This window comes from Ambystoma mexicanum, chromosome 12, assembly GCF_040938575.1.
Source record: "Ambystoma mexicanum isolate Mex_15411 chromosome 12, UKY_AmexF1_1, whole genome shotgun sequence".
In the NCBI taxonomy this organism is placed as follows: domain Eukaryota; kingdom Metazoa; phylum Chordata; class Amphibia; order Caudata; family Ambystomatidae; genus Ambystoma; species Ambystoma mexicanum.
In genome coordinates, this window is record NC_090936.1 from 188,094,423 (window position 1) to 188,166,511 (window position 72,089).

Consider the following 72,089-nt stretch of genomic DNA (forward strand, 5'->3'; position numbering starts at 1 on the left):
CAACTAGCCAAGCACTGCCAACCCTTAACAAATCAGCGGTCTCCTGCGCGCTCCCACGCACGCACGCGCGCCCACACACGCACGCACACACACATATGTTGCAACATGTCCCCAAACCTGTCTAACCGCAGTGATCCCACTCAGGAATTGCCAACAGGCAGACCCATATCTGATAAGATTCAGATGTGAGTGAAGGTCTCAGAATCAATCACCCCCTAGGGACCAATCCACAGGGAAACGGGAAACAGTCAGTGAAGTTAGTACACATTATACCACATTCCAAATGAGCACAGGCACCTGCTTTTTCAACTTCTTTACTTTTTAGAGCAAAAAGTGTAGCACTGAAAACGGCTGCAAAAATAAATCAATGAGGGAAAGATGTCTTGTGAGGGGATAACTATGAGATGGACGACCTCCATCCAACCTCATCAATACAAATAAAGGGAATTATTTGGTGGATGCAGACCCTCGCAGAAGCTGCTCCCAATTTAGTGTATGTTCCAACATACTTATTGTAAAGTATAACATTTACAAAAAAGTGGAAATGGAGATTCGTACATGTGATCTGATCCTATGTAGACTATTTCCAGAAGCAGAGGTTTTTGCTTTTAAGAAGAGCAACTCTTAAAAGTATTTGCTAGCTAAGGCAGACCATGTTCAATGCACATATGACACAATTTCATTGAAAGGGTCCACATCCCTGCAATAACTGTTAGCGTTGGCAGAGTATAATTAGAGGTAACAGCAGTGACCATCCCTACCCAGGAAAACCAATGCAAATGCCATCACTCACTTGCACGTGATGCAGCAAATGTGGATTATGGTATTAGACGTCCATGTGGCATCCACTCTGTAGCCATGACAACCTGAAAAATAAAAAAAATAGGTAGATGTAACATACATCTAATGTACTTACACATAATGATGAATCTCTGATGCAATACATTTCTCCCAAAAAAAGCCCATTGTTCCAAGGTTGCAATTTAGGAAATTAGAAAAGTGACATTATTGGGAATATGTGGCAATTTAAATCAATTGTTGGCTAGGGGAGAGATATTCCGAAATAATAAATTTGATTTTTTGAAACAGAAGGGCATGAATATTTAATAGGAATTAACTTGTTATATATAGTAATTAATTAGCAAAAACTATAGTGCATTCTATGGGGTCTTTAAAAATGAGTATTGCAATGAGTATGGCAGAGGGTTCAATTTGCTCCTTAAACTAAATGACTTTGTGTTCCAAAGTATATTGGAACGAAAACTTACACTGTTAATTCATAGTTTATTTTCACATAAAAATCTTTAAACCGTAAACAACAACAACACACCAAGTTATATATTAAAAAAAGGACCTACCAACAGCACGTACATAACACTTTTAAAAGAAGGGGCACATTGCCTCCTTATTTGCGTGCCATGTATCAGATAGGTGCTCAAAGCCCCGCACACACCAAGATCATGCACTGGCATCAGATACAAATATGCCACGGCATTGTATAAAATTACAAGATTTTAACAAAGGAATTAAAAATCATGTGTGACGTTTAATACGCAGTGTGCAAAAAATAACATATGCATGTTGGATTCAGTAGACACATCAAATGGGTCCTATTACTAGCCCATATATTCACCCATAAACCCATAAAGCTGTAACATATGGGAAATAGGAGTCGTATTAGTGGTTTGGGTCTATTTGACCTAAAACATTTGACCTAATCACATTTGATCGAATTTATTTGACCTTTCTTTCAGTCTAAAATGCTAGGGGAGAACCCCCACTTTTCCCCAACTTCCCCTCAACCTAATCTATACCCTTACCCACCCCATATGTATATATTTAATTCAATTTGACCAAAAAAAGGTAATCAAATATTCGATCAAATGTTTTAGGTCAAATGTTTTTAGGTCAATTATGTTAATACCGTATTAGTTTCCCAATATGTCAACTCTTCCGCCGTGGACGGTGCAACTCCTAACATTCCTTTCACATATTGGAGGTCATTACAACCTTGGTGCTAAGTGCACCAACTTTACCACCATGGTGTAAACTACGTTTACACCATGGTGGATGGCGGATTTACCGCCCCATTCCAAGGTGAGTGGGGCGGAAAATCCCCATTTCCCATTTTCCCTTCCCCTTTCCCATTTTTGCCCCGTAGGGCATAATGGGAGTGGGGAAGGCGCTAATTAGCACCATGGCGGGTTAGCGCCATGGACTTTAGCGCCTGCCAAAAGCAGGCGTTAAAGTGGGAATCCGGCGTTAAGGGTTAACGCCGTCGTTAACCCTTAACGCCGGGGTTGTAATGACCTCCATTGTCTTTCTATTATTGAGAAAGGGCTAAGGAATATTAATACTCCAGACACCAGCCCCACTACAACCAATTCCCAGTGATTTGGCTTCATACCCTTTAATCACTGGAACGACCGGTTGACCACCAATGAAGAAGCGTAGGAATCCCATATTATTATATGAAGTTAACCTTACATTGTTAAGGAAAGTCTGGGGGTTCGTTAGAATGCAGTCCGTTAGTTGGTACCACAGGTTTTGGGTGATATTAGGGCCTGCTGAGTTGGCACCCTTCCACTGGTGCCCCCTAGTGAACACCAGGACAAGTAAATTGAAAGCTAGGCAATGAAGGTAAGCACAATGCGCAGATCCAAAGGTTTCTTATTAAAGTCCATAGGCAAAGTCGTATTCAATGGCTTCAGTGCACAGTTTATTGCTCGTAGAACAGCCGACACGTGTTTCGACCTATCCGGTCGTTATCAAGGCTGTACATTTATCCAAATGATAGAAAAAATGGTTTTAGAAATGTGGTCAAATATACAGGTGAAAAGACATAACCAGGTAGTATAACATCCAAAATATAATAAAGCCATACACATTGAAAAGCAAAGTAAAATGTCATACCAGTGTTCAGTGTAAGGTTGAAGCCAGTAAGAAAAAAACATAATGATCCAAGAACAAAAACAAAATAAAATTCCAGTTAATCAGAACTCATTGGACATCATTAACAAAGTAAAAGCATGATTCGTAAATGTGCATGTGGGAAGATGCAAAATACCGTGTATCCAGATTCAAGAGGAGCAAAATTGTGTGTGATGGTAAATGAGATTATTCTAACTGGAGAACTCACATTAGGGAAATTAAAGGAATTTCTCGCAGAGACAAAAAGAGAAATTCATGAGCTCAAAATTGAGAAAGACATTGGGCCTCACTACGAGGTTGCTGGTATCCTAGTAGTATTACAGTCAGGATACCGTCTACTGGCAACACTGTCACTGTCACTAGCATTCAGTCTGGCTAAATTACTGCTATGTGTGCCGGTGGGGAGGCGGAACTACCCGCTCTTGGCTGGAGTTAAAACTTTACTGGCGCGGCCCCCCCACCCAGAGCCCCCCCCATAGTGTGCTGCAGAGTGCAGACACTGAACAAGTTTCTTTTTGGGGATTTTTTTTGTTGCAGCGCTGCATCTCCGTGGCAGAAAAAAATACAAAAGCATAAATAATGTGACTGCTGAGAGGCCCAAAGCCCAATCATTAACATTACAGCGCACGGTCTGACTCAGAGCGCTCTGCAATGTTGATGACTGGGCTGGCCTACAACAGCACAAGGACGCGTCCACTTTTACGCATCTTCAGTTGTATTGTAGATGCATGGAGCTCGTGGCTCCACGCATTCTCCGTTACATCTCACAATGTAGGAGACTGGCGGGGCGCTAGAGGGGTGGCCTCAAATAGCGCACCACCAACAAGCCTCTGATTTGGGCATAGCAACAGGTATTTACTGAATGGTCATTGGCTGTTTGCCAGCCAATGACATTCATGTGTGGGTGGGGTTGGGGGTGATGGATGGGTGCCGGCGTCTGGGTGACGTCGGTGTTGCCTCGTTCCTTCTAGAACTTCTCTCAGGCTCGCACTTGACTTTGTGCTGACTGAGTAGTTGAGAAGAGGCTCAGCTGCTCAGCCAGGCCACAGAACAGGAGTCTGGACAGAGGGCTGTCAAACGACTTATGTGGTGCCGGTAACTGCAGTAAGTAAAAGGACGAACTTGGAAAAAGACTGTGTGCCCGGCCTGGGCTGGCCTTAAATCATTCCCCAGGCCAGGAGGACAGTGCTCTCCTGGAGCCCTGCCCTGGGGAATGCAACAGGGCCAGGGGGGCCTAGTGTCTGCCTGTGTCGATGGCAACGCCGTAATACACCCTGGCTGCATTATGTCCTCCTCCGCTTCCATTCTTAGAGGAGTGGTCGTGGACATAATGCAGCAAGGAATAGGCGACATTGACATGACTGAGAGGGGGACATGCAGTCAGGGTGGATAATTCCTTTAGGGTCGCGATATTGTGTCCAGTGGACAGCTGAATTTTAGTTTATTAATTGTGTTCTTGGAGGTGCCAATTAGTCCTGAAGTCTTGTGTTTTTATGCTTTAAATCGTTTAAGGGTTTGACAAGAATGAGATGTATGGGCTGAATGCCTGGATTGGATTACATACTGTATACACTTTTACTCCACATCACAGTAGTCACGCTAACCACACATACTTCCTGGTCAGCAGGGCTTTGGCTGCAGATGAAATTTTGGGAAAAGTGAAACGGGAGCAATGGTGGGTGGGAAGTTACTTTATCCAGTAAAAGGGCCGGGGCACGAGCCAGGTAAACAGTTCTATTGTGGGAGGTGGAATTTGCCTCATTATGAAAAGACTGGTGTTCAGTGGTAAATAATCTAGGCATTTCACGCAAGTCGCTCACGCTGAAAGGTTCAAACCTAAGCTGCTTAGCATTTTGCATTTTTTGTTAGATTCTCCAGAAAACCGACCTTACTGTGTCTCTGATGACAGTCACTACAACATAGGAGGAACTCTGCTAGTAACTGCTATCAGTTTCCAATGTGCATAGCGCCGGGCCTTCCATTAGCATGGATGATGGATGGCATTGGCGCTATAAGCGGCCATATGCATTCACCTCTTGCATTTTCGAAGAGTTGACAAATTAATCCCATTGTGGTTGCCCACGGTGGCATTAATTTGTCAACGCATGTAAATTCTGAGAAATATACCGATCACTTAGCACAGAACTGCATCTCCCGCGAAGTTTGGTTTTTGTTAAGCTCCCTCCCCTATAGCTGACGAACCACTGAGATCAGGTCACACGGATATTCTAATTTCTGGTCTTTCTGGTGTAATGGCCTAGTGCGTGACCCTGGGAGCAGGCTGCAGCACTATGCAGCACTAGTGTGCCATCTGCGAGCCCGCTCCGAACCAATGAGGCACTAAAAATCCACACTGTCGATAAACGAACAAAGCACGCTCCCATTTTGACTGCAATGTTTAAATTTCAGAGAGTGCAGCCCCGGCATGGCTCAAAGTACAAGCAATATCTCTCTTTCTGTCTTCATCTCCCCAGAAGGTGCCTCTTACAGCCTACAAACTCACTGCCCTGGCACAGGGCCGTTTTCTAGCAATTGCAAATGTTAAAGCCGAGCCCACACAAGCGTAATTCTCCAATTACACAGTCGCGGCACATGTATTTATCATGTGATTGGTGTGTCCTTCCAAAATACGTTTTTTGCTAGTGATCATATTAATGGCATAGCCCTGCATAATACAGCACGACATGAGCAATACATGTAGAGCAATGCCTTGTGTCGGACTCCAGTCGTGAGTATTAGAATCTTTGCCAGGCGGACACAGAAAACCAAGCAATGCTCTGGGTGGTGCCCTGGCATCCCCTGGTAGAGCACTGATCTTTAGGTTCACCTGCTTGAAATAAGGTTCGTGCCCCACAGTCAGTGACCCAGCACAGCCTGTGCTTGACAGGTCTGAGGTGTCTGGTCTCCAGAAAGAAGGAAGCCAGGCGCCAGATCACAGAGTAGAATTGCTGCAAGGCTGCAAATTACATGGGCATTGCCTGATTGAAGCAAGACAAATGGAAAAAGAACAATTTGAAGGGTTCTTCTTTATAAAATGGGAAATTACAGACACACACAAAAAAGTCTGTTTTGAAATCTGTTGCTACAGGCAAACAACTGCCTAAGGCCATATCCAGACAATGAAATAGTGTCCCTCTATTATACATTGGGACTTGAAGGGGAAATTGAACTGTTTCCTTCTTCTTGACTGATTAAAAATAATGCATGTTCGGTTAAACAAAGGTATTATGCAGACTCGACTTCTGGAGGCCCACACTGCTTGTCACTCTGAAGTACAGTACATTCAATATAGCAAACTATATTCCTTGGCTCTAGTGTGTAGTTAGCTTGCCATATCTGTCCCTATTCTGGAACGAGGTCCTAAAACATGCACTTGCCCTGCCTATGTAGCTTGCATGCATTTACATGCGACTGTTTCGCGTGCATCATGATGAAGCTACCAGTGTATCCCACAGAGCTCTAGGCGGCTATTACTAAGCTCCCGATTCCCCTATGTTCACCACTACTAATTACATATCACCAGACAATACACCCATATTAAATCATATTAATTTGCAGGAATGTATGGCATTAGCAGATCCTTTAAAGTCTGGAACAAGGAAAAAGAAAATAATTTCACAGGCTCCATTTCTCCTTTCCCTCGCTGCTCACATTTCACCCCATTTCCAGGGGATTCACACAAGACACGTCTCTTTACTTTGCATATAGGCATAAAGAAGTGTCTACAGACTTTAATGTTCATGTGCCAAATGGACATTTGCATTGGGCTAGCCTAGAACCGAAAAAGAGCCACAGCCCCTCCTTCAGTGAGAGCTGTACAATTGGATGACATCTGACAGCTGTGGCGGTGCTGAATGGACAGATGACTCTCTGCATCTCTACTATGATCCAAAAACAGTGCACATCTCTCTGACAGACCCAGCAGCTTGAGTCTAACTCCAGCATTTGGGGAAGGACAGTATTTATCTCTCAGGTTATAGTATTCAGGTACAAAGAAAGGTGCAAAGGGAAGCCTCTAAATGCTCTAAACTTGAAGAAATAATATCATAGCAATATGACACCCCAATCATGCTTACGGTCCAGACTGGAGGTAGACCTGGTTAAGACATTTTCATAACACCCGTAGCGGGTTTCCAACGCCAATTAAGTCATTAACTCTCAGAAGACTGCTTTGAAAAAGCACTGCTGGCAGGCACATTTTAGCGCAAAGTTTGATGGCAAGCTCAGAGTTCCAGCGAGGGGCTGTTTTGTGCGGGGAGGGGTAGGAACTGTGTCGGAATGGACCATTAGCAGGCAATGAGTGGTCAAATAACAAAACAACAACTACAGGCTTTGTGACTCTCCTTATATGCCATTTCCTCATATGCCATTACTATGTTGTACAAACAACACAGTACCATCTATTCTCAAATACAAGCTGCTGTAAAATACACCATCACACTTGCACACATAGGAATAATGTACCACCATTAGTATGTAAGACCTAATGCTTTTTATATCATATTTCTGCGGGTTTGGACAGTAATTTTGACATTTTGGAAGCCATTTTACAAAAGATTTCTTGTGGAGGGACAACACCCCCCCACCCTTGGTGTGGGTTGGCCTCGCTCACTGCGCTCGCTCACTACCAAATTCAGACCCACAAACATACGCCCCACAACCTTTCAAAGTCACCAGCCGCCACTGGTTTCTCCCTTAAAAATAATAAAAGACCAAATATTAATCATGGTGCCCCAGGAGAGCAAGAATCACCAAGAAGAGGATACAGAGAAGGACCCCGAACAAATGGCTCAGATGGAGGCAACTGGGGACGCTGCAGTATTGATGCCTTTGCAGAGTGGGCAAGGTGGGATAAGGATTTTCTCAAGAGGGTAAAGTCAGGTCATAAAACATCCCCCCCATGACATCACACAGGGTTCCATCCTCTCCGCAGTGATCTTCAATCTATACATGGAGCTGCTGGGAGTCCTCCGAGGCGCATACAACATCCACAAATTCGCCGATGACACACAGCTCAAGATCGACTCCATCAAGGACATCCATAGGCTCAAAACCTGCCTCTTGAGGACACAGTCTTGCATGTCCAGTGCATACTTGAAGCTCAACCCATCGAAGACCGAATTCCTATTCCTCACCAACAACACCGAACACCCAGACATAAAGACCTCGCTCTCAACCATGAACCCTGAGGGCTTCACACCCGAGCTCACTTCCTCCGCCAAGTCCCTCTGGTTCAACATCGACAAACACCTCACCTTCAAGACACACATAGCTAAGAAAAAAACTCAGCCAGCTTGGTATCATCTCTCCTTCCATTGGATAGTGAAGCTCTTTCTACCTCCAGACAGCTTTAGATCCACCGTTCAAGCACTGGTCCTATCCCACCTGTAGGAGGCAATACAATCCTCGAAGGCCTCCCGTCATCCTCACTTGTGATACTGAGACGTATCCTACATGCAGCTTCACGCCTCATCAAGGGTCTACAAAGATACGACCACATCACCCCGGCCCTCACCGACCTTCGCTGGCTGCCACTGCATGCACGAATCACCATCATGTCTTGCTGCATCATCTATAACGCAGTTGCCCTTTCAAGTCACTGATCTACCTTCCAGAGAAACTCTGCATCCCCAGCGGACAGCGCACCACCAGAAGGCAGGACACATGCAGACTTGGAATCCGCTGCTGCAAAAATGAAAGGACCAGAAAACAAGCCTTCTCTGCCTACGCCCCAATACTATGTAACCTACTCCCCATCGGCATCAGACTTACCCCCACACTCCTACAATTCAGAAAATAACTCAAGACCCACCTCTTCAAGGAGTCTCTTCTCCTCAACACCTAGGCCATCCCAATGCCCCTTGTGCCACATGATGCGCTAAGCACTAGTCTCACCTCTCCTCCCGCCACCCACTACAGTTGTACCCCTTCTCTGTGCCCCTCTGTATCCGACGTCAGCTGTATGTCTGTTCTGTTGTTACCACTGAAAAGTTTTCCGTTATGCCTCTGTAATGTTATACGCCTCTGTAAAGCGCTCTGTTATGTATCTGTATTGGAGTATACATCTGTAAAGTGCTCTGTTCCTTTGTGATGCTAGGTCCGTGTTCAATAAATACTGTAATATATTAATAATAACATCACCACCTTTCTAGTCATAGGACTACTTCAGTTCCAGTAGTGCATTATTCAACATCTGCCAGAAGAGAGTTCATTGGCGTAACCCAAGTAAGAGTGCATTGGGCACCTCTGTAATGGACAATCACTTTCGGCTCTGCCACAATGATGTGTTTAATGAGCGCACATCATGAGCTAAAGATGCAGCTACTGCAGCACCCGCCTGCTGGCACGCTGGTGGCTGCAAGAGAGTGCCATATGACACTCCAGCACGTCGTCAGTCATGCTCTTGCAAGTGCCCTTCAACCTCCCCTGACTCTGGGCCAGCTCCACAATCTGCCTGACACCCCATGTCTGACCCAGCACACCGTGACCAAGTGGCACCATCAACTAGAAGGGTCAATTTATCATCACTAACAGTGGAGCCACTTTTGTGGTGGTAGTAGAATTCAGACTATGACAATACTTGTACAGAAGAGTTAATGTGGAATGCAGGCACATTTTGTGCAAACACAATAACCTCTGTCAGTCGGTGTGAACTGGATGACGAGCTAGGGGTGCATGCGGTATTGTCCAATTTGACCTAATGCCAATTTGACCTACTCCCATTTGACCACATCTTTTTGACCTAATTCGTTGGGTCAAATGGTACACTTTAACAAATAGTTGTGGGGTGGGGTAAGGGAACAGGTTGAGGTGGGGAAAGCCGGGGGAGGTGTGAGGGGTCTGCCTTGCATTGTGGGAGTTGCGGGGGGTCTCCTTCTGCAGTAGATCGTATAGAATTAGGTCAAAGAAATTAGGTCAAACGGGCAGGAGGTCAAGTTCTTTAGGTCAAACAACCCATATCCGTGCATTCCATGAAGAAGCACATGCTCCTGTGCAATCCTATACTCTTCTAGATGAATGGACAAGGAGTTATAAAAAGGGGACATGGTGCACTCAGAGAGTGCAGGGAAAAGAGATTTGTGGCTCAGCTTGTTGGTAGAGCAACATACATTGAGACAGACCCCACAGTTTATGAGTACTATACTAGAACTGAAAGAGTGGCTCCACTGGTTGATAGAGCCAAATAAATTGAGGCAGAAACTCCAGTATGTGAGCACAGTATTAAGATTGCAACCCACTGTTTGGTAGAGCAACATAAATTGAGGCAGAGATTCCAGATTGGGAGCACAGTGCCAGGACTCAGAGAGTGGATCAGTTGGCTGGAAGTGTCAAATATGTTGGGGATGAAGGAAACACTAAATAAATTTTTTTGCAATTCAATCAACCACTACTGTCAGAGTCAATCTCCCCACCACCTTTTCTCATCCCACTCAATCTGTATAACTGCAGCTGGCTTCAATACAAATCTTCATAATCTGAGGAATGTGTTGTATAGCCTTCCAAGCGATGGGCCTAGTGTTTCCCGCTCTGTGGTGTTTCAGTAATAAGATGTGTGTTCATTGCTAAAAAAAAAAGTAAGCTCACTCCTTTATGTGTTATTGAGACATCTGTTGTGGTCTGAGAGAGTAATACCAGAAGTGCTGCAATACAGTTCACACTGCATCCTAGATGTGGGATTACTTAGACATGTTACAGCTAATTGAACAAGTACAGATCGCCACACTGACCGCTCCCCAAACCAGAATTGCAGCAGATGCTCATCACTACTGAGTAGGCATCGACCATCTAGTCTGCAACGAGCTCAATGAATGTGGGGAACGTGCTCGTCTTGGAAGCAAGACGACGCCGAGCAACACAGGTTCGATCCCTGGGTCCACGCTTAGAAACCTCTGGGTATTAAGCGCGGTATAAATAACCTATCATATCATATCATATCAAGAGTCTTGATTACACTTTCAGGAAAAATTTCTTAGCCTATAAAACGCCAATTGATTATAAAAGACTCCCCCTCTCACCTCAAATGAGTCTTTCTTTGTGCTTTGCACAGTGGTGGCCATCTTTGCAAGGGTTTATAAACTCAAGCGTCTTGATCACGCCTCCAGGAAAATTCTCGGACCCTATAAGAAACCAATTGATTAGAAAAAGACTCCTACTCTCACCTCAAATGACATTCTTTCCTTGAGATTTTCGACAGCTTCTATCATCTCTGCAGGGATATATATATATATATATATATATATATATATATATATATATATATATATATATATATATATATATATATATATATATATTTTTTTTTTTTTGAGCAACTGTGCAGCAGGCATGCCTGCATCTCACCAAATGCAAGCTAATCTGTGTCTGTACACAATCAAGATGGTGTGGGCATGACAACCACTGAGAAATATGTTCAAACTGTGGTGGACTCACTATAAAGCCCCAGGGCATATATCATAATATGTTAACTTAGCATTCACACAGGAATTTTACTTCCAGATTAATAATGCCATCAGCAATGGGTGTCAGGGATGGGGCTTAGCAATGATCACCTTGTCAAGTTATATTCATGCCCTCCAAATAAGTGTGAACATATCTGCACTTAAATTAAGTGTGAGCATATCCTGCTAACACGGACAATCTCTCCAACAGAATATGCCCTTCCTACGCATTTATCAGCTTCCTAACCAAGTATTTCCTTGTGGCTTATTGGCTAACTAGTTACAATGCACAGTTAGACTCCTTAGTGGACTTGGCAACAGAGATCCTTATGGGTGTTAAAAACCTCATGATTTTAGAAGATTTTAACTTGCATGCTGACAATGAGGAGATTCACTCATTCAATACACTCTTGAATGGGTTAGATTCTTCCAAATAAATGACCACCCCACATGCCAAGCCGGGAACATGTTAGACTTGGTTTCTGCCAAACTGAAGCCTTCCGATTTTGGTCTCATATCTATTATTTTGGACTGACCACCCATACATCTATTTTGAGCTTGCAAACATGGGATAACATTTAAAAAATGGTAACTCATAGGCAGCTGGGTCATGTGTGGGGGTGTTGATACTATGCCAATTTCAGCACCTCCTTTTGCTGATGGGAGAAAGGCCAACAACCTCTCATTCAATAATGTTCCGAGGTATGACTTATCCAGGGATCAACCAGGGACCAAGCGAGGACCCCAAATGTTATGATATGATATGTTATTTATAACGCGCTTAATACCGAGAGGTTTCTAACCACGGACACGGATATCGAGCCAGTGTTGCTCCATGTCTTTTTGCTTCCAAGGCAAGCAGGTTGTCCCTGAGCTATCCTCCCGAGACTAAAATGCCTTCAAAGCATCTCGGCTGAGTCAAGAAACACAAGAAATCCCCTTGGTTCATAAAAGACCTTTTACCAATGATGATGCCAATAAGAAAGCATGAGCATCTCTAGAGAGCTGACTCCATTTCTGCAAGAATGACCGAGATGCAGCTGTTGTATAAAAAAAAACAGAACTTGATTGCGTAGGCTAAGAATCAGTGCTATCCTGACTGTGTAGCCACAGGGGGAAAACCCCCAAATAGAACTGTATGCAATTGTTCATGATCTCCAGACCCCGAATGTTGCGGGAAATGCAGTCATATCTTCCCAACAACTCTATGATGTAATAACAAACATGTTATAAAAATAAAATAGAATGAGTACTTAAACATATAAATAAAAAAACATTGTGATATGCTCATATGCACATTACAACCTCCTTAAATATATAGAACGTGCAAGTCCTCAACGCATTGTTTTTTTACCCACTCAGTCAGGCGACATTTATACAATTATTCAAGAACAGTAAACTGCCAGGATCTAGTCTTGTCCATATCCTCCTTATATTGTTAAATAAAGTCAGTCTTAATGGACGGGCAGCCTGCTTAAACTTATCAAGAATATTATCAATGCCTCATTGATGCCTCATTGGAATTCGAGACAGTCCCTAATAAGTGGAACCTGACAGTGGTGACACCCCCTCTTGAAAACATTTTTGTCAAACTCTACTCTAGGAAATTTGAAAACCTATCTCAAACATCCCTTGCATAGCTAAACTGACTGAAAAAGTGATAGTTCATTAGGGACCATAATTTGTCAAAGCAAGTGAACTCCTATACCACATTGCGGCAGGATTGAGGGCACTGTACGGCACTGGGTCATTGGATGCAACCTTCTTGGGACATCAGTGTCTGCGGGCAGGTCCAGGGGGTACCTACGCACTGGTGATTCTAGACCTGTCTGTAGGGTTCGATACAGTTTCCCACGAGATCCTACAGAAATAGGATACAGAGGGAAAGTGCGTGAAAGGATACATCCATTTTTTGGTGAATTGCAAACAAATGATTCCATGTGTACCTTGCTAATCTAGCATTATTACACTGGTTAACGGGGATCGCCAATGTCAGCATTGCTTTTTAACATTCATGTCTGTGACTTTTTTATTTTATTAAACGATTCGGGGACTGGGATGTAACTATGCCGAAAAAACCCAATTGGTTTGTAATTTACAAATGGCAGACACTAGAGAAGATACTAAAGAAGGAGTCTTCTTTTCAAGATGTCTGATTGCTATTCATGACTGGATGTAGGCCATCCTCCTGACAATCAATCCTACAATGACTGAAATCATGTTGGTTGGCGACCCATCTGACGGTTGCACTTGTAATTTCTGCCCATACAACAGGGGCTGTTCCCGCAACATCTTCCATGGTGCACAACTTAAGAATGTTCCCGGATGATAAGTCAACCATAAAACCCTAAATAGAAGTAATATTGTAGAAAGGTTTCTTCATGTTAAATACCTCTTTCAGGATGTTCTCATGTCGGAACATTCTGGATGAAGTTCAAGCTACAATGTCCCTGATCCTCTCCCATCTAGATTGCAGCAATAATGTCCATCATAGCCATAGCCGTGGTGCTCCCCCACGATACAAATAGTCTGTTTGTTGCACTCCTGCTTTATTTGATACACAGGCTGCACAGTCCAAAATGATGAACCCTCATTAATGCAAAGACACTGGTACAAACATGTAGCACCAAACCTGCTAACCCTTCACTGGCTGCCAAGGCAAGCACAGGTCCAGTTTAACTGTGGGTGGCCCATTGAGCTTTCTATGCTCAAGGATCCCCTTTCACAAGGGATATTGTAGTCAGGGAGCTTGGTCCATAGACACCAGGAGCCTTCATGCATAAAAGGCAACTTTTTTATTCCACTTACAGGTAAGCAGGATCAAACAGTAGGAATAGGGCACAGATACCCTAGGAACAATACACCGGCCAAACTCTCTCTAGCCTGCCTCTCACCAACTGCCTCTCCACAGCAGAGAACACTCTAGAACACTCATACATCACGTCCATACAGAGTAGAGCAGACAGGTAAAGGCAAATGACCCCTTCCCCCTTTAGTGAAACAGAAAAATGAGCACATAGAAAGAGACATAGCATAGCCCCAAGAATCGTACATCCAAGCAAACTTCCCGTTCCATCATTTACAGACCTTGAGTAAAAACTCCACATTCCCCTCCCACTATAATCCCGCGTGACACTGTACACTCTCACATGACAGCTACGTCCTTCTAATGCATGGCGGTTTTCAGTAAACAAAAGGCATGAGCCCAAACCTTCTTGGTGGCGGCAGCTACGTTCTGGAAATGCCTTATCACTCAGGAAACGGAAAATCACTTATTATTCTGAAAACTCCTTAAGGCATACCTCTTCACTTAAAAGGAATGTCAGATCGTGGTTGTGTACTGTTTCCTAGTAACTGCTGAACCCATATGCATGCATTGGTATTGGCCGAACCCCAAACCCTCTCCCTTAATGATAGGCTCACAACATGTGTCAAGTGTTGGCAATAAAAGGCCGTAGGATTTTATTGTACAGATATGAGTTATGGCAAATACACAATATCACATATCATGATGGTATCATACTTTTGGGCACCGGGTCCTCAGGTTACCCCGTCTGACCCGTGCCACCTTATTGTGTCCCACGACTTGTTGTGGGCACCGTACAGTGCCTTGTACTTCTTTTTGTTCTTCTCCCCTTTTTGTAGGGTGGGCGGGTTCTGTGGTAAAGAAGCAAGAAGATTTGGAAGACACTGAGTAAACAGTGAACCTCCTGTTTGCTTGGGTCCCTGTTCAGGGTCCACAAACAGATTGTGTTTACTCTGAGCATGCTGCTCATCTTTATAGGACCCACGGAGGCCCTGGGTCTTTGTTGTGTATGTAGTGGGGGGCTGCTGTTGTCGCAACCCCCGGCCGGATAGCCTACTGTCTGGCCCTCTGGTGGGGGCAGATCCTTTGAACCTGGGCCCTGCCTGATGGTTGTTTTCCTTATGGTGCATAGCACCTTGCTGTTTGGAGGAAGGGTGAGATGACTGTTCGCACCTTACCCTTCTGTGGCTTTGTGCTGCCGAGACTGTGTGTCTCCGTAGCTGGCGGGAGGAGAGGAGCAGGCACAAAGAAAGTTGGCGCTGCCCCTCTCTCAGCTGCCGATGGTAACAGCAGTTACCCTGCCTCGCTTGTGGGATGCCCATGCAGCATTGCCCATAACTGCTGAACCCATATGCATGCATTGTTATTGGCCGAACCCCAAACCCTCTCCCTTAATGATAGGCTCACAACATGTGTCAAGAGTTGGCAATAAAAGCCTGTAGGATTTTATTGTACAGATATGAGTTATGGCAAATACACAATATCACATATCATGATGCTATCATACTTTTGGGCACCGGGTCCTGAGGTTACCCCCTCTGACCCGTGCCGCCACACAGGGGCAGGTTGACGGCTGACCGTGTTCCCCCAAGAGTATGCCCTAGAGACAGCCCCTGTGAGCAAGTGTTGCATTGATTTCCCGAAAGAAATGCTCCATGCCCTGGTTAGACAAATGGGTGCCGTCGTGGAGGAAGAGGTCTGGGTTGCCTAGTGTAATGGCTGGGTGTTTTATGAAACCCAGTCCTCTTGTCATACAGAATCTCTCTACCCCCCTGTTCAATTTTCTTCTGGATATGTCTATAGATTTGTAGCAGTTGGCCCCTAGCCATTTCTTTCTTGGTAAGATGGCTGAGAAGAATATTTCAGTACCCCTCCAGTTGTGCGAAATGCCTGCTAGGGAGAAGCAGATTTCCTCGCATAGGATGCACATAGCCGTGTTGACTAGGTCGTTGCCCCCCTATGATGATCAGGAATGATCAGGAATTCTGGGGGGTCCCTGTATGCCACCAATTCTGCTAGTGTTTTGTGGACGTCGACCCACCGTAGGCCTCTGTATCCCCACCATGAAGTAATGGTGTTTCTGAAGAGTGGCCCTTCTTTGGTCTCTTCTGCCCATCTGCCTGTCCTGAAAACGAATGAGTGGCCTACTATCCATGCTGATCGGAGTGTGGTCCTCGATACGTCTGTTGTTTCTGTGGTGGAGGGAAGGAGGGAAAAGAAAAGAAAATTTGGGGGAGGATGGCTATATCAGTTGTGGTCTGATATATCTTTTATAACAGTCTGACTTCCATCCCCCTATGTTTTTTAGTTGTTGCGGTGCTAAGCCTCCCTGCCATGCTGCAGTGGCGGCACCTATCCTGAAGGAATGAGTGCCAAGCTGATTGGGATCCCAAACCCGCTTTGCTGATTGCTTTTATCAGCACTAATTTAAATTGGTAGCGGCTTAGGGCCGATGCATCCTTGCGGATTAAAAAACTCCCCCCCACTTTGGGTCGTTGGGCGTAATAGAGGTTGGTGATGCAAACCGGACAGTTTGTTGCTTCATCAATGCAACAAATGTTGATGCTTCTTTTTGCACCCGTTTTCTACTGTTGCATTTCTATGTTAACACTCTCCTGGCCGTTTGTGGCCGTGGTGCTGGAAGCGATGAGTTCTCCTACCCGGAAAGCCCTAAAGTAGGCTAGGAAAAAGTCTGTTTTAAATAACATTACCTCGTATGGGTGCTAACATATGGCTTCCAACTGGCTTGCTATCTGCACCAGTTTGCTGAAATCAAGGGGTCAGCGGGTGTCCACTTGGGCACCCTCTATTCTGCCCCATCCCTTCATTGCATAAGAGATGAGGGCGTTCTGGGTGGGGTCTGAATCGCCCCGTATTTTTGTAAAATATGAAATTGCAACCTGGTGTCTTTTGGCCCAATCCCTTTTGAAACCTTGTTCCCGAGCCCATTTTAAAAATAGTTCTATATCTTTAATTGTAATTAATTCTACGTGGTTTACACCTGTGGCCTTAAATACTGTTTGCAAACACTTACTGTACTGTGTTGCCGTAGTGCTTGCCACTGCCCTCTCTGCCATCTCTGTTAGGAAACCTGTGAGGTTGTTGGCACCCGTTGGTGATGTGCCTGATTCTTGTTGGGCATCCCGGCCTGGGCTTTCTGGCGCTGACGTTGATGCCAATGTGTTGTTGGCACCCGTTTTAGGGGTGCCAGCTTTGTATTAGTCATCCCGGCCTGCACTCTCTGGTGCTGGCGTTGATGCCAATGTGTTGTTGGCACCCATTTCGGAGGTGCCTGGTTTTCGTTGGGCATCCCGGCCTATGCTCTCTGGCGTTGGCGTTGATGCCGTTATTCTTGTCTTCCCATTATTGCCCAGCATTTTGCTGGTATTGGCGTCATCTGTTCTTGGGCGTGCGGCGCTAGCTCTCGGAATCTTGTCCACTGGAAGCGAGATAAAGCATCAGCAATGTTATTATCTGCTCCTGAAATGTGCTTCGCTTTGATTACAACGTTTTCTTGTAGTGTGACTGTTGTAATGGCTCTTAATACTTTCAGTACTAAAGGGCATTTCGTAGACCTTCTGTTTATGGAGCCTACTACCGCCATGTTATCGCACCAGATCAAAAGTTCCGTATTCGCTAGTCGCCTGCCCCAGATGTGTAATGTTAGCCAGATGGGAAATATTTCTAGTAGGGTGATGTTTCTTGTTCACCGTGCTGCTTGCCATGAATTGGGCCAGTGTCCTGCCACCCATTCGGAGTCTAGTATGGCTCCAAACCCCTTGCTCCTGGCTGCGTCGGTGTATAGGTCCTGTTTGACCAGGTATTTAAAGGCGTTCGCCAAAGTAAAGACCCGTTGAAATCTCTGAGGGATTTTCCCCATGTTTCCAGGTCTTGTTTCACCTCTCTACCTAGCCGGATATGCAAGTGTGGTTTGGTGAATGATTTGATTTTGAACTCTAGGCTTCTGGAAAATATCCTCCATTGCGGTATTATTCTGGATGCGAAATTGAGGCTGCCTGCTAAGGATTGTATTTCCTTTACTGTCCCCTTTTCTTTCGTTATCGGGTATTGTATTTTAAACAGGAGTTTATTTTGGGGATTCTGCAGAGGCCCTTTGCTGTGTCTATTTCGATGCCCAGGAAAATTATGATTGTGTCTGGTTTGGTGGTTTTTTCCTTCGCTAGGGGAATTCCCCACTGTGCGGCCATGTGCTCAAGTTTTGCTAAAGCCCTGCCACATTCCCCGGAGTTTGGTGGCCCTATGACCATGAAGTCGTCTAGGTAATGCACTATTTTTGTCCCTGGTCTCTGCTTTATGAAAGCCCATTGGAAAAGGAACTGAATTGCTCAAATAGCGCACAGGATACTGCGCACCCCATGGGGAGGCATCTATCTACATAGAATGTGTTGTTGAAAGTGAAACCTAGCCACTGCTGTGAATCTGGGTGCACTGGCAAAAGTCTGAAAGCAGATTTGATGTCCAGCTTGGCCATCAAGGCGTTTCTGCCGCACTCTTGTATGAGCCTTAACGCCTCTTGGAAATGTGTGTACGATACGGCGGATTCTGTGTGTGGGATGCCATCATTTAAAGACTGGCCTTTGGGGTAGGAGAGATAATGGATTAGCCTCATTTTCCCGGGTTCTTTTTTGGGGACCAGGCCTAGTGGAGATATTAAATAGTTCTTGGTGTTCATAGATTACTCTGCGGCCTTCGATACTGTAATAAGAGGTAAACTTTGGTCCAAATTGAAACTTTGGGGGATTCCCGAAGGCCTTCTAGCTATGATACAGTTACTCTTCTCTGATACCTCTGTCAGGATACGTCTAGATGGTGAAGGACGGCTCTCCCAACCAATTTCCACCTTTTGTGGAGTAAAACAAGGCTGCAGACTAGCAGCAACATTGTTTAATCTTTACCTAGCCGATTGCATGAACGAGGTAGACAAAAACATCGTTAACCCAGTGAGGACGGGCACAATAGAGCTACCGTGGTTAGGCTATGCTGATGATTTGGTTTTATTAGACTACACACCGGCAGGTCTTCAATCAAGATTAGACTGTTTACTTCATTTTTCTGAAAATAATGGGTTAAAGATTAACATCGCAAAACAAAGGTAATGGCATTTCGAGGCACTACGAAGCAAACACGGTCTAACAACTTTAAGTGGATGCTGAATTCAGAAATACTTGAAAAAGTTGACTGTTACCGTTACTTAGGAATAATAATTGACTCTAAGCTACTATGGAAACCCCACTGGGAGGCTACTAAACTGCTATGTTTAAATAACACCGGTGCCATTAGTAAATTTATAGGAAAACAAGGAGGCATCTCTGTAAATACAATTTTATTACTGCACGCAAGTAAGATAATATCCTGCTTATTATATGGTGCTGAGATCTGGGGGAGTAAATTTGCCAATGAAATGTGTTTATTAGAAGGAACATTTTTAAAATCACTGTTCAGGTTACCTAATTCAACATCCTGTGAATACATTTTATTAGAATGTAACTTTAGATATGCGAATGACATTTTAGAATACAAATCTGCAATGTTATACGCTAAATTAAGTATGCTATCTATTAGTACTTTTGTGGTTGAACTGATGAAAACATTCACTAAGGAGGGTCATAAAAAACAGTTTGTATCCTTAAGCAGATTACATACGATATATGAGAAATGGGCGACAGTTAATTCAAAGAGTTGGCTACTCCTCAAGCAAACTAAGATTAAAAACTTATTACAAGGAGCTATATATAGCCATGCAAAAGAACGTGACATGATTACTCTGTCCACAAAATCCACAAGTGGTTTATTCCTAGAATACTGGTTGCCAATAACTGAGAAACCTAAATATCAATTTGCGTTTCTGACCGCAGCCACTATAAGACAGTACTTTTTGTTTAAGTTCAACCGTTGTGATACTCTGGAAATTTTAGGAGCTAAACTTAAGCTCGAGAGAAATATAAGGTTCTGTCGATTACGTGGAATTTTAGAAATCGAAAATGCGAAGCACTTAATATGTTACTGTGAAAGTCTTCGTGGAAAATTTCTCTTACGCTATAATAACACCAGTATTACTGAGGATGTTGAAATCATTTGGAAAAAACTACTAGAAGGAAATGATATCAATTTAATATATCATATGATGAAATTTTAGAAACTAGTCTTAACAATTTTAAAGGATTTATCCGAGAGTATTTTTGTATGAAATCTGTTTTTAACTTTTTTAACTTTTATGGATTGTGTGATTTTTGTATGTTAAATTGTTTGTGTGTGTACATTTTGTATATGTAAAGCCATTATTTGGCTATGAGCATAAATAAATAAATAAATAAATAGTTCTTTAAAGGCATGCCGTCCCAGGGACCTGCTACCCGGCCTAGTTGCAGTTCTTTCTTGATTTTGGTTTCTACTATCTGGGGGTTGTCCCTGGCTGACTTCAGGTTCATCGGGATGATGTGTGACCCAGAGCCCTTGAATTTGATGGAAAAACCTTTGGTGAAACCCTGCCATAATATCCTGCTGATTTCCTTGTCTGAGTAGTTGTTTAGGGCGTCCCTAAAGTTGCCCGGATTGATGGGTGTTCGTCCTGGTTCTAAAATTTGGGTTTGGCACCTATCATTCTTTCTTGGCTGGTAGTCTGGTGCAGTTGCTTGCTGCATGGTCGCCGTTGCAGTTTATGCAGGCGTGTTTGTACCAGCATTCTTTGCCCCATGTACACTGGTTTTTCCCAAAATTTCTGCATGGGATGTTGGATTTGCTCTTTGTTCTGTCTGTGGGCATTGTTCTTAGCCGCCCAGAGCTGGTTCTTCCGAAAGGGCTGCTCCCCTTTTTTGGATTTATCATTGTCATGGGATTTGCTTCCTTGCAAATTTTTGCTATTTTTGGAAGAAGAATGCATGGTATCTTCTTCCTGGGGAGGTTCGGCGTTGAGGGTGTATAAATCGTTCTGGACTTGATCCCACTCAATGGCCGGCCTTTCTGACATGCTCCTCCTAAATCTGATGTGATATGCTAGCCATGTCTTCCCCCTTTGGGTTACTTTTACTTCCCTTATTTTATCAACGTATGCCCAGATCTTCCTACCATCGATGGGGAATTTTTCTTCATATATTGTTGCTAAAATGGCAAAGGCTTGTAACCAGTTGTCCCAGTTTTGTTTGACCTGGGCGTTTCTGGCAATAGCTTTTTCTTCTATCTTTTTGGGGTCTCTGAAAGCGTCTTTCCCTTTGCGTTGGGCTTCTATTAAGGAAAAGATTTCTATAAATTCCTTGGCCCATATGGCTTCTTTGATTGTGGTATCAATGTTCCATGCCAGGCATCTTTTGTATCTATTTAATATCTCTGTTTGGAAAGATTGAATTTTTTGGTCTAACTGTGCATTACAGATTGTTACAATGTCAGTTGTATTGCTGCCGGGTGTCCCTGTCACGCCCGTGTTGTCTGCACTGGGGGTTGCCCATGCTTTTAGAGCACCTGCTGAGTCTGTTGCTGGAGTTGTTGAGGCTGTTGTATTTATAGCTGTGGGTGCTACTGGCAACTGCTGTACTTGTTGTGGCGGGATTGCTGTAGGTAGTGTTACGGGTGGGTTGACAACCGTTATTGTAGGTTCTACTGTGATGGTAGGGTTTGAGGCCCCAGGTTCCCTTGTGGGCGGTGTCTGTTTCCCCCTTACTTCTACCATTAGTTGCTGTAATTCCGCTACATTATCGCATAGTTTTGACAATTTTTTGTTGTTATGCTCTTGCAAAGTTGTCGCACGTGGTATGTTTCTCGCACGTTTCTGAGTGTCTTTTACGATTTTGCGGGGGTATCCTCTTGCCAACAATTGCTGCCCATAAAAAGAAATAGAAAGGCTTATATACTTCAATCTCGCACAAGCGGAATGGAAGTTAATTACAAATTGAGGGATTTCACATCAAGTGCAGCATGACGCGTTATGATCTATACTAAGATGGCGACCGTTCTTCTCTAGATGAAGAACCCGTCCCAAGATGGCCGCAATACCATTCAATGTGGTCCCCGTCCCAATATGGCCACCAAAAGATAGTTACAAACAGGATATGTAAATACGTAAATTTCCTGTTTAACAGAAGAAGTCCAATGCCGTGAGGAGACCGTGGCTCTCGCGGACAACATAGAATGATCCGCTGAAAACAGATCGAGTAAGTGGCTAGATAGAACACGCTTCGAGTACAGACAGCGTATTTTAGAGTGAGAGCGTGTCCTGGAATGCATGCGTTTCGCTCGTTATTTGGGGCACGATACAAACACGCAGTGGTTACTGTTTTCAGAAGCATGAGGCGATTCTATAGTTCATGCCGGGAACAGGTGTTATAGAAATTATATAGATAGCGGAAAGACATCCAAAGGAAACAATTCAAAAATAACGGTATCAAGGATTTTATTAAACCTGATACTAATTTAATATATCAAACAAATCATGATTAAATCTGCACTTGTAATAACAATTTACATAGCAGGAAACAACTTTTATTAAAAAAGACACATCTATATAATAAAAATCATCTTATTCAATCATCCAAGCATACAACCTCATCCATCCATTTAGACAAACCATTCATACTAAACACCAATCAATGTACGACATAAAATCTATAAGAAAATTCATCATAATTAATTCATCTGAAAGATTTATAGAAAGAACATGAAATCAATTTGACGGGCCACAGCAGATGACATCAGTGGCCTAGGCAATTAAGATGGGTCCCAGAGTTTTCTAACCACGACCTCATCTTAGTCCAAACTCGACCGGTTTCGACGTATATACTTTAGTGTAGTGACGTCTTCATCAGGAGTAACAAAAGTATATTCTAACATCAAGAAAGAAAGAAAATCAAAGATAATACATATCAATGTGTGAAGCCCTTGTACTTGGACAAAAAACATATAACATCCATAATAAAAATATCTATAGTGGAACAATAGGTAATAATATACAAGAGCCTGCTACCAACCCGGGAAAAGTTCCAGGATGGACCTGAGGTGTCTGGCAGAAAGTAGTGCTACCCTCTTGTATTGGTGTCTCCGAGAGGCAGATAAGAGCCAGGCCATAGACAGAATCAATGCTACAGATATACAAATGTACACATAAATATCACAAGGTCAATATGTCGATCCTCCACTAGTCTCGGGTTGTGGTTCACTACTGGAACCCCTTTCGAAATACATTGATTTCTTTATTAAACCACTGGCGATGGCCACGCCCACATTTCTTCTTGACTCGAGAGACGTCATCAACCTCGTTGAAACAAAAGCATTTGATCCCAGTACTCAAATTCTAGTAACGCTTGATATTGAAGCGCTTTATACAAATATCCCTCAGGATAGAGCGGTGGAGAGCCTGCGCATAATGCTAGATCGGCGCATACAACCACATTTGGTTCCCACAGAATTCCTATGTAAAGCAGCAGAGCTAGTCCTTAAGAACAGTTTTTTTAAATTCAAGGAGGAATTCTTTTTGCAATGTAAAGGGACAGCGATGGGGTGCACTTTTGCACCAAATCTTGCCATTATTTTCATGGCACTCTTGGAGGAAGAAAAAATCCTGTCAGCATTTAACCCATTTAGGGGCCAAATCAAGGTGTACCGTCGATACATCGACGATATACTTATGATTTGGGAAGGCTCATCAACATCATTGACTTTATTTGTTCAATGGCTTAATGCGGTAGACTTAGATATTCATTTCACTTTTGAATATTCAGTATCTAGAATTCCTTTCTTGGATTTGTCTATTTTTTTCAAAGAAGGGTATCTCTGCACAGAATTACATAGAAAACCCACAGAGAGAAATACCACGTTGAAATATGAGAGCCAACATCCAGCCAGTTTACTTTGTAACTTACCATATGGGATGTTCTTACGGCTACGCCGTAACTGCACAGATATCGCAGATTTTGTCAAACATGCAGCAATTTTGGAAAAAAGACTATTGGAACGGGGATATCCAAAGAAACTTATAAAAAAATCCAAAAAGAGAGCTCGATATATCAACAGAGACCTCTTATTGACACCCAAGCGAGACATTGAAAAGAAAGATGAATTAGTATGTGTCTCAACTTTTTGTCAACACAGTAATGCTATTAGAGGGATCATCTTAAAAAACTGGCGAATTCTTAATACATCAGGAACATCTATACCCAGACCTCTATTTGCTTTCAAAAAAAGTAAAAATTTGAAGCAAAAGATTACTCGTGCCAGTAGAACTTTTCCTAAAGTGCATACAATCCGCGATACCAATTCTAACCCAGTGGTGGGACACTATCCCTGCACTTCATGTGTTGCTTGTAAGTTTTCCAAAAAAACTACGTCATTTGATTCACAGACCAGAAAGTGGACCCTTCGTACCTTTACCACTTGTAAAAGTAAGAATGTCATTTATGCCATTCGTTGCCCATGCCAGTTGTTTTATGTAGGCAAAACAACCAGAGAAGTGAGTACCCGTATTAACGAACATCGTTCAAAGATCAGAACTCGAAACCTCAATGCCCCAATGGTAATCCATTTTGTCGAGATGGGCCATACGGCTGATCAGATGGAATGGTTTTGCATAGAAAAAGTATATGCACAAAACCAACCCCAACTATTAAAAAATTTAGATTACAAGGAACAAATGTGGATATTTAATCTAAAAACATTAACATTGGGCCTTAATACCATGGAACCATGGAATTCGAGTAACTAAATACTACCTGTCATAACATTTTATATATGTCGGGTAGTACACTGGTATACTGCCTAATCACGTGCGTCTTTCATCTGAGAGGGTACGGCCATTTAGAACGTAGGCCAGTTCAGTTTGTGGTCACGTGGTTAATTACGTGATCACATGATGTTTTTCACGCATATATCAATACCCTTGAAACGGTGATACTGTGTTGCACGCCACTTTCAATCGGACCCAGCTGGGATACGGGTGACTAGCTACTGTGAGAACTGGCGAGTTCTTTCGCTTAAGGTAAACATTCTGTCGTGTGGGGGCCTTTCGAATCACGGCGGTTTTCCAAATCGCTTCTTGCCTTTATTGTTTAGAGAAGGGAGCCCTACATCCTTGGCTTTCCGTTAAACCCCATCCGAGTCAAGTAATCTGGAGTCGGAAATATTGAGCAATTTTCAAATGCAACCCCTCTCCCCCTACCTTTTTGAAATTCTCTAAATAGTAAGCTTTTCAGCAAGCCGTATTTGTTTAGTCACAATTGTGGTATTAATTCATCAATTTATTTTCAATTGGAAGTAATTCACTTTGGGTGTAGCCAATAATATAATTGTAAGAACAACCGGTCTCTCACATACTCAAACTCTTGTGTTGTGTTTAGGCCCATATAACATCAGGTGCAGCCAACCCTGGATCCGGGGAGTCACCTTCAAATTTATGACCGCTGGTTGAACGAGCGTTTGGACATTCTCGAGAAGAACGTTGGCGTCCATACACTTCGCTATCTGCAGGAACTTCTACGGAGAAGCTATTGTTTAATATAAGTGAACACAGCGTACAATTTAAGGAAGAGACGCACAGCCTTCCATTGCATGAATGAAGGTTAGTTAATATTCTTTAGGTTTATCTTAAGTATGTGACTCTCGTGTCCTGTCCGTGGGCCGCTGTAGTGGAGGATCGACATATTGACCTTGTGATATTTATGTGTACATTTGTATATCTGTAGCATTGATTCTGTCTATGGCCTGGCTCTTATCTGCCTCTCGGAGACACCAATACAAGAGGGTAGCACTACTTTCTGCCAGACACCTCAGGTCCATCCTGGAACTTTTCCCGGGTTGGTAGCAGGCTCTTGTATATTATTACCTATTGTTCCACTATAGATATTTTTATTATGGATGTTATATGTTTTTTGTCCAAGTACAAGGGCTTCACACATTGATATGTATTATCTTTGATTTTCTTTCTTTCTTGATGTTAGAATATACTTTTGTTACTCCTGATGAAGACGTCACTACACTAAAGTATATACGTCGAAACCGGTCGAGTTTGGACTAAGATGAGGTCGTGGTTAGAAAACTCTGGGACCCATCTTAATTGCCTAGGCCACTGATGTCATCTGCTGTGGCCCGTCAAATTGATTTCATGTTCTTTCTATAAATCTTTCAGATGAATTAATTATGATGAATTTTCTTATAGATTTTATGTCGTACATTGATTGGTGTTTAGTATGAATGGTTTGTCTAAATGGATGGATGAGGTTGTATGCTTGGATGATTGAATAAGATGATTTTTATTATATAGATGTGTCTTTTTTAATAAAAGTTGTTTCCTGCTATGTAAATTGTTATTACAAGTGCAGATTTAATCATGATTTGTTTGATATATTAAATTAGTATCAGGTTTAATAAAATCCTTGATACCGTTATTTTTGAATTGTTTCCTTTGGATGTCTTTCCGCTATCTAAATCTTAATTAATACTCCAATCCAAAGCGTGGGGTTTCCTGTGTCTTTCAGAGAATACATATTTCCAGCCCTTGGCTGTACAGGTTATATATATACTTTTTAACACTGTAATGTTTTTTCCTATTTAGGATAATTTAACTTTTTTCACATTTATTGCACTGGGTGTGTCAATTTGGTGTACTCCGGACTGGTGGTATTTTCCAGGCCATGGCAGAAACAGATACCATCTCCTTCACGGAGGCACAAATAACAGAACTTATTCAAGGTCCATCATTTTTTGAAAATTTACAATTACCAACATCAAATCAAGGCGCCACGGGAGATGCTCTTCTGAATTTAAAGAAGAAGCAATTCCGCACAGAAATGCACGGTCATATACTTAAGGAATATTTGAGATCTAGTATTATTCCACAAGGCCTGCAGGTTAAAATTATCCCATGTCTTTTCCTGGATGACAACGATTATGAAGTGGCTTTTAGTCAAGTTGCTACCAAATGTAGCCGTGATTTGTTAGTATTAACCATAACCACGGCCCAAAGAGTCAGTGGGAAGATACAAGAAACGCTGTCGGAACAAGAAAAATCTTTTTTGACCAACACTTTGATTGTGGAATCTAAACAAAAGCTTGAACAGATAGAAAAATCTTTTCAGGAATTTAAGAAGCTTACTATTGAAAAAAAGACCAATAAACTTAAAAAGGACATTTCATTATTTAAGAAAGAATTGGTGTATCCCTATCTAGCGGAAGATTTTAACCCTCAGACGGTTTGGAAAACTAACACTAATTGGAATATGGGACCCAATAATACAAATAAAAAAAGATGGGTGACATTTTCAGACACTTCCTCTAGTAATTCAGGTAATGAGGAATTGAACAATCATGCCTCGGGCAATCACCCTTTTCGAGCAAGGGGCGGCCGAAGAGGCCGCAGAAACATCCCCCAAGGTCAAATGACACACAATATGCCGATGCAGAACGCCCCGGGACAAGGGATGATGCACCGGGACTTTCAGACCCGGAATCGAGCATACAGGTGGTAAATGAAACAATGCCAATTTTTAATTTATCCTCCCGTATATTAACACCTGCGGAAACATCAATTCTTAAATGTGGTCTATCTTTTGTTCCGACTCAAAATCCAAGTGCAATGTCTATCATGAGTGAAGTAAAAGGTTTTTTGCGTAAATTAAGGCTAAAGCTTTTCTTTTCGAATAATGTGACCTCTAGGGAATCCAACATCTCAGGCTTCTCTAAACCTTCCACCTTTACCCCCAACTCTAATGATTTGCCTCCAGAGGTCTTGATCTTTGAAAAATTAGTTCTCAAAGAAATAGAGAAAGTTATTGGCCATCCAAGAAATCGACAAGGACCCAATCTGACGCTTTCTGAGTTCGAGGCTATCGAGAGATTAGCCTCGGACCAATCAATAGTTATTAAGGCTGCAGATAAGGGTGGTGGGATAGTTGTTTGGGATGCTGATCGTTATGATCAAGAAGCTCTGAGACTTCTACACATTCCTGGGCACTATTCCAAATTGGTGAAAGATCCATCAGAAATGATTAAGCTAAAGGTACTCAAACTCACTGAAGAAGGAAACCAATCGGGTTTCCTTTCCACTAAAGAGGCTGAATTTATCAACCTGTCGGAAGATCGCATACCTTTATTTTACATTATGCCTAAAATACATAAAGATACTGAGAACCCCCCAGGACGACCTATAGTCTCGGGTTGTGGTTCACTACTGGAACCCCTTTCGAAATACATTGATTTCTTTATTAAACCACTGGCGATGGCCACGCCCACATTTCTTCTTGACTCGAGAGACGTCATCAACCTCGTTGAAACAAAAGCATTTGATCCCAGTACTCAAATTCTAGTAACGCTTGATATTGAAGCGCTTTATACAAATATCCCTCAGGATAGAGCGGTGGAGAGCCTGCGCATAATGCTAGATCGGCGCATACAACCACATTTGGTTCCCACAGAATTCCTATGTAAAGCAGCAGAGCTAGTCCTTAAGAACAGTTTTTTTAAATTCAAGGAGGAATTCTTTTTGCAATGTAAAGGGACAGCGATGGGGTGCACTTTTGCACCAAATCTTGCCATTATTTTCATGGCACTCTTGGAGGAAGAAAAAATCCTGTCAGCATTTAACCCATTTAGGGGCCAAATCAAGGTGTACCGTCGATACATCGACGATATACTTATGATTTGGGAAGGCTCATCAACATCATTGACTTTATTTGTTCAATGGCTTAATGCGGTAGACTTAGATATTCATTTCACTTTTGAATATTCAGTATCTAGAATTCCTTTCTTGGATTTGTCTATTTTTTTCAAAGAAGGGTATCTCTGCACAGAATTACATAGAAAACCCACAGAGAGAAATACCACGTTGAAATATGAGAGCCAACATCCAGCCAGTTTACTTTGTAACTTACCATATGGGATGTTCTTACGGCTACGCCGTAACTGCACAGATATCGCAGATTTTGTCAAACATGCAGCAATTTTGGAAAAAAGACTATTGGAACGGGGATATCCAAAGAAACTTATAAAAAAATCCAAAAAGAGAGCTCGATATATCAACAGAGACCTCTTATTGACACCCAAGCGAGACATTGAAAAGAAAGATGAATTAGTATGTGTCTCAACTTTTTGTCAACACAGTAATGCTATTAGAGGGATCATCTTAAAAAACTGGCGAATTCTTAATACATCAGGAACATCTATACCCAGACCTCTATTTGCTTTCAAAAAAAGTAAAAATTTGAAGCAAAAGATTACTCGTGCCAGTAGAACTTTTCCTAAAGTGCATACAATCCGCGATACCAATTCTAACCCAGTGGTGGGACACTATCCCTGCACTTCATGTGTTGCTTGTAAGTTTTCCAAAAAAACTACGTCATTTGATTCACAGACCAGAAAGTGGACCCTTCGTACCTTTACCACTTGTAAAAGTAAGAATGTCATTTATGCCATTCGTTGCCCATGCCAGTTGTTTTATGTAGGCAAAACAACCAGAGAAGTGAGTACCCGTATTAACGAACATCGTTCAAAGATCAGAACTCGAAACCTCAATGCCCCAATGGTAATCCATTTTGTCGAGATGGGCCATACGGCTGATCAGATGGAATGGTTTTGCATAGAAAAAGTATATGCACAAAACCAACCCCAACTATTAAAAAATTTAGATTACAAGGAACAAATGTGGATATTTAATCTAAAAACATTAACATTGGGCCTTAATACCATGGAACCATGGAATTCGAGTAACTAAATACTACCTGTCATAACATTTTATATATGTCGGGTAGTACACTGGTATACTGCCTAATCACGTGCGTCTTTCATCTGAGAGGGTACGGCCATTTAGAACGTAGGCCAGTTCAGTTTGTGGTCACGTGGTTAATTACGTGATCACATGATGTTTTTCACGCATATATCAATACCCTTGAAACGGTGATACTGTGTTGCACGCCACTTTCAATCGGACCCAGCTGGGATACGGGTGACTAGCTACTGTGAGAACTGGCGAGTTCTTTCGCTTAAGGTAAACATTCTGTCGTGTGGGGGCCTTTCGAATCACGGCGGTTTTCCAAATCGCTTCTTGCCTTTATTGTTTAGAGAAGGGAGCCCTACATCCTTGGCTTTCCGTTAAACCCCATCCGAGTCAAGTAATCTGGAGTCGGAAATATTGAGCAATTTTCAAATGCAACCCCTCTCCCCCTACCTTTTTGAAATTCTCTAAATAGTAAGCTTTTCAGCAAGCCGTATTTGTTTAGTCACAATTGTGGTATTAATTCATCAATTTATTTTCAATTGGAAGTAATTCACTTTGGGTGTAGCCAATAATATAATTGTAAGAACAACCGGTCTCTCACATACTCAAACTCTTGTGTTGTGTTTAGGCCCATATAACATCAGGTGCAGCCAACCCTGGATCCGGGGAGTCACCTTCAAATTTATGACCGCTGGTTGAACGAGCGTTTGGACATTCTCGAGAAGAACGTTGGCGTCCATACACTTCGCTATCTGCAGGAACTTCTACGGAGAAGCTATTGTTTAATATAAGTGAACACAGCGTACAATTTAAGGAAGAGACGCACAGCCTTCCATTGCATGAATGAAGGTTAGTTAATATTCTTTAGGTTTATCTTAAGTATGTGACTCTCGTGTCCTGTCCGTGGGCCGCTGTAGTGGAGGATCGACATATTGACCTTGTGATATTTATGTGTACATTTGTATATCTGTAGCATTGATTCTGTCTATGGCCTGGCTCTTATCTGCCTCTCGGAGACACCAATACAAGAGGGTAGCACTACTTTCTGCCAGACACCTCAGGTCCATCCTGGAACTTTTCCCGGGTTGGTAGCAGGCTCTTGTATATTATTACCTATTGTTCCACTATAGATATTTTTATTATGGATGTTATATGTTTTTTGTCCAAGTACAAGGGCTTCACACATTGATATGTATTATCTTTGATTTTCTTTCTTTCTTGATGTTAGAATATACTTTTGTTACTCCTGATGAAGACGTCACTACACTAAAGTATATACGTCGAAACCGGTCGAGTTTGGACTAAGATGAGGTCGTGGTTAGAAAACTCTGGGACCCATCTTAATTGCCTAGGCCACTGATGTCATCTGCTGTGGCCCGTCAAATTGATTTCATGTTCTTTCTATAAATCTTTCAGATGAATTAATTATGATGAATTTTCTTATAGATTTTATGTCGTACATTGATTGGTGTTTAGTATGAATGGTTTGTCTAAATGGATGGATGAGGTTGTATGCTTGGATGATTGAATAAGATGATTTTTATTATATAGATGTGTCTTTTTTAATAAAAGTTGTTTCCTGCTATGTAAATTGTTATTACAAGTGCAGATTTAATCATGATTTGTTTGATATATTAAATTAGTATCAGGTTTAATAAAATCCTTGATACCGTTATTTTTGAATTGTTTCCTTTGGATGTCTTTCCGCTATCTAAATCTTAATTAATACTCCAATCCAAAGCGTGGGGTTTCCTGTGTCTTTCAGAGAATAGTTATAGAAATTATAAACAGCGAGAAGAGCACAGGGATGGTGAACAAAAAAGAATGTACAGAAGGTGTATAACACTTGTAACAATTTTCTGGGATATTTACAAATTGAATCCCTTTGTTTGCAGGACTGTCCCAGACATAACAACAGCAGTTTGCTTCACCACTGACCCAACCAGTCTTGGAGTGGGATATACAAAAAAACTTCAGTCAGGTAATTAAGAGATACTGTTAGCATTGTGATATATAACAAATATGTTAAAAAATGAATGTAATGCAAACTAAAAGGGGAATAAAAGGGGTGATTACCTTGCTTTTCAGATCAGGCATCAACAGAGGTGCATTGACCTGGCGAACAAGAACTGCCCAAAAATCCTCGAATTGGGTGTGCTATAGAAGTGCACGTACAACGAGAGATTCAGGTATAACCATCTTTACCTAGAATTGTCCAAAATAATGTCATCCACCTTTTGAGGGTGGGACTAGGGTAGGAAGGGGGACCTAGCCTGCCAAATAATGTCTCACATGAGACTGTCATTAATTGAATATGTGTCTCCAAAAAAATAACATTTGTAGAAAATGAAAATTCAAAAAATTGTCAGACACTCTATTTTAAATATGTGAAAAGTCATTTTGGCTTTGTCTCTGCTTGCCCCACAGAATTTGCCGTAATTACGCATCTGAGGGGCGCACAGATTGGGTCTAATAAAAGAAGTAATGGGTCCTGAAGAAGATGATATACGAAAGAAGATCATTGAAACCGGTCGACCAGACTTTTAGATGCCGCATCATTAAGAGCGACACACAGTGGATTTGAGCTATTTGGATAATCGAATTTATAATGTGGACATTCTAAATTGTTTGTGTATACTCCTATGGAGAGACAATGTGTGGGGGTATAACAACTTGTTGAGAGAGTTATTTATATTTTAAATGTTTTATATGTCACTTGGCACAATTTGACATACCTCGCGGAGGGCAAATAAATGGTCCAAAGTTGTGACCTCTAGTCCCACGTGAACTGTCCATTGTACCATAGTGTGCAGATAGGGGATGTGTATTCCTATGCTGCAATTTTAAAATCACTTTGTGTCAAAATCAGAATATCGATAAAAATATTTTGTGGCAATGGTTGTTTGTAAATTATTTCACTATGTGTAAAGAGTAGGGTGATTTCTCTTCTTCTATCCTTTGTAGGTAGTTGGTGCTACAGCACTGCCTAGGGCCAGTAGCACCACGGAGGGACAGGATAGATTTCCTTTTCTTTTTCCCAACTAAGGAGAGGGTAAGGACTGCGCATTGACAGCTTAATAAGTAATTTGCTCGAGAGAAGAAATGTATGTGACTTCACAAAATGATGCATTTTGCCCCTTCAGCATGATATTTCCAGTTAGTCCAATGAAATGTGTTTTGTATGAGGTCTTGTAGCATCAAGTCTTTCATGAGCTAACTTGGGGTGTGCCATGTATAGCCTTAAGAGCAACCGGGCGGTAATTAACGTGTAATAACCCAACCTGGACTTCCTACTAAGAAGAAGTTCACGATTGCTCTGATATTGGGAATCACCTAATGTCCTTCCATGACATCACAACAAACAGCAAGGATGAAACCTGGATGAGAGTGCCTTGTGCTGGTGTGGGGTTTATCTGATGAGTGCATTGTCACCCACTGTATCAGCACCTTCATCTAGTGTTGTGAAAAGTAGTAATGTGTGCTGAGTTATGTCGCATGAATCAAATAATTAGGGTGGTGGAACTATACAATCCAGGTTCACCATCTAATGGATCTCCTTTAATCATCACTGAGCCAATGTTTGAAATGTTCTAGAAATACCGGACCAATCATAAGAAAGTGTGCCTTCTCATCTGGCAACTGGCAGACATTGAAGCATTTGTGCAGTAGTGCTAGATTCTTGTGCGTTTCTAGAACTTCAAGGCATGTACTGTATGATGATTTGTGGAGATAAATGAAGGTCACTGCATCCCGAAGGAAGTGATGTAATCTAATGCATTGACAAGTGGTCTCCTATAGAGCAATCAGTGCCAATTGTGCGGCCTCTTGTCACGATCTGGCAGGCACCGCTGTGTAACCTGCGAGTCAAAGACTTTTTGAAGGATTGCCTCCATGCAGGCCTTCTAAAATACCATTTCTATAGTTTCCATTTACAACCTTTCAAATGTGCTTGTACAAAATGTATCTCATAGTGATTGTTTTTCTTTCCAAAGCACGCCATCCGCGGATACTGACAGGAACTGTAGTTCGCACGGACAAATGCTGATGTTCTTTTCATGAAAAAATTCCATACTCCACCCATCTGAAGTATATGCTCACCTGCCGTTGAGTTAGGAAAAGCCTCAGAGAGCTCCTTCATGGCATTTTCTTAACATTTGAGGTAGATCTCAGGTAAAGATCCATAGATATGAAAAAGATCATCAGATACAGCATGGCAAACTGTTTCACCCCCTCTGAATACCCCACTCCAGAATGATTGATCATACGCCCCTGCTCCACAAGCAGTAGTTTATCCAAATCAACCCCTTTACATGCAAAGCCAGGCATTTGTTCCACACCATGCCATCGGCGGGTCTGGTCAAGAAACACAGTTGCTGTAGCCAAAATACACAGTTCTTTTGCACAAAAAGGCATGTCCCATCCCTCTAAAACCTGCTTTCATCCATCCTAGTGTAGGGATTGGCCACAGAAGGCTTAAAATGTGGCCTTTTATCAACATTTGTGAGCACACTCTGTGAACAGGATCATAGGAACTATGGTTAAGTGTCCAAACGTCTTTGAAGGACCTGATGATATCTTGATCATAACCCGACCTCCTCTCCCAGCCTCTTATTTTCACTTAACAACACCTTTATGCCCAAAGTCCAGCCCTACAGATACACGGTATATCAGCCACTTTTACTCCCAACGTAAACATGGTTATGAGGTCTCAACCACATTCTCTGCCTTTGTTGGTGCCTCCACCACAGGCCCTGCCTGCCCTGACTACCTGTTTAAGGGGGCCGCCACCACAGACTCTGCCTCCTCTGAAGCCGTGATCAAGCCTACCTCGATGTGCCGCCTTTTCTTCCATGCCTTCTCCTCATTCTGAGGCCACCCTCAATTCCTCAGCCTCCCCCAACTACTGAGAGGCCCTCCAATGATGTGTGGCCCATGCCATTGAGCTGGCATCAACAAACAGCATGGACTTCCCACCCGCCTTATCTATCACAGGGGAATCCTCCTTCTTCTTTGAGACGAAACACAGCACCCCCTCCTCCTCTCCTAAAATACGCAGCTCATCCTCCTCCTCCTCCTCCTCTTCTTCCTCTCCTAAGAAATCCCTTTCCACCCAGTGCAAACACTATACCATTCCCCTTAATTATCCAACCTGAGATTAGAACCAAAAACTAGGAGATAACTGAAAACTAACGAGCCAGAGAATGCAAACCAAAAAGAACCAAGGAACAACCAAAAAGCAATGAAAAACCCAAGCCCCATACCCAAAGCAAAAGACAACAGAAAACAACACTATAGTACTCCCAAACTGCAGGATCCCCTCCCCCCCCCAAACGAATGACAAACCAACTCAACATACATGTGCAGAAATGACAACAACAAACATGCAAGGGAAACCAGGAAAAGGATAAATGACATGTTGTGTTTTATAGTGGAAGAAAAGGAGAAAGGAAAGTTTTTTTAGCCTGTGAAAAATTTTTTCAGGATAAAAAAAACGGGAATGGGGCCACAGGAAAGGGGACTTTTAAAAAAAACTTTTTTTATTTTTTTAATCAAAGAAATATGATTTTTACAACTGAAGACAGTAGTCTGTTCCAACTCTATGGTGTCAACTATGTAGAATCTTGACAAGCTGCCTGATGCATTGCAATTAGTTTAATGATTTAGTAACGACTGTTCTAGTTGATTGCTTCCGGTAGATCAGTCAGAGTTACCATTATGTGTTGCAGAATTTTAACCATTGCAATTTGCCAAGAAAGCATATCTCCTCCAATCATCCTGGACCACCATGTTTCTTTGTCCGTTTCCTGAGGGTTTGCAGAGAAGTAAATCACATATTGGGACCTAACCCGCACAGTGCCAGGGCATGACAGGAGGAGATGACGGATTGACTCTTTTTCATTGTCAGTATTGCATAATCTGCAGTTGCTAGTCACAGAAAGTCCTCTAAATGCATGAATTTCGTTTGTGGCCAAACGATTGAACCAGGCTCTTAGGAAAAGATTTTGCGCAGATCTATTGGGGAATTTCATGATGAAACCCTGTAGTTCGTTCAATTTTTTCAAGTTAGGAGGCAGGTGGATCGTGAGCTTATTAGTTGCAGCGACTGATGGAGTCTCAATCCAATCCAGCTCTTTGAGCTTTTTTAAGACTTTTGTTGGGTTGTTCATCAGTTTGTCCTCTCCACTATGGACTGATTTTAATAGTGCTGTATTGCTGTCTCTCCAGGTCGTTAGCATTTTGCAATTTGATCCCGTCATTTCTCTATTTATCAGGGCGTATAGCATGGTGCTGTTAGGCATCAGACATTTTCTGAATAGCATCAGTGAATTGCAGTTCAAAGAACCTCAAAGGGAAAGGAGGCTGAGTTTGCATCTGATTGAAGCCAATGTGGTGGAGTTTGGGAGTCCTAAAACTGACCACTAATAGTATGCCTCTGAACTTGGCCACAGGGTTCTAGGTATAGATGACATTGCCTCAGCTCCATAAATGATAGATGGGACCACTTTCATTTTGTAAAAATTGATTGCTGGGATGGTTGAGAAATGGCCATATTTCCAGTCAATGGCCTTTCCCTGAGTAGCCAGCTTCCTGATCCTTTCTTTAAGAATATCTTGCATGGCAAGCGCTTGATTAGAATTGTCCAGTGTAAGCCCCATGTGCTGAAAGTTTTGACTTTGTCTATTTCACAGTTATGGAGATACCATTTTAGGTTTTCAGACTTCTTGGCAAATTTCTCCAACACCATGATTTTTGTTTTGTCTTTGTTAATTTCAAGGTTGTTTTCAGTTATGTATTGCATTAGGTTGTCAAGTTGTCGATGAAGCCCGATAGGCATCTGATCGAGTAGGATTAGATCATCAGCATATAGTAGTCTTCTGATTTTTCACTGGGCGAGCTTTGGTGGAAATGATCTAACTGACTCTTCTGTGGACTTAAAGTCACCAAGGTAGGCCAGAAAAAGGGCAGGAGCCAAAGGACAACCTTGTTTGACTCCTCTTAGTGTAAGAATGGATGCTGAAAGAGTTCCTATTTGACACAAACAGACTCTCATTTTGGTATCTGTATAGAGTGCCTTTTCTGGGCTCAAGGATGTCTTTTGGACAGTCCAATTCCTGAAGCTTATCCCAGAGGCGTTCCCGGTCAACACCTGTGTTAGGTCAATGAATGCCGCAAACAATCGTGGGCCCCCTTGCATCACTTTGTTTTTTAGGGTGCTTAGTACTAGGATGTTTGCTGTAGTACCAGTGTTTTTTTTTTTCAGCCCGATTGAAAGTGGTCAACACATGGGGCATTCCTTGCCCATCTCTGAAACTTCCTCAGTAGTAGAGAACCAAAGTCTTTTACGATCGGGTCCAACAGGGCGATCGGGCGATAGTTTTAACGGATCGCTACTGTTTCCTTTCTTGAAGATGGGGACCACGATGTCCGAGGTCCAGGATGGCGGGATGGATTTGGTCTCTGCACATCTGATGAAAACATTGCTTATGAAATTGGCCCATGCTTCAGGGTGAGTCTTGAGATCAAAGTTTGTGATGCTGTCTGGTCCCGTAGCTCTGGAATTTTTCAATTTTTTAATTAAGTCAGCTGTTTCGACTTGGTCGTCAAATTTTACACACTCCTTTGATGTATTTTCTGATCTTACTGTAGTAGAGCCGGCCGGCAGTTGGAAAAGAGTCTCAAAGTGGTTGATCCAGGTTGTTTCACCAATGCTGTTCAGGATCACGTCCCCACTGCATGGTGTTGAAGTTTTCAGGAGTGACCAAAATTCCCTGGCATTGTTTCCACAGATTGATTTTAAATTTGTTCAGAGTCCTGCTGATATAGTTTCCAATGATACGATCTAACCCATGATTGATAGGTTCTGGTGGCTGCACAAATTTTTTGGCCTGTAACGGATTAGAAGTGATTGCTTGCCTTTTGAATTTCCGGAGCTCACGTCGCTTTGACACTAGAAAAGTATCATAAGTGTGTTTTGTCTGGGCAATGACGAGGATTTTCCTGTTGTCAGTTTTCTTATAGATTGTAAGCAAAGGTCCATAATCGACCAGATTTTGGTTACCTTTTCCTTTGCCACTGATGTATCTGGTTGTTAACTCCATGATACAGTTTTCTGACAATTTCAGTCTGTTCCCTTGGTTGTTGGGTTCCAGCCAATAGTTCATTCTTTCTGTGTTACGAAGGGCGTTCCTCCAAGTCATTGATAAAAGATTCTGGTCGCTGGGTCACATTTGAACAACTTCAAAAGATGTGGTCTGTTGTAATAGCAGCCTAGAAACAAAGATATGGTCTATGGTTGATTGATGCTTGTCGCTTTTCCACATTGGGAGACGACTTTGGTTCTCAAAGATTTTATCTAAGCTAAGTAAATGTCTGGAGTTCATCAGGGTAAGCCAAAGCTTGCCTCTATGGTCAGCTGTTGTAGGTTTAGTGGTGTTTCTACTTGTTTTACAAGAGGCGTTCAAGTCACCACATACTAGAATGTGAAAAACCTTGTAAACCGCTAGGATCTCGTCGATCGCACTTTCCACTGTTTGAAGGAACTGCTTTGAATCAGTTGTTGCAGGATTCCAATAGGTGTTAAAAGCAGCGATCAGAGTTGTTTGTTGGATGTTGTCTAAGATTTCCTTGTGATTTCAGTTTATCAACACTGCCAACAGCCAGTGATTTGATACCAAAAGAAATTCTACTGCATGAACCTGTCCATTGCAGCAGGCCAGGATAAGCCCGGATGAAGGACGGCCAAATGCTCTCTTTTTGGCTGGTGCTAGGCCGATTTCATATCCATCCAAGATGTTTTTTTTTGTGAACCACGTTTTTGAAGGCATAGGATGCTGAATGATCCTAGGTCCACATCTGCTGGGGCTATCAGGTGGAGATGGCCCCTGGTGTTCCAGGAGCACAGCTTCTGATCAGGTCTCTGTGTTACAAGCGTAGGGGCCGTGTGCAAGTGGTCATCGCTGGGCTTGAGTTGCTATTTTTTTTGTTGAGATGTGAGGGCTTTAGGAAGCCATGACCATAAACCTTGAATTGCTGACTGGCTAGTTCATGGTATCAGGTCCTCCCTTCTCGAGAGTACTTCTTGCGTGATGGTTCTTGGTTCTTTCATGTCTGTATAGGTATTTGACCTGTCACTTAATTGCTGTTGTATGGCTTCCTTAGAGAGAGGTGATGTGGAGATAAATTGATGTGCAACAGTGACAGTCTGTTGTAGCGGATCTGAAAGGTGATCTGTCTCTTGCCTGTGTTCTAGTTTCCTATCGTGAGTGTGGGCCCGACGACCTTTGGTACTCACTTCTTCATTGGCTTGCATCGAGGATTGGTTGCTTTTACTTTTTTCTGGAGGTTTAGGAATGTCAGGAGTGACATGGTTGACCTCTCTTCTGGTGGACGTAGCCCCCTGTCGAGACGTCTGTGAAGTCAGGTTTCTGTTTTTCGATTCAGTTAGGTCATAACCTAATCTTAAAAGTTCCTTTGCCTCGTGTCTTAATAAAGCTTTCACCATACATGATGCAATGTGAAGATGGCTTATAGCTTTGCCATGTCTGTGGCTCGGGTCCACGATGTTTATATCTTCAGTTTTGATCGAGCAAAGCTTCAAAATATGATGAAGTAGAGTCAACACCGATCTTCTGTTGAGAGTTACATCATCATCTTTGTCAGAGATCTGCTCCAGTTTGAATGACCAATTTGACTTAGATTTCCCTGCTTATGTTCTCTGGTAAGACTCGGTTCTATATCGATAGCGAGTTTAAAAATATCGCTTTTTATGATGAGACTCTTGATGTGGGGCTCACACAGCTTTGTAGTCACACAGAGAATTTATGTTAGCCTTTAGGGACTCAAGGTTTTCCTTACGGGTACTAAGATGCTTTGGCCGTAGCTCTTGCATAGAGAACAAGGTTAATCCCGGAGGATTAGATCGCCTTTGCTTTTTTGTAACTGTGGAAGTTCCTCCAGTGTGAGAAATGGAGACGGAGGGTCGGCTTCTTTTTCATTTGCTTTGGTAGAAAGTTCTGTTGGAGATGTAACAAAATTCACGTGCCTTTGGTGTGATGTTAGTGGTTGACATGGCACTGAAAAAGCAGGAGCATTGTTTAAGTGTTGGCTGATGTCCATTAGGGGCTCGTTTGCCAGAGATTCTTCTGCTGTCTTTGGAGAAGAAAGGAATCTTCGGTGGCATGATGCTTCCTTATGGTTCGTACTGTTTGGCTCTTTACTCATTGTTTGTCGATGATTAGAAGACGAGCTTGTCAGGGCTGGTCCAGCTACGTTGAGATCAGTTAATGTGGTCAGAACAATGGATCTCTGCCCGACATTGGCTGATGGGCACAGTGTCTTATCGCCACTTGGCCTCACACTGCTGAATATCGAGTACGCTTGGTCAAGGCCTCCAGAGGTGGAGGGTTTCACTTACTCCTGGTCCCGTTCGTCGCCTATGAACAGTACGTCCTTGACTTTTGTATGAGCTCCAAGGCCAGAGATCGTGTATTTTGATGTGTTGTCGTTTACTACACTTGGAGATTGTACCGAAGAGGGGCGGTTAGTTACTGGTAAGTCGATGAGGGTGGAGGCTGACAGGGCTGCGTCTGAACCATGTTGCACTACTCTGGGGCCTTGTTCTGTTTGGGCCAGGACTTTCTTTATAGCAAGGACCCGTGGTGTAAGAGGACTTGAGGTCTGATTTTGGAACTTACTTTTTTCCTCTAGTGCTGTGGCATATCCTTCCAAGTAAATTAATTTGGAGTGCATCATGGCCTGGATTGTTGTGTGGTCTTTTAAAGTGTCAATTAGGGATTCATAAAGCTTGTTGAAGGGTGCAAGTGCAATAGTAATGGCCAACATGATTGAGAAAATGCTGTTTTTTTTGACAGGGTGTCTTTAGTAGGCAGAGTTTGAGCAGGTGTTTTATTTAGCGGGGGAGAAAGCAAGAAGGGCTCTGATGTTTCTGGCTGGGATGATGGTCCAAAGAAAATCTTCGAAAAGAACCTTTTGAAGGAATTGTTATATTTATCTTTTGAGAGATTCCTGTCTTCTGCTTTTCTCAGACTAAGGGTGTCTTTACTGGAAAAGACGATGACATTTGTTTTTTGACATGGCTATGTCTTGAAGGTAATTCAGGAGGCCCTTCTTCGCAGTAGTCCTGAAGTTCTTTTCTGTTATAAATGCCTGAAGTGAGCTCTGAAGTCTTTGCCAAACTGTCCATTTGGGCTGAAAGTGGGCGAAAGTTGGTAAATGAGCGGTCCCAGTGTAAGGACTCTGGAGTTCTTTGAAGTGACGAGGAAATTGGATTTTGAGAGTCAAGATTAGACAGAGAGAGGATTACTGGGGAGCTCAACGGATCCACCGTTTTAGGAGGAGAATTTTCCAGGGTAGCAGAGATCAACAGTAGAGGTTCAGTTGTGAGAGGACTTATGGTCTCCATATGTCTAAGAGACACCAGTGTTTTCGCCTTTCTATAGTGCCACTTTGTTTGTTTGACAAATGGGTGACATATTACTGAACATTGTAGACTTTGTGATAGTTTCCGTGCTTTGCTTGGGGAATGGCTGACAGTCTATCACAGCTTCTAGCATTTCTGCATCTGTTAGTTCGGGTTTGCTTCCTGCAGGTAGTTTAGCGTACATTTTAAAAAAGGTTGTTAGAAGAGTTAACCGTGAATATTTGTACGCAGTTTTAGTGCTGGCAGAAGTTCTTTTTCTGCTGACGCTTTTTTTAATAGTAGTGATATTTTTTGAAGAACATTGTGTCGGGCGTTGTTTTTGTTCCAAGCTTTTGACTTCTTGGATTTGGTTAGCCTTAAAGACAGAGCATCAGACTGGCTCCTAAAATGTTTCTTGACATTCGAAATATTCTTCATTTCCAAGATCCCCGGTGTGTTTTCCAACACGCTCATGTCACCGGCGTCGGAGTTACAACCAGAGCCTATGTGAGCTCCCTGGTGGTCCCGCGAGGGAATTGTAATCACGTTTGTTGTCGGGGCGTCTCTTAGTTGTAGAGTAAGCAAGTCTTTCCTGGGAGAAGTGCGCAATATCGCCCTCAGTGTGTGAACATTGGATGGGCCACGAGGAGATGTCTGTTGGCCCAGGGGACACTACTCGAGAGATTGGACGTGCTCCATTCTGAGCCAGGACATTGGAGCGGGCGAGGGGACTCTGGTCCTTGTTGATTTCAGCCACGCTGCTTGGAACGCTCCTCTCCAGCACTCCTCTCTTCCTGCACCGCCAACTCTGCACCCCCTCCGGAGCAAGCAGGTAAGTGGGTTGGAGTCAGGGTGCTCACAGAGGGCTGAGAGTTCGGTTGTTCAGAGCTGTTGGAAAAAAATGAGTGTACTTCCGCAATCTGGACAGACACTGATGAACTTGAACTGTCATCTGAATCACAGCAGTTAGGAAAAGAGTCTGTACACAATGTAGACATCTGAGGGTTGCCCACGTCTTTCCCATCCTTTTTCTGCGTTGCACGGTTCACCCTTTTCAGGTGGACTGAAAGGCTTCCTGCATTTAGCCAAGGTTCAGCTCTTGCTAATTTTTCTGTGTCTGGGCGCAGCCGAGGACTGCAAAGCCAGCGTCCATCATCATGCGTAGGTGTTTGGATGGCGGCAGTCCTCGCAGCCACGACTGCCATGACTGCAGGACTGCCACTCGCCGGCACTCCGCGTCTGTTCCGCGGACTAAGGTAGTCTTTATAGTAGTGATGAGAGCAGGGTAAAAGCTCATCCTACAGGTATGAGAGGACAGGGAAGACAGACTGCTGCATAGAGGTTTCTACAGGACTGCCACTTGCCGCCACTCCGCGTCCACTCTGTGGACTAAGGTAGTCTATATTGTAGTGATGAGATTAGGGTAAAAGCTCCTCCTACAGGTATGAGCAGACAGGGAAGACAGACCGCTGCACAGAGGTTCCTGCAGGACTGCAACTCACCGCCACTCTGCATCTGCTCCAAGCACTAAGGTAGTCTTTATAATGGTGATGATAGTAGTGTAAAAGCTCCTCCTTCAGGTATGAGAGGACAGGGAAGACAGACCGCTGCACAGAGGTTCCTGCAGGACTGCCACTCGCCACCACTATGCGTCCGCTCCACGGACTAAGGTAGTCTTTATAATAGAGATGAGAGTAGGGTAAAAGCTCCTCTTACACGTATGAGAGGACAGGGAAGAAAGACCGCTGCATAGAGGTTCCTCCAGGACTGCCACTCGCCGCCACTCCACGTCCGCTGCCCGGACAAAGGTAGTCTTTGTAGTAGTGATGAGAGTAGAGTAAAAGCTCCTCCTAGAGGTATGAGAGGACAGGGAAGATAGACGGCTGCACAGAGGTTCCTGCAGGACTGCCACGCGCTGCCACTCCACTCGTCCGCAGGGGACTTTATTATTTGGGGGAACTAACAGAAGCCTGAACAAACGTCATCAATATTGTTTTATTCAGAAATTACACATTTTTTATTCAATTATAAGGCATACATAATCAAATTCCACTCTACATCAGTCCATTAAAACAATAACATCACAGACAAAAACAACATAGATGAACTATCCATAACAAAACCGTTTAGATGATCAGTCTACATAATTTAAATATTTCGCTGTAATGTGTCATGCACATTCCAGGAAGTTCGATCTTGTTAAAAGTACACTACTTCAGGTTACTAATTCTAAAAAAAACAGGGCATCCAATCAAATTAAGATCTGGTTTTTAATCATCAGCTGGAAGATAAATGTTTTCCTCGAGTTGAGTACACATAGAGAGGGAGCATTCCAACAATAAGTATTGTTCACTGTCTTCCGCGTCAGGCCAGTGTGGCCCCCGAGTTGATGTCTGCGGTGACCATTTTGATGTATTTACTGCCAATGGGAGGATGTACAGTCTAAACTTTAGAAGGAACATCCCATACCTAGACTCATTTAACCAACTGAGGTACACTCCCCCAATTTATTTTAATAAATATATAATTATATGAACAAAAATACCCTGCTGTTCCTGCAAGAAAATAGGCGATAGCCCATTTATTCCATTTTTCTTGGACATCCCTTTGCTTAATCACGGTCAGAGGCATGGCTTGATCCCATAAATGTATTAAATATAATGCCATGAATTGGCTTCTGGCATGTTCTAGCCATTTCCACCAAGCCCCCATTAGTAGAGCCCAAAGGTTTCCACAACACTTTTGTGTGGAATTTCAGAGAATCCATTGAATTCCAGCGTAGCTAGAAATAACATGGGGTGGGTCTGTCTATCAAAATTTAAAGGACAGAGGCCTAATTCAAAATAAAGCAGATCTCTAGGTGAACTTTACGGTAGGAGCAATAGCTTCTTAAAAAGAATTACTCTCTTCTTTGACCAGGTGAGCGGAGGAGGCATGGTACTAAAGTTCTGCTACATATAGATGAGAGGAAGAAGCCTGGGCCGTACAAGCGTCCAATGTAGGAAATATGGTTTGCCCCCAAACCTGTGGGAAAATGTAGAGGTCAGCCTCACTTGCAAAACAATGTCATTATGGTTCAGATGCTCCTTCCAGGAGCTCCTAGCAGATAATCTGAGACCCAGGTAATCAAAATTGGTAACTTGTTTGATAACTATCCTACTGAATTTTAAAGTTACTTTCATGGGTTTGTGAAGGTGAAAGGGCATCACAACGGTTCAGTTTAGGTTAACAATAAGTAAATGCTCTAGATAAAATGAGTGGAGGGCTTCCAGCTGTTTCTTTATGCCCGCAAGTGATCTTGGTGTTAAAAATGTGCCATCTGCCCGCCCAGAATTGGGGTATCACATGGTGTTACTTCTAGGGCTGACACTAGTTCATTAATATACAATAGAAAGAACAATGGGGCTAGGAAACAGCCCTGTTGAACCACTGCCTTTACCTCGAAAGCCTACCCTTTTGGTCATACAGTACACATCCTCAGTCATTATTATACAGTAGCCTGACCGTAGTCAAAAGTGATATGGGTTACCCATTTTAATTAAAATATCCCACAATCTCTGCTACATTTCTTTTTAAAAAATCAATAACTAGAAATAAGTGGACTTTCCCCTGAACAACAAACTTCTGCATAAGGGCGCATACTAAAAACATTGGTCTATCATACTACTATTCTTCCTGGAGCCCCCCTGGATTGCTATTATTGTTTTATTATTGTCAACCCAATTCTCAAGCCTGTGTAATAAAATGCTCCCTTAAACTTTAGCTTGAATGTCAATTTGGGAAACAGGTCTATAATTACTTGGGGGGACCTATCCCCCTTTTTGAAGTGGTACTACTTCAGCGTACCTCGAGCTTTTAGGGAAGAACTTCAAATGATTAATATCAGTACATAAACACTGTTAAATAAAAAAAAGGCCCACACTTTTGGTTCATTCTTAAAACGATTAAGTAGAAATGTATCTGGTCCTGCAGCCTTACCTGGCTTCTGCGAACACAAAGCAGAGGTCCCTTTAATAGGAAAACACCATGGAAGAGTCCCTCACAAATGATGTTATCGAGCTAGAAGCTTCACATCCTTAAAATTCTCAAACCAGCTTTTTACAGCAATAGCCAAATACAGCTCTGCTATGACCGATATGCTTAATAGGATAGCCCCTGTTAAGACCAGAATTGTTAGGGACAGACCTAATCGTCAGAGCTGGTTTTCTACGCAACTTACATTGTTGAAACAAGAAAAAAGATTAGCTGAACGTAAATGGAACAAAACTCACACAGATGAAAACAAATTACTCTGTAAGAATATTGAAAAAGAATACCGGGAAATAAGTCTCACCGCTAAAGAGTTTTTTGCTAGAATGTCAAAATTGAGGAGGCCCCTAAAGATATGAGGAAACATTTTGAGATTCCGAAAATTATGGAAACATCTCATTTTAAGTCAGACTTGACTTCCCCGACCTTTGAAGATTGTCTAAAAATCCAACAAGCTTTTTCTGACAAAATCACATCTGCACACAAGAAAATTATGGCTGATCCGGCATCAGTCTCTGAAATTAATATGACTAAGTCTTGCTTGTGTGTGGAGGCTGTGCTTTTTGGATTTATCTTCCATTTCTGTCCACAACATGGAGGAAGTCCTTAAAAAGATGTGCCCTACTTTCTGCAACTGTGACCTCCTAACATTCTAAATTATTCTTAATAATGCTCATGTCTACTCGCCTTTCTTGACGCGCTTCACTTACACCACTTTCCGTCATGGCACTATCGCTAAAGAAGCCAAAAGGGTTGAACTCTCCCCCCTGCTGAAGAAGGCCGGTATGGATCCCAAAAACTTCACCAACCATAGACCCATTACTAACATTCCTTTTCTTTTGAAAGTTGTGGATCGTGTAGCCACAATACAGTTGCAAAAACATTTAGAGGAAATTAAAATCTTACACCCCCACCAGTCTGTATTTAGAGAACATCATGGCACAGAAAGTGCCCTTTTAGATCTCCAGAGCCAGATGATGGATTTCATGGACAGGAGCAAGGCAGGCCTACTTATACTTCTTGACCTATTGGCGGCTTTTGATCTCCTGGACCATACAAAAATCCCTGCCACACTGTCCATAGTAGGTCATTGCTCCCCATTAGCAGTGAAGTGGCTGGATTATTTTCTGTTGGGCAGAATGTCCAGAGTTTGGGGGGGCCAGGCATTCTCAGGACAAATATTGTCTACTTGCGGAGTTCCAATTGAACATGCTTGTCCCCTGTAATATTCAACATTTATCTACACCCTCTGTGTGACATTCTTGACAAAGCAGGAGCCAAGTTTGCCAATTATGCTGGCGATACTCAGCTATTGGTGGAGCTAAGTGGAAATTTCACTGTGGACCAAAAAATGGTACAAAACATTTACCTAATCATAAAAGATTGGATGACTCAACATTGGCTCTGCCTTAACAGCGGCAAAACCGAAATGTTGATTTTCGGATCCTCACAGGCAAGTCTGAAACTGGGGCTGGCATACACAGAGTTTACAATTGATGGTCATCCAATCACAATATTAGTTCAGGTCAAAACCCTCGGGGTGATAATGGATACAACCCTAAATGCTGATACACGTGTAGCAAATGTCATCAAAAAGTCACAATACCATCTAAGACTACTTAGACTGGTTAAACCATATTCTACAAATAAGAACTGTGAGACCTTGGTCAGAGGCATAATTATGCCCTGAATCAATTACTGCAATGCCCTGTTACGAGGAGCAAGTAAAAATTGAATACAAAAACTCCAATGATGCAGTCTGCATTATCAAAGGTGTGCCTGGGCGAGGACATATAACTAAGGCCAGGCGAGAGCTTCACTGGCTACCAGTTAATTGAAGGATTTCTTTTAAAATCCTGACCCTAGCACACAAATGCTTACACGGACATGTTCCTACCTATTTGAAAAACTGTCTCACCCACCTCAAGCTCTGGGGAGATCAACTAGATCTAATAATACCCTCTGGCTTATCTGCACAAGGATTAAAAGAAGCTTGGACAAAGGTCGCTCCTTTACGGTTCTGGCCCCTCTAGCCTGGAATGACCTCCCTGTGGAAATGCGCTTAGAGAAGAACCTCCAAGCTTTCCAGAAAAGGCTCAAGATGCGCCGATTCGAATAAATAGACTTTTTGCCTTCACGACTCCTTCTGTCTTTTTCATCCGTTAGCCTTATCCTTATACATGGTTTGTTGGCTTTGCCAGTCATTTGTTTTTTGTTATATGTGCACCCTGATGCCTGCAAGCTGTTGCGCATTACAAGCACACATAAACCCCCGAAAGAAACCTACATCCTGATCAGCCAAAGGCGAGCTAGTACTTCAGAGGAGACGACATACCAAAACCTCTGTTGGTCCTTTTCTGCCACTGATACTACAAATGCTTTCCACAGCTGGTCTGGGTATCGTTCCTTTTTATGTTTATTAAAAATGTATATTCAGACCTCGGTTTGCTTATAGATTTACTATTATATAAATTGGCCCCTCCCCTTTTATGCTCACTTTCAGAATAGCTTAACTTGCATTCCTCATCGAAACAGCTGTTACACGAATGATGATTTGGGTACAATTGGTAGGAATGGCTACTAGTGGGCCAATGTCTTCAAGTAGAGAGCCCTAGACCTGCTCTATAGCAACTTACAATTCCTCTTAGCAATATATGGTTCTAGTATTGAAACTCATTTCCCATATATTTTAAGTAAAATCGCATTATAATCCAATTTGCTCCACTTTCTCTTTTCGTCTAGAGGTAGATACTAATTGGTCGGCACCTAAACAAAGGTTGACGCCAGGGAAGGGATTCTCTATTTTAGGCTCCAGGAGAACCAGTTCATGATCACTTTCAAGTCTATGAATTAGTCTGCCATCCTGCACCAAATCCCAACAACCCAAGTTTATTGAAGTCAAATTTAATGAGCGCAGGCATGTTGCCTCTTCTGACTGCCTGTAAGCGCATATGCCTGATAGTCTAAGTGCTCTCCCCGAGGCTCCCTATGGACCCTCTTAGGGCAAAAAGAAGCTAGGTCAGAGATAACCAAGGTGCATCCTTCACAATAGATATGCCATGCGTGATATGCAAAGGGTTCGAATGCAGATTCAAATCGTCTGCAACAATGATCACTGTTTGCTCTTGTAAACGCAATTTCACGTTTTAGCATTGATTAGAGATTCCATTTGATAGATTTTCCCTTGGCAGGTCTCAAGTAGATTTGCAATAAAGCCAACTGTTGTATTTCCCTATATAAACACACACATTAACTCTGAAACGTTTGTTGAACAACTTACCTCTCATATCCAAAGTCTACTATAACTGAACCTGCTAGACCCCACGCTATGTTTGCCCTTGTTTCCTCTTAACAGCCGGAATATCAAAGCACGAGAGACGGGATCAGTACATCTTTAATGCCACCCATGCATTCAACTTGAACAAACGCTAAACACACAACGGGGTACATGTTGTGGGGGTGTGTGACCTGAAATAAGTCCGGAACACAGGGCACGTCTTGACTCCAACTTTATTTTACAGTAACTGCCGTCTCTCCCTTTCCTGCCTCCCCTCCTCCCCGCCCTGCCCCACCAACCTGCTAACACAAAACACAAAGAAACAGGATTTGGGCTAAAGCTTTTACAGAGCCTGAAATAGGAGATTTGAGGCCTCTGATTGCCTGAATGAACTTGACAAATCAACCTGATACTGAACCAATGCAAGACTCAGAACACCCAGTTAGATTTGGCCTCATCAACCAACGCGCGGCACGCGCGCGAGACTGTAAGAGATTTGAGAGACTCTTGAGGACCCGCTGCCCCCCGTCAGTTAACCTTTATCTAGATTCATGTCAAATTGAAGTTTTTTTAAAAACTCAAAATCTGCCTGCAAAAGCATTGGCATGGCCGGTAATGTAACTACTCATATCAAGCAGCTTCAGTAATAAATCTTCTTAACCAAGTATGCATCCCACCACTTGTTTTCCAAGCAGTACAGGATTCCAGACCACATTCCTGAATGCAAATGTTTAGTTGGTCTATTTTGTATTCTTTTCTATAGGAAAATGTAAAGACTAAAAGTAACATCTTTATGTTCTGTTTTGGGAAAAATGTAACTAGTAGCATGTTCATTTTTTGGGGTCATGTGTACACATTTTATTGTCATACATATCTGAATGGGTTAAATGTCTGCCAACAGAAATCCTAAACTGTTGGCGTGGCCAATGCATGTAATGTTTATGAGTGAACATTTCACACAGCTGTATATTAACTCCCACACTGGTTTTTAAATTGCCAACTATTTCTTTTACTTAACAGTGTTCATTTATAACGCGCTTAATAGCAGCGTTGTAGTTTCTAAGCACAGGATTCGAACCTCTGTGGCACTGCGTTGTCTTGCTTCTAAAACAAACGCGTTGCCCCTGGGCTATCCTTCCTCACCTTACTATTGTGAGTGTGTTGTAGGGAGATGTTGCAACAGTTGTCAGCAGGACAGACTTCACTGTCTTCCATCATGAGGTTGATGATGCATTTCAGGAGTTTGTTCATGGTCCATTAACCCCCCAGTCTAAATCCTGCAAGACCATCTATGTCAGCACCCTGCGTCACTGGTTCTGAGATGGTGCCAGTCTCACCTTGCCAGGTGCCAGGCATGCCCTGCCAAAACTCTTTTGCTTCACCAAGGCGGCCTGAAACATGGTGCCCATAAAGCAAGAGTGATCCTTTCACCCGCACTATGATTATCCTGTGTGGTCCTACACTGCCATAGTCTTAGAATTGATGGTTAATAATGTTTGTATTTATCTTCATGTATTTGGTGACCACAAAATCGGTAGCACTGATCCAAGTTAAGCTAAACACTGATGTACGTTGAGCTAAAAAAACGTGTTTCCAACTTGGCTGCTTTGGACGTCTTTTTCCAAGACTATGGAGAGCAACAAGTGTTGCCACAAACAGGTGTCTGCGTGTTGCACCTGCCTTAATACCATCTTTTTGAGCTTTGGGTCATTTCCATGGTTTTCAGAAGCTAAGTGGGAGCACAGAACCCTTCCCCCATTTCCACTTTAGAAACATGCCGGCCTTTTGTTTCAAAGTGCAATAACAGGCGTTCCCGTCTTGCAATTTAGATTTTTTGTAAAATGAGTCCCTTCGTGTTTTAGGCATATGTGCCATGGCTTGATGGACATGGGACGCCCTAAATAGTTCATCCCCTCACATGCAGACATGTATGATGACAGTGAGTAGTTGCTGTCTTGTGTCTGATAGCAATGGTACACATCTTGCACATAGATATGTAGTTGTATGGTGTAAGTTATGATATGAGGTTGAGCTTGGCACTAGCGTGGCATATTGCATGTGTTGCAAGATGATGCATATTGGCATTAATAAAGTTGCTGTGGATTTGCACCATGCCACTCCTTGTCCAGCAGTGTTTCCAGTGTCTACAGAAGTCGTTCCTTCCTGTTGAGGTAATGCATGATTCTTGTGACATGTCACCAGGCTCGGACTGGCTTATAGGTCACTTGCTCTCTCGCCCCTGCACTCGCTGATCTCTGTAACCACTCCTTTGCTCCTCCCTCAAGCACCCCCTTGTGCGTCCCCTCCTTAAAAATACGAACGCAGACCCTTCCTGTCCAACCAACTACTGCCCCATTTCCATCGCCCCCTTCCTGGTGAAACTGCTTGAGAAGTTAGCCCTGTCCCAACTTAACTCTCACACTGAACTTGTTAGCTGTCTCCACGACCATCAATCTGGATTCCGAGTATCCGGAGGCACAGAAACTGCTCTCTGGAACACCCGTGAAGAACTGCTTGCATCCCTGAATTCCAACTCCCCTGCTGTCCTCCTTCTTCTTGATTTACCCTCTACATTTGACATGGTCAACCACTCCATCCTCATACAAAGGCTCCATGACACCCATGGTATCTCAGAGCAGGCACTGGACTGGCTGACCTCCTTCTGAACTGACCACTCGTTCCAAGTCATCCTGAGCACCTTCTCCTCGTCTTCTTCCTTCTCCACCTGTGTCGTCCCCCAGGGCTCTAGTCTCTCGACTTGGCTCTTTAACATCTACCTTACTCTGCTGGCACGCCTCATCTCCTCCTTTTCCCCCAACTTCCAGTGCTATGCTGACGACACTCAACTCTTCTTCAAACTTCCTGCGGATGCCCTTGCACCTTCCATCATCCCTGACTGCCTCTCTGCCATCCATGCCTGGCGTACTTCCAATGATCTCTGCCTCAATGCCAGCAAAACATAGATCCTTCCTATTGGGACCCCTGTACTCGACTTCTTCCTGTCACGCTGGCCTTCTTCCATGGGCTCTCCCCTGCTCGAAATCTCAAAGTCATCTTCAACTCCTCTCTCCTTCCTCCCGCACACTCAGGACATTGCCAAGAAGTCCCACTTTCAGCTCTTCCTTCTCAAAGGAATTCTACCCTTTCTCACCTTCCCCCAGAGGCTCACTGTTACCTGGGTCTGATTCTCTCTGGGCTTGACTATTGCAATAGCCTCCTCCTGAATCTACCTTTGTCCACTGTATGACCCCTCCAGCTAATCCAGAACAGGCTGCAAGACTTATCCTTGGCCTCAAGCCCAGGGACTGCATCTCTCCTGCCCTACAAAGTCTTCACTGGCTCCCGGTTGCTGCACAGATTAAATACAAATCCCTCTGTATCATCCACAAGGCTGTCTGGGGCCAGGGACCACACTATCTGCAACTCTTTACTACTAAATATTCCCCATCTAGACCCTGTGTTTAAAGTGGTTTGCTAACAGAGGGCAAGTGGTTGATCCCTTTCCTCAGCTGGCTCCCTTCTTTGGAACAGCCTCCCCCTCCCTCTTCGTCTTGAGCAGGACTTTCTTAAATTCTGGAAGAGACTCAAGACCTTTCTCTTTGCCTCCTCCTTCCCTCCCTCTCTCTTCCCTGCTAATTGCACAGTCGCTTGATTGGTGTTCAGGGCCCTTATGAATCCTCAGGCCCTGACCTCCCACACTGTATCATCCCAGCTGCTGTCGTCTATCCTTAGCACTTGCCTCAGCTCTCCCTCCACCCTTGGAGGCCTTTACCTACCTTATGTTTCACTGCACCTGCTGCTCACCCATGAGCACCACAGCACCTATCCCATTCCCTCTCTCCTCTGCACTTGCACATTCTGAGCACTCACAAGGTTTAGTAGGTCTGTCTTCCCCTCCCCATTGTATTCTTATATTTATTACTGTTATGTATTATAATTGTATCTGTCTATCATCCCCTGTCCCCTCCCTGCTGCCCTGTGGGTGCTTTGAAACAGTATTTGCTTCATGTATAAGTGCCTAACAAGCAAACAATTAATAAATAAATTAACAAATAGGGCAATAGACCCCTGGACGACCCAAAAATGCAAAATGCTTGTGCGGGGCAGTTTTTTTGGTTTTGTTCCAGTTTGATGAGTTACTTCACTATTTGGCTAATCGTTTTGACCAGTGTTGCTGAATATTTTTTTAAATGTACAATTTGCATCACATTTGATCAAAAACCTCCCCCTTGGGTACTATTCAAACAGCGTCACAAAAGGAATGAATTCCCATTTGCAACTGTGGGCCACTTTTTTGTTGGTGTCCAAGGCAATTTTATGCTCCACAACCGACCCTGCATGTCACCCCCAATGACCCCTTCTGTCGCCCAGTGATGAGGGTTGATGTGGGCCTTCCTCAAACTGTTGCCAGTGTTTTCCTGCACAGTCGTTTATTTTCTTATTTATTTTATTGGCGATTTATACCACAACAATTGCTCTCCTGTCGTTTCCACGACAGTGATTTCTTCGAAGTGATTTACTTAAAAGTTACTAATTAAATCACTTCGAAAAAACACATGGAGTTGTGGGTTAATGGGTAAAAATCGGGTAGGGGAAGGGGTGGAGGGAGACCCCCAGAGATAAAAGAAATCAAAGTGACATTTCAAAGTAGTTACTTCGAGGTAATTACTGTCGTTGAATTGACGAGGAGCCCAATTGTTGCCATGCTCCTACATCTCCTAAGGGCTGGATCAGGTGAGGGTGTTGCCCGGAGCCATCTTTAATCCTATTGGCTGCCAGAGCTTGGGTCTTCTGCTGCCAGTAATGCCCAGGGGAACTTAACTGATTGCTTTCACCCACTGGTGCTGCACTACCGCCCCCTACACAGTGGTACTATGGCCGCTGCCACTATTTTTATGAGTCATGGCTCATTTCTGCAGGGCGTGCTAGTCTGGAGAAGAAAAAGCTGGGGTACTCGTGCCCCTCCCTCCTTGAGAATCAACTGATTATACCAGGATTTGCACTGGTTACCTGGCCACCCTCTGATCTCGGGCCCAGGTCCCCTCCCCCGCCAGTGGCACACCTGCCCTGCCTTCCTGACAACCCCCCGCACTTGGGGACTGTTTTCTCTTTCCCTACAGTCCCTCTACCAGCACTTGACATCTGATGCCCGCACTTACCCTTGCATTTGCCACCTGCTGGCCTTACTTATTGTTATTTATTCTTTTATCCCATGTACTGCACTGTCCCTTCCCCAACCTCCCCCGCACTTTCCCCCTTCCCCCTTCCCATGCGCTGAATGACACCTGGCCTATTAGGATCGTTGTATGTCTTCCCTCTGTCCCGCCTCCCTTGCCTCGTCGCGCCTTGAAACACTTGTGTATAGGCGCCTTATAAATGCTGTATCATATCATATCATGGTGCTCAAGTGCAAACCATTTTGCTTTTTGCAACTTTTGTGCACTTTCTCTGGCTTTGAGCCCCTGCACAGCAGTTCAACACTGCACATGATGCATGCGTAAATGTGTGCAAATATCCTTACGTCACAATGCAGTGCAATTACCGGGCAGCGCAATCTTCACCCTCACGCCTGTAGTGTTATATTCCCAGGTAATTAAAGCAGTACTGTAAATTCACCTTAAAATGTCAATAAAAAGTTACATTTATAAGATTGGTTAGTCATTATTAACCAAATACCAAGTCAATCGGGGCATACTTTCTTTTTTCTCACTATTGTCATGGAAATGTAACCAATTCAGTGAGTTCTCTTTAAGGGGATGCTGTTAATTGCGTGAAGGGGGCCACCAATATATACATCTACGTGCACTGCACTCACCTCCCTGCAATATTTCTGCTTTGCCCTACGAAGTGCAATAAAGGCACCTGTTTAATTATGCAATCGTTGCAATTCTTAGAGCAAGGAAGTATAAATACCTCTGCCTATGGGGTGTATGGTGGAAGACATTTACAATGGGTTTCTATGGATTCTGCCTGCTTACATCCTATAGTTATCCTATGTGTTGTGCCAGCATAAAAGCAGCATGCAGCCAACAAATATTTCATTTTGGCAGGAAAAGCAGAAATGGCAGGCAGAAACAGTAAACATTACACAAAGAGAGGGAGCTGGTTAAAATAAAATGATATTATATGATAGGTTATTTACAACGCGCTTACTACCCAGAGGTTTCTAAGTGCAGACCCGGGAATCGAACCTGTGCTGCTCTGTGTCGTTTTGCTTCCAAGGCGAGCACATTGCCCCTGATCTATCCTCCCAAGACAAGCGTGCAACATCCCGGCTGCAAACAATACACGTATCCCACAAAGTTGCACATTTATATTTGGGATAAATAGTTAGCACACTTTAAATATCCAAATCTCTAAATTCATTATTTTATTTTTCAGAAAATGCATTGCAAAAATATGTATTGTGTGATTGCCATTCTCTGAACATAACAATACAATTAATACATTCATCTATTTACAAGCTGCATGAATGCATTCATAAAATGTTTTTAAAAATATATGAATTACATATATTTTAACGCCAGCACTTAAAAGTATGGCAGAAATGCCGACATATGTTTCATGTTCTTGATTTCTTTTGAACAATTCATCAGGGCAACCGCTTGTTGAAGAAGAAAATGGCATTTTAGGATTTGTCAATGTATAAGAATGCACTGTAAGGCAAAAGAAATTACATATTGCCTATGAACAGAAACTCTGAAATGTCAGGGTCTGCTAACCACACAGAAGTGATGAATATTCATTAGTAATACACACTTCTTCAGTCGCATATTTTGTCAGGGTTAAACTTCCTGACATAGAATAGCTGAGCAGCCATCTGTAAAGCTCTGCCTTACTCACTGCATTAGCAAGGCATATGTGTTGGGAATTTAAACCATTTACTCCTCTGCAGCGCCTTCAGTTCTATCTGCATCTGCACTTTGAAACACAATTTACTTGATTGTAGAAGTGGCTTACAAATGCACAATAAATAAATAAATAAATACACATCTGTGACTGCAGACTCTCCTTTCTCAAGCGAAGGGAAAATGGTAATCCAGATCCCTGCTTCCACCCCACCTGCCAAGATCACCACAATCCCCCAGAATGCAAAAAGTGTTGTTAAACTAGGGTTCATAATTTAATACTTGCCACTTTTCGCATTCTAAAAGCCTCATTTTCAAGAGAGAGCTAGTTGTCCAGCCAGACCCTGTTACCTTTGCACTTCCGTGCAAATGAGCCCTGCATGCAATTTTCATCATTCCCGAACGCAGTAAGAAAAGTGTTGAAAGAGATGAAATGGCCGTTACACCGGATATCCGCTATATTTTGCCAAAAGTATAAATGCCTCCCTTGATAAACGATTGCCAGAGACAGATAAAAATGGATTCCAACGGAATGTACCTCTTTTTGGAAGATACGAAAAGCAGACACATTCTTTAGGAATCCATTGATTTTGCGCCAACATGAAAATGTCACACTAGCCTAAAAGCACATTTTTTTCCCCAGAAGGAGCAGTGATGCAAGACAGGGCTGTGGTGAAACATTGTGTACCCTGCTCTGCCTGCAAAAACCATGAACCATTAAAACAGTTGTTAGGACACCCTGCAAAATCTTCAATCATTTACGCCACCATGAAAATGCATTGAACACCTGCAGCATCCACCTGCTTTTTACACCAGCAAAAAGCAGGTGGATTGCACAGGAATCCATTGTAAATGGCATTTACACAATGTGCACAACTAAGTGGAAAAAGTAGAAATAAAGGGGATTCTGTGATTCCGTGTTCGTCGAGCAAATGACAGAAACTGCGCGCTTCACACCTGCCGGCTTGTAAGTGCAAGCTTAGCATGGCTCTTAAGTGCAATTTACAGGGACCTGAAACATTACCTACTTTGGTTTCCTCGACTTTCTGAAGGCGCATCCGTCTGCAGGTATAGCGGGGGAGGGGTGGAGGGCGAAGATTACACAGGGTGTTAACCTCCTTTCTGCACCTAGCACAAAACATCAATTTCATGCACCTGTGAGGTCTAGTCATTAGCAGAGTCTGAACTCTCCACAGGAGATCTTGCATTGCAGCCTGTGGATAAATAGCTCAACAGGAAGTACTCATGCAGTGATGAGCGAGAAGCTACTAAGGACTGCAATCAGCGGGGGCTTATCCCACCACGGTTACTTCTTTAGAAATATCTGGAATCATTGCATTCTTCTTTTGACCCAATTCCTAATTCATTTGCGCGTTGGAAGCACTGGTAGCATCCTTGCCCAGCAGCGGATGACACAGGCTAACAGTTCTTACCATTTTCTATTCAAAAGAACAGAGGGACGCGCAACATGCCACATCCTATGTCCGCGTGCGTACTTAAATTCACTTTTCCTTTAGTCTCTGCTGCGTTCGAACATTAATTTGAGCAAAAAAAAATTAGGAATTTTGATAATAACATATGGTTTTTGTGGGTTGTGTTGCAGCACATGAGACGAAGACTAAACAGGAACAGTGTTTATTAGGCAAGAGCGCAGAGAGCAGCAGACACCTCTGCCGAGTTCCTCTCCAACTGAACTCGTGTTCCAGATCTACAGGCAGTTCTGGAACACATTACAGAACATAACCCTGGTCTGCGCTATATAAATAAATAAAACAAATACACATAACACTGTGCTTTTTTAAAGCAACAACATAAGGCATTATACTATGGATTGCATTCCCAGAAACAGAAAGACCACATTAATTGATATCTAGGCAACCACTTCAAGCCTAATTTAGACAGATTCTAGCACCATCCGGGAGGATAGTTCAGTGGCTAAGTGTTCACATTGGAAGCAAGACTACACGAAGCAACACAGGTTCAATCCCCAGGTCCGCGCTTAGAAATCTCTGGGTATTTAAGCACATTATAAATATGCAACTAAGACAACAACAACAAAAAATATATAACAGCACCCCTACGCCCCCAGGTTTTGTGACCGCTTTAAAAATATAAATAAATTAAATAAATAGTGCCACCATAGTAAAAAAAAGTTTTTTGCTTTCAAATACAAAAAAATAACATTGTAAGAACTTATAAATAAACACAGCAAATAAACAAATAAACATATGCATAAAGCCATCCCAAATTTCCAAATTAACATTTAAAATCCTAATTATAACGAGTTAACAGATAATCAGTGTCTTAATAATATAATTTTACAAAATCTACAGATGTCTTAAATCATCCCATTGAATGTAGCATTCATTAAAAAGTTTCATTTGATTTTGTTTCATATTGGTCAAGCCATTTTGATAACATTGAAAATATTTTTGCACACAGCGAAACACAATTTAATAAGAAGTGGTGCCATGTTTCCAGTTCTTAATTAAATGGTCTACAAGGTTGCATGTACTCATCAGGGACGTCATTTAGGGGTTATTTAGGGGTCGCCAGGGGTCTCACTTGCAACCCCTGAGGTCTCTCTTGCTACCCCTAAAAAATGTTTTTGCAAATTGAAGCTCCTGGGCTGTGGCCAATGCCATGTGCCTCCTTGTTTCTAGAGTGGCTGGAATTCTTGTTCAGGTTTCTTAAAAAAATACAAGGGGTTCCACAAATGTAACATTTTGAACAGTGACCCTTAATAAGGAGGAACAGGAATAACACATAATTTTTCTTTCGGGAAATCCATACAATAATTGCTGGACTCCTTACAGGTTTATTTCAGGTACACTTCAGGGGATGAGTCACTGATTTAGTCTGTTCTTAAACACCTAAAATTCACAATGCAGAGAAAATACTCCAAAAAGCATTTAAAGTAGAATAAGCATCCATTTCAGACTACGTTAGAATAAGCATCCATTTCGGACTATGTATTTTGGTTTTCTCAAGTTGCAGTTATAGCATGTTTTCTTCTGACAATACATATGGTGATTCATTCTTGTATGAAATGCTTATCATGTTACAGCAATATTGGAACCATATTTTTCATGGTCTACTTAGGAACAATGCTATGCGATGCCACTTCCTGTTTTGTCAAGGGGTAAAAGGTTGTGTTCCATTGCTTCCCGTGATGTCACTTTGGGGTGGGGTCAAATGACATCACTTCCTTTGGTGTCATTTAAGGTCAAGGGTCATGTGATGTCACTTCCACTACCCCTGGCATTTTGGTGAAATTACGTCCCTGTTACTCATGTCATTTAACCCAGTCCCTTCCTAGGTTACAGGTTGCAGAGTTATTGACACAAAACTACATATAAAATCCGCACACATCACGGGAAGGAATTTAACATATTTGCGTGGGATGCTTACATTTGATCATTCCACATACTCTGAAGCTGATTTTATAGGATTTATTCTGTCTTAGAATGAGTCAACTCTCCTTTTTGAGAAGGATTGTGGCTTTTCAGGGACTTAGTCCCATCTTTAAATTGCTCTGTGAACCACAATGGAGCTGGGTGGGATGAAAAGGGGATCCGTAAGCACACTGAAAATAGTACCAAAACCATGATTCACAATGTATTTACAAAACATGCATTTTTTGGGGGGGTAACATGAATATGCAGGGATTGAACACCCAGCTCTCGCCTCATCTGGGATGGGGGATGGTGGAACATCTACGACCCAGAACAGATCTAAAAAGATAAGTTTGTACCATAGCTGCCATATTCCAATAAGCTTACAGCCACAATTCAGGACAAAACATCATTAATGGACACCCCTTGCCTTGACAAGCTTTATTCAATGCAAACCCCTACATCGTTGTCAACCATTAAAATGGTATGCAGTGAGTATGTGGAATCACAAAATAACTAGTCCAATTGCAACACATCCAAAATAACGAATTCCAAAATAACGAATTTGGGAAAAAACAAAAATGGGTTTGATAGTGGGAATAGTGGTTTTGGGGGTGGAGAAAAGTATTAGGACAGAAAAGTGTCTAAAACTATAGACACTCCAGTCCTCTGCACACCACTAATACTGAAACACAGCCAAATCTTCAAAGTGATCGTCCACAATTTAATAAAGTATCAAATTAAACAGCGTAAAACAAAAAGTACACAGTTAGTATATCCCAGGCATACAATATTCCTATACAATTTCATAGATTCCTTAAATCGAAGTGCAATTCCTTCTGGTGGAATCCGTCCAGCTCGACGCAGGAGTGTCGATAATTTTAAACACTTTTCTGTTGTGTATTGTTAAGGCTTTTTACCAGGGCCTGTATTCCTCCCCAGCACCCTAAGTGTTTGGTTTAATTCCTTTAAGATATGTACTTTAATATGTAGTTACGCTTAGGTGTGCGCTGATATAACTGTTGTCTTGGAAAAGTATTAGGACCCCCCCCCAAAAACAACGAAAAAAGGAATTTGTTATTTTTGAATGAGTTATTTTGCTATCAGTTGTAATTGGATTAGTTACTTTGTGATTCCACGCACTCACATGTAACCAGTAAAACAGCCATTGTTACTGATGTGGCTCTAGCAATGTTATGTCGTAAGGAGGCCTTTGCTCGAAAGGCAATCCCTCAATAGGCACATTCAGTTTCAGTTTCCAGACTTTTAGTTCTCAAGGGTCAGGTTATCGTTTTATTGGTCTTTCTAAATGTCATGAATTTGGATTGTTAATAATGAGTGCATGCTGAAGATTATAGGCTTCCAGCACGTGCAGACATCCCTGATGCACAATAGGGGGTTTATGTTAATGTTAATGTTAAAGATCATTTGTACTGCGCACTATTACCACCCTGGTGGTCCCCTGGCTTTCTGGCGGGTCTGAAAGGTAAGAGTGTGAGTCAAGAATATTCCTTTCACGTGCATGGGATAATATGTGTACTGCCACCCTCTCTCTACAGGTTAGGTGGACATGTCCAAGCCTTGTTAGAAAAGCATCCTATAAATAATATTTTACAGGTAAATGTGGGCTTGAGAACACACCCCATTTTCAAGCCCACTTTGATATGATATGATATGATGATATAATATGGCATTTGTAACGCGCCTATACACAAGTGACTTTAGTGACGAGCCACCCTGAGAGGGCCTCCTGTTTATCCAATCTTACTCTCAGCCAGATATCAGTTTACACTGCTTGCATTATCCTCAGAAAACACGGGAAAAGACCCCACAAGGAGTGTCAATCCAAGTGCAGGCCATGCTTGATCCTACTGAAAGCTGAGGCCAAGTGAAAAACATCACATGAAGTAGTTCACCAGCCTATGTCACACTTCTCCTTGCCAACAGGGATCACACAGCGGGCAAAACAGGGACCGTACATTTGCCAAAACATCCAGTTGACAGAGCATCCCACTGCAGCAAACAATGTGCATCCACCTCAAGTAATGGTTTCCTTAAACTATTTCAGAGGAAAGTTTGGATGCAACCTGAACTTTTTACTCTATGCAAGTGAAATAGTATTTTTGTGGGTTTTAGATTTGGCAAAAGAACAGAGAGAAATGGTTGTACTATGTTCTGTGGAGGGATGCTTTGCATCAGTACTAGAAGGTTAACAATGGTGCAGTCGGGCAGTGGAAATTGCAAACTGTTTCCACACTAATAAAGACTTAAGTGATTTCCGAGGGCGAGTTTTGAAGTCGATCCTCTATGGTTAGCAGTTGCTGTATCTTACAGAGGTAAGAATTTGATTTCCCCTGGTACAGGTAAGTTGTGCAATACGTTATTCAATGTTATGCATTTAAAACTGGTTTTATCTCCTTTTCACCTTCATAACATTGAGCAGTGTGTTATTTATTTTTTATTTTTTCACCTCGAGAATGGAAATGTCCTTGCCGTGCTTGCTTTACAATTTAAATTTGTATTATCACAACAAGTACAAGAGCGGAAACAAGACTAATGGTGGTCAATTAATCATATAAAAAGTCAATTAAAGGTAAAACATACTAAATAGCTCATCAGTAACCAACCGGATACATCATACTGAAAAGAGAGAGCAGAGGAAAAAGAAGGGGAGAGAAAAGAGAGGAAAGGAAGAAATGCCAAAGTTCTGTACTGAAAACAACATTGTGAATAGGTTGGTTGATAGTTCGATCTCTCTCTCTATATATATTTTTATATATACATATGTATTGTACGCTGGGGAGTAGGACTGTGTAGTGGTAGGATGTGGGACTATTAATCTGCCACATTTCCTTAGCATCTGCCACTATCGAAGCCTAAACTAATAATTGATTAAGATTTATTGTTTCAGTCGGAATGTCTTCCTTTGATGGTACCCTGATTTATGTTTGTCTTGTTCGTACAATGGGTTTAGTACATTGTTTTATGTTGTAGCGCTCTGATGCGTTCTGGGTTTTATGCGCGATATAAATAAAGAAATAAAAAACAAAATATAGATATATTTATATTTTCAGACTTCTGGGTCTCCCCACTCCACTGGACTGCACTTCTTGTGGCAATTCCTACAACAGTATTCCAAAAGTGACGCAGGATGCCTTTGCTTATCAAATTCATTAATTCAACCCATGATGATCAAAAAAGCATTGAAAAGGAAAAGGGATGTGTTTCACCCTGTCACGGGCTTCATCTAAGTCAACTATTTCACTGTGTTCTGTTGCTGTAAATTCAAGCTTTCCCAGTCCATGTTTGTTTCACCATCTCTAGTGGTACCCATTCATTTCATTGACCATTCATGGCAGCCATCTTTTAACATTTTAGGTATCTGTGGTTTGTCCTTTGTATATTTGACCAGTTCCACAGTATATGCACTTTTGCAGATTATGTATCATATACATTCACATTTTTCTGCTCCCTTTTCTTCATTATTAATACAGTGTGTTGCCTGAGCGGTGCATGATATTTTTAATAACGTCTTAATCCGTAAGTAAATTAGGCGTATAGTGCTTTTCATACTTCCTCCGTAAAGCGCATAGTGCATGTCATTTCCCACATTGTTGAAAATTCACAATTTATCAATTCCTGAGTATATAAGCATATAGCCAGATGCTCCATTGTGCAAATTCTGCAATTTGTAAACATTGATTTGGTACGAGTTCCGCAATTAGTGAACACTATGCCGGGTCGTAATACATACAAATAAAATGCCCAAATGTTCAAATTCTGCAATTTGTAAACATTAATTTGGTACAAGTTCCGCAATTAGTGAACACTATGCCGGGTCGTAATACATACAAATAAAATGCCCAAATGTTCAAATTCTGCAATTTGTAAACATTAATTTGGTACAAGTTCCGCAATTAGTGAACACTATGCCGGGTCGCAATACATACAAATAAAATGCCCAAATGTTCAAATGTTCAAATTCTACAATTTGTAAACATTAATTTTATGCATGCTCCTCAATTACCGGTCATTTTTTAACTCTTTAACAAAGCAGTCCATAATACTTTTGGTAACCTCTTTTGTCCGTGGTTCAGTGTGGCACATAATGCCTGTTGTGCTCCTAGTGCATATCACTTCTCACAGTACTCGCATAGCTGGTCAGATAGCACAGCAAGTACAGCGCTTGCTTTGACATCCGTGGAGAGTCTGCCAACGCAGGTTTGACTCCTGGCAGGGCCAAACTCAGCCTTTCATTGTTCTGCGGTCGATAAATGTGCACCACACACTGTGGGTCATAAGCAGCACTCAGATGCCGGAAGGTGCTTAGTGCTATATAAATGCAAATTATTATTCACAATATACTAATTCATGAGGATAGGACCTAATGCTCCACTGTGCGAATTCCGCAATTAATAAAGTGCCAATTCATTAAAAAAGTGCATTTAAGTAACCTACTCAAGTATGCAAATTCTGCAATTTGTAAACATTAGCGTTGTACAGGCTCCTTAGTTCCTGCGCAAAGATAAAGTGCTAATGCATCCATATTTATATGTATCTCTCTCGGCTTCATGGTCATTATGACAGCCCATATCCGAAATATTACACTGTTACATTTCTTTAATGAAATGTTTTAAAGTTTTCTTTTAACGTTTTCTTAGTCATAGTTTCTTACAATTGTAGAGTTACCCCCATGGTCTATATGGTGTCGCTCTTAGCGTCCTACTTCATATATTGGCCTATGAATTGCCTATACATGTAAACAATTATTCGTCCAGATTATGGCCTCTCAGCACTTTGGTATCCACAATACACCCCGATTCTTTTTGTCTCAACTGTAGTTCTCTATCACCCCCTCTTGGATGTTGCAATATCTGATAGATGTTGACCTATTGTAGTGTTTCCACACAACTCCCATACGTACTTCCTAGAAGTGTTTCGCAAGAGGGTACGAGAAGTCGTTATTCATGATTGCTCCAAGGTGTTGTAATATTCTCAATTTAGCCATTGGTTTTGTGCTTCCTATATACCATTCCCTGCACCCACACATGATGACATAGACTACATTTGTGCTACTACATGTTAGGTGTTCTTTAATTTTCATATTCTTCCCTGTTCTCGGGTGTTGGTATTCAGTGATGTTCAATCCATATGTACACGCGTTACACTTTTGGCATCTTGAGAACCCTAGTTTCTATGTGGATAGCCAGTTTGCCTTAATGTTCTATATGTTGGGATGCTTGGGACCAACAAATTACTTATTGACAGTGATTTCCTATAAGCTATCATTTCCCTAATCTGTATCTGGTCTGATATGTCCTTATCTTGTTTTAGGAGTTTCCAATGTCTATGAAGGATTTTCTGAATTGCCCCAGACCGTTGGTTACATGTTTTTATAAACCATAGTGTTTCCTTTTTCTCTCCTCTTGCATGTTCCTTATTTCTGATGTTTAGCAGATTTCATCTCTCATAAGCTTGCTCAATTACTTTCTTCAGGTATTTTCTTTCCTTGAACCTGTGGGCTACTTCCTTGGAGAATTTTATATATTCTTCCTTTTCTGAGCAATTCCTCTTAATTCAGATGAATTCACCATAGGGAATGCTCCTGTTCAGGTTTCTGGGATGGCCACTTTCTGCATGTAATACAGCATTCATACTTATATCTTTCCTATGTATCTCACTTTGTATCCTCTTGTCCACAATTTTGACGCTTATATCTAAATATACAATATTTCCCTGATAGTGATTTTCTGTGAACTTTAAATTGTTCTTATTGTTATACATTTTTGATCCAAACTCCAATCACTCTTTAGCAGTTCTTTACGATATTACAAATAGATTGTCTATGTCCCAAGTCCAAGTCCAAAGCTGTATTTTTTCTCTATATCTTTGTAATTCCTCTGTGTGCCTTATTTCTTTTTCCCATACCACCATATACAGGTTAGCATATAATGGCTCAAAGTCTGTTTCCATCAAACAGAAAGACATTGGGCCTCATTACAAGTCTGCCGGTCTGGAATCAATGTTGCCGGTAGAACCATACCGGCACTGTTTTCCAGACTGGCACATTCTGACTCCAATCACTATTTAGCAGTTCTTTCCGATATTATAAATAGATTGTCTATGTACCTAGTCCAAAGCTGTATTTTTTCTCTATATCTTTGTAATTCTTCTGTGTGCCTTATTTCTTTTTCCCATACCCCCATAAACAGGTTAGCATATAATTGCTCAAAGTTTGTGCCCATGGCAGTGCAACATGATTGTCTTTAATACTTTCCATCAAACAGAAAGACATTGGGCCTCATTACAAGTCTGCCGGTCCGGAATCAACGTTGCCGGTAGAACCATACGGGCACCATTTTCCAGACTGGCACATTTTGACCCGCAATGGCAGAAACACCATCACCGCAAAGAGACCCGCATAGTGCTACCGCACCCGGTAGCACCCTGACTGCAAACAGCGGGACAACTCGTCGGAGCTCCCTGAATTACCGGCACAGCATAATACCGGGTAAATTATGAGAACCACGTACACGGAAACACTGCCATAAAATTGGCAATAGCACTGTGAACACCGCGCCTGTAATATCAGCACCGCGGACTAGGCATTAAACAGTGCTAGGTGAGCTGCAACAAGCCCCAAGTGTGCATAAATAGGCCAGCTGCACACCAAAGGCCACTGGGAACCTCCAAAATGGCCACACCCACACCCAACCCACCTTCCAACGCAACCATGCTGGCAGTCACTCTAGCAGCAATTGGTATGGGGAACCTGCAAGCAGCAATGGAGTTAGAAGCAGCACTGAGGCAGAGGAGGAGGCGGCATAGGGGCGGGAGGCACATGAGGAACCCGGTGGCCATCCCAAACATCAATGTACAGGACCTACTACCCCACAAGCATCCACCAATACCCACTTCAGGGCATCATCCTGGAATCTGACCCCAAGTCAAATACACACATTATACCAGCTTGACAGGACCACAATATTATCAATTGTCACCCTCATTGAAGAAGACATCAGCAGCAGCATCATCATCCGGACTGCTATCCCACCCCTGCTGAAGTTAGTCTTGGTTCTGCACTTTCTTGCCACTGGAAGCTATCAGTACACTGTTGGGGAGCTGCACAGGCTATCACAACCCTGTTTTTCAAGGATACTCTTCCAGGTACTGGATGCGCTGCTGCACCATGTGTCACACCACATTGCCCTGCCCTAAACCCCTGCACAGCTCAATGCAACCAAAGTGGCCTTCCATGCCCTTGCCGGCGTTTGTCCAATGTCATTGGTGCATTAGATTGTATGCATGTGGAGTTGACTGTCAAACATGCAATTGAGGTGGTGTGTCACAATCGGAAGTAATTTCACTCACTCAACTTGCAGATGGTCTGTGATGCACAACAACTCATCATGCATTGCTGTGCACGTTTGCCCGGGGTACACACACGACTCAATGGTATTGCGGAACTCCACATTGCCAGGGTACATGGCACGTTATGCGAGAGAGTAGAACTACCAATGCATGACCTGTGTGTATTGGCGGGGGGGCAATAGACAACCACCACAACCCTGTTTTTCAAGGATACTCTTCCAGGTACTGGATGCGCTGCTGCACCATGTGTCACACCACATTGCCCTGCCCTAAACCCCTGCACAGCTCAATGCAACCAAAGTGGCCTTCCATGCCCTTGCCGGCGTTTGTCCAATGTCATTGGTGCATTAGATTGTATGCATGTGGAGTTGACTGTCAAACATGCAATTGAGGTGGTGTGTCACAATCGGAAGTAATTTCACTCACTCAACTTGCAGATGGTCTGTGATGCACAACAACTCATCATGCATTGCTGTGCACGTTTGCCCGGGGTACACACACGACTCAATGGTATTGCGGAACTCCACATTGCCAGGGTACATGGCACGTTATGCGAGAGAGTAGAACTACCAATGCATGACCTGTGTGTATTGGCGGGGGGGGCAATAGACAACCACCACAGTGTCCCTGGCTTTTGGGTGGGTAGAACTACCAATGCATGACCTGTATGTATTGGGGGAGAGGGCAATAGACAACCACAGGAGTCCACCCAGCTTGCCGCTGCAACAGGCAAATGGCAGTATGCCATGCCACGGGAATACATACCCTGGTTTATTTAAATAATACTTTAGCCATGGAATGGCACAACATACAATGCCAACATGTGGGCGTGAGTATCTCCACTGGTGAAGAAGTAGTAGTTACACCCATGTGCGCGATGGCTACATATCATGCAGTGCACAGTAGTCCCCTCAATCATGTGGGCTGCGTCTGCCTGACGCAGATCTTGCCAGCGCCTTACAATACATGAGGCACCTACTACATCTGAACACAGCATCGTGTAAATTGCAATTAATGAGGCATATTGTTGCCTAGCAGCACATCACGTGGGTTGTACTGTGTAGTTTGCTGATCTCATACAGACAGTCTGTACATGCTATCATTTGGAGAAAAAAATACCACAAACACAAAGTGTCTTCTTACTGTCACTCCCATGCAGGTGATGCTGGATATGCACTCACGCCATGGCTCATGACACAAATCCGACGGCCACAGAACAGGCATGAGGAAGCCTACAACCGGGCACACATAAGGGCATGGGCCGTGATCGAGGGCAGCTTTGGACTGCTAAAGGCCAGGTTCCGCTGCCTCAGCCGATCCAGCGGGGCATTACAGTACAGGCAAGTGAAGGTAGGCAAAATTGTGCTGGCATGTGCCATGCTGCACAATAGGTGCATACATAGGAACATTCCACTGCCCCAGACATGGAGCCAGTAGATGAGGATGAGGAGGATGATGATGATGGTGATGGGATGGGTGTACAACCAGGCCGGGGTGTCATTGATGGACTACATGCATGGGGAGCACGCATTCACAATTATTTCTGATGAACTTCAAAAGCACATGGTGCACATCAGTTTGTTACACTTACATTAAATGAATGATACACACACAGGTGCAATGAGAGGAAAGGCCCACACGTGACCTCCCACCTCCCAAACATACCCACTCACGGCTGAGGCACCAACTATCTATCCTCACTAAGGACCTCCCCAACGTACCCATCCACCGCCCAGGCCCCAACTAGCTATCCCCACTATGGACCACCCCACCTCCCCAACAAACCCACCCACCACCCAGGCCCCAACTAACTATCCCCACTATGGACCATCCCCACCTCCCCAATGTACCCACCCACCGCCCAGGCCTCAACTAGCTACCCATACTATGGACCACCCCCACTTCCCCAATTTACCCACCCACCGGCCAGGCCCCAACTAGCTATCCTCACTATGGACCTTCCCCACCTCCCCAACGTACCCACCCACCCACCGCCCAGCCCCAAGACACAACCGTATCGTGTGTAACTTCTGTGTCTCAGGGCGCACCCTATTTTTTTTCCACGCTTGGGCCCATGAATGTCCCTTGGTGTTGGGCCAGACAGCCACATGGATCTCCTCCTGGGGCTGCCTGCCAGGAAGCTTGATGGAGTGGTGCTGGTGGAGGGCAAAGTGGGGTTCGGTGGGGGCAGGCAGTTCATAATGGCCTGCAGGGCCAGCGACATTGTCTCTGCGATGTTTGATTGCACGCTGTTGCCCTCACGTACCCTTCTGGACATCAACCTGTTTGATGTTGCACAATGGACAATGGCACAGGGCAGTCTGAGGACTGCCTTTTTTTTGCTCTCCCACTGCAACCACACCTCCTCACGTTGGAGCCTTGATTCCTCCAGTTGTTGCTCCACAAGTCTGGCTAGTGTGTCCTTATGTTGTTCTATTCGCTGCATGCGAGAGGACAACTCTTGTAGCGATGGCGTACGGGAGCACATTGGACTCTGGAGGCCCATTGGGCTGAATTTGCCCAGTTCATCTGGCATGGAGGTGCACCCCTCATTTCCTGACCCTGGTGCCTCACTGGAATGATGGTCTCATGGGGTTTCCGTGCCATCAGATTCAGGCAGGTCTGGATGTGCTGCTGCACTGGAAAGTGTACTGGAGTGGCAGCAGGGGATATTTCCTGTGGTATCGTCAGGTTTGCAGGCACTGCAGGGGATATTTCCTGTGGTGCCGGCAGGTTTGTAGGCATTGCAGGAGGATTTTCTGGTGGTGCCGGCAGGTTCGCAGGCGCTGCAGGGGTGGTGGTCTCCTGAGCACGATGCACCAGGACAATAGTTGCACCACGGGTGCCGGTGGTGCCTGCGTTGGATGGCAATGGTCGTCTTTGATGATGGCCAAATCCAGTCCCCCTTGACGTCCCCTGATGACCCCCGTCGGTGTCAGATGATGTTCCTGTAGGGGATTTTGAGACATACTGTTAGTAGTGTCACAGGATGTGTACGGTACATTCACATGCAACACGCTCCTCAAACATCATTTGACTGCGGTTACATGCATTGATGTGTGCTGTGGTCGTGTGTGTGTCAGGGGTTGCACTTTGGTGCATGCCATCTGGCTGGGTGGGAAGGCACTTGGGGGTACTGGTGTGCTAGGCTTGATGGGGACTGTGATATGTGGCTTGCTGTGCATTGCTGCGGTAACATGGGGGTACTGGGTGTTCTAGGCTTGATGGGGACTGTGATATGTGGCTCTCTGTGCATTGCTGGGGGAGGCAGGTATAACTTGATTCACATTAATGTCTTGGCACTTTCTGTACTTACCAGCCTTGCCAGGTGTCACTGCTCCGGCCTCGGCTCCACCGATCCCCTCTATTCCTTTGAGAGGCAGCATGCTGCTACACCTCTCCTCTCATGGTAGCAGCTTCAGTGGGGAATGGTGTCCACCTCCTGTGGCACTGCATTGCTGCCTGTGGGCTGCCAGTATGTTCTGGACCCTCAGCCGCAGGTCATCCCACTTCTAGTGGGAGTCTTTTAAAAACGAGTGGACGCCCCCATGAATGATACTTCTGAACAGCCTCAACCCATATGGCCTTTCGCCTCTACTGCATGGTGCTCCTCTGGTCTCTGCTGGACAAATCCCCTGCATTGTTGACTATGTGCTCGACAAGCATGGTGAGTTCCGCCTCACTGAAGCAGGGTTTCCACTGCCGGCTCACTGGGATCCTCAATATCATCTTACTCTGTGTTTTTAGGCAGTCACATTAGCTGTGGGCCTTGCGATACCAAAGGATTGAAGTGGATTGTGATTTATGTTATGGCCGCCGCTCTCTTTCCAGTTTCCACAATAACGGTATTTCTGGCACCAGTATTTCCGCCTCCTCTATGTCTGGCAAGCACGAGGCGGATACGGATGTACCACATGAATTTTTGCCAGGGCCTCCATCTCTGTCGGTATTGCAGTCCCATAGGACTCAATGGGAATGGGGAAGTGGAAACACCGGCACCATCTCGTGATGGTGCTGGTGTTTCCACGTCTGCCTGCAGGCGGGAGGGGTTCAACCCGCCAGGTCAGACCTGGCGGGAAGATCACCTCCCGCCTGCAGGACTCGGGATCGGGCGGTCCGGAATTAATAGTGGCGGCGGGTTTACCGCCACTGTTAATTCCGGACCGCCAGACCTGTAATGAGGCCCATGGTGTCTTCTTTCCCACTCCCGACCTCCAGCCTGATGTGATTGCTATTGCTATTGGTATTTATATAGTGCCTACAGCCAGGCCTTCTAAGCACTGTCATTCAAAACAATCAGTGTTCCCCTAAGGGTGACCACATAATAAGAAGAGTTTTGAGTCTCTTTCTGATGTTGAGAACGTTATTAAACTCTGTACATTTGTGGGGGAGTTCAGTCCAAAGTATGATGGCATCCTTTTAACTCCTCGAAATAGATTTTTGAGTTATTTCATTTGTGGATTCTCCCAGCAATATCACAGGAATCACTCACATCGAGCAAAATAAAATTGTGCTTTTCATTTCTGAAAATTCTCTCGGCCTCTCTGCTGCAAAGCACCAAGGCCGATATATATAAAGGTTTAAAGGTACAGGGGGCACCCCCATGTCTCTGTCGAATAGTTTTAAAACTACTGGTTGGATTTACCACAAACCAGTCAAGGAATTTAATTCAATGTTTTGGGCCCAAATTGTTTCTTATTTGGTCCAGATCTGCCCAGTGGTTTTCGCACTGTGGCCATTCTAAAACTGCACTTTTTCTCTAAGGGAAAGTAAATGGGAGTAGGATGAAAACTGTGCTCTTATGTTTTCTTAAAAACTTTTACATTTCTTAACAAATTGTTCCCATAATTTCCAGTTTGCGGCGAGGGAGCCTTGACAAACATTTTGTTTAGAACATTTCATCCAAATCCATTCAGAAAGTCAAAGGTTATTAGCCTCACTCAGCCTCTCTGCTGCAAAGCACCAAGACATTTTAAAAACTACTGGATGGACTTACCCCAAACCAGTCAAGAACATTACGTCAACACTTCAACGCTTTGTGCCCAAGTTGTTTCTTATTTGTCCAAATCTGTCCGTTTTTATGCTAGGGCTGTTAAAAAACTGCAATTTTCCTCTAGGGGACAATGAATGGGCTGAAAACTGTGATGTTTTGTTTTCTTTATAACGTTTTCATTTTATAATGTATTGTTTCCAAAGTTTGAAGTTATGGGGGCTCTTGACAAACGTTTTGTTTTGAAAATGTCATACAAATCCATCCAGCAAGTCAAATGTTTTTAGCAAGAGAAATTTAGGAAAAATTGCTGCTTTTTTATAATTTCTGAAAAGTCTCTAGGCCTCTCTGTTGCAATGCAGCACGGGAGATATTGCTATTTATTTGGGAGCAGGCAGGCATCCCTTTCCTCGTTGAATATTTTTAAAACTGCTGAACGGATTTACCCCAAACCTGATCCGGAAATCGAGTTAACAAATCGTGTCCAAGTTGTTTCCCTTTTGCTCCAATTCCGTCGAGCAGTTTTTGTGCTTTGGCTTGATAACAATTTGAAAAAGAACGGGAGTATGCTGGAAACAGTGTTGTTTTGATTTTTTAATAACATATTATTTTTTATTTATTTATCGGCAATTAAAATTATATTAACAATTTTTTTCAAAATTAACGCTTTACTGTAAATAAACAATTCAAAATGTACGCACATGTCAACTTTCTTAATATTTGGCAGATAGAAAAAAATGAGTAAAATAAACAAAACAAACAGAAAATGCAATACAATTTTACATTTCCGATTTCTGGGAGGACTTCAATTAGGAATTTGACTACTGCAATTATGTTATTAGGGCCTTCCACAAGCCATCGGTGTCAGCAAGCTCA

The 72,089-nt window shown here is 43.0% G+C and overlaps 2 long non-coding RNA genes across 2 annotated transcripts; both read left to right on the top strand.

Moving 5' to 3' along the window:
* The first annotated feature begins 25,342 nt into the window (after window positions 1-25,342).
* LOC138512945 (uncharacterized) lies at window positions 25,343-26,561 on the top strand. The gene is made up of 2 exons (XR_011281628.1): window positions 25,343-25,735; window positions 26,115-26,561. It is a non-coding gene; the product is annotated as an uncharacterized lncRNA (long non-coding RNA).
* A 3,779-nt stretch (window positions 26,562-30,340) lies between these two features.
* LOC138512946 (uncharacterized) lies at window positions 30,341-31,559 on the top strand. The gene is made up of 2 exons (XR_011281629.1): window positions 30,341-30,733; window positions 31,113-31,559. It is a non-coding gene; the product is annotated as an uncharacterized lncRNA (long non-coding RNA).
* Window positions 31,560-72,089: the final 40,530 nt, after the last annotated feature.